General features: G+C 46.7%; 2 long non-coding RNA genes across 2 annotated transcripts; one reads left to right on the top strand and one right to left on the bottom strand.

The window, feature by feature from the left end:
* Positions 1-43,395: 43,395 nt before the first annotated feature.
* LOC137324133 (uncharacterized) lies at positions 43,396-47,835 on the top strand. Its single transcript, XR_010963508.1, has 2 exons — positions 43,396-43,606; positions 47,075-47,835. It is a non-coding gene; the product is annotated as an uncharacterized lncRNA (long non-coding RNA).
* A 5,133-nt stretch (positions 47,836-52,968) lies between these two features.
* Positions 52,969-71,121, bottom strand: LOC137324132 (uncharacterized). Its single transcript, XR_010963507.1, has 3 exons — positions 71,026-71,121; positions 70,089-70,184; positions 52,969-53,529 (listed from the first exon to the last, which is right to left on the bottom strand). It is a non-coding gene; the product is annotated as an uncharacterized lncRNA (long non-coding RNA).
* Positions 71,122-72,089: the final 968 nt, after the last annotated feature.

Below are 72,089 nucleotides of genomic sequence, written 5' to 3'. Positions count from 1 at the left end.
CACTTCTATTAAACTGATTGGTAGGTTATTCCAGAGGCTTCTCTTGTCTGAGCTGCTTCCTCACAGTAATTTGAGATGGAGAAACACAGGTCCTTAATAGCATATGATAAAAAAGACACAGCCTACTCTACATTGAACTGTCCCACGCTACATTACACTACATTGCACCATGCTACATTATGGTACATTGCACTACATTACACTACAGTAGATTGCACTACCCTACAATTACAATATATTGCACTACCTTGCATTACAGTAGATTGCACTACGCTAGATTACAATATATTGCACCAAGCTACATTACAATATATTATACCATGCTACATTACAATATATTGCACTACCGTACATTACAATATATTGCACTATGCTACATTACAGTATATTACACCGCACCACATTAGAATAGATTGCATCACACTATATTGCAATATATTGCACCATGTTACATTACAATATATTGCACCACGCTACATTGCAACATATTGCACCACGCTACATTACAATATATTGCACCATGCTACATTGCAACATATTGCACCACGCTACATTACAATATATTGCACCACCCTACATTACAATATATTGCACCATGCTACATTACAACATATTGCACCATGCTACATTACAACATATTGTACCACGCTACATTACAACATATTGCACCATGCTACATTACAACATATTGCACCATGCTACATTACAACATATTGTACCACGCTACATTACAACATATTGCACCATGCTACATTACAACATATTGCACCACCCTACATTACAATATATTGCACCATGCTACATTACAACATATTGCACCATGCTACATTACAACATATTGTACTACGCTACATTACAACATATTGCACCATGCTACATTACAACATATTGCACCATGCTACATTACAACATATTGTACCACGCTACATTACAACATATTGCACCATGCTACATTACAATATATTGCACCATGCTACATTACAATATATGGCACCACCCTACATTACAATATATTGCACCATGCTACATTACAATATATTGCACTATAGGTATGAGGCACGAGTTGCCAGAGGTAGATTGGGAAATTAAATTAAAGGATTTGACAGTTGAAAAGCAATGGCAAACATTTAAAGAAATATTTCAATATTCTCAATAAGTATACATTCCATTGAGAAATAAAAACTTCACGGGAAAAGTGATCCAACCGTAGCTAACTAAGGAAGTTAAGGTGTGTACTTGATTGAAAGAAGAGGCCTATAATGTTGCCAAGAAGAGCAATAAGCCTGGGGATTGGGAGAGTTTTAGAAACCAAGAAAGGACGACCAAAAAGTTGATAAAAAGGGAGAAAATAGAATATGAAAGTAAACTAGCAAGAAATATAAAAATGGATTGTAAGAGCTTCTACAAGTATGTAAAAAGGAAGAGAGTAACCAAAGTAAATGTTGGTCCCTTAGAGGCCGAGTCGGGAGAAATTATAATGGGGAATCAGGAAATGGCAGATGCATTAAACAAATATTTTGTATCTGTCTTCACAGTAGAAGACACAAAAAGCATATCAAAAATAGTGGGGAACCAAGGGGTAAATGAGAGTGAGGAACTTAAAACAATTAATATCACTAGAGAAAAAGTACTGGACAAACTAATCAGACTAAAAGCCAACAAATCCCCTGGACCTGATGGTCTACATCTTGGGTTCTAAAAGAGGTGGCTGCAGAGATAGCGGATGCATTGGTTATGATCTTCCAAAATTCTCTAGATTCTGGAACGAACCCAGTGGACTGGAAGGTAGCAAATGTAACTCTGCTAAACAAGAAGGGAGGGAGAGAGAAAACAGGGAACTACAGGCCAGTTAGCCTGACATCGGTTGTCGGGAAAATGCTGGAATCCATTATTAAGGAAGTGGTAACAGGGCACTTAGAAAATCATAATATGATTAGGCAGAGTCAACATGATTTTATGAAAGGGAAATCATGTTTGACAAATTTATTAGAGTTTTTTGAGGATGTAACTAACAGGGTAGATAAAGTGGAACCAGTGGATAAGGTATTCGATAAGGTACCACATAAAAGGTTGTTACACAAGGTAAGGGCTCATAGGGTTGTCATAGAGTCATAGTCATAGAGTTATACAGCACGGATAGAGGCCCTTCGGCCCATCGTGTCCGCGCCGGCCATCAAGCCCAGTCTAATCTAATCCCATATTCCAGCATTTGGTCCGTAGCCTTGTATGCTATGGCATTTCAAGTGCTCATCCAAATGCTTCTTGAATGTTGTGAGGGTTCCTGCCTCCACAACCCTCTCAGGCAGTGAGTTCCAGGCTCCAACCACCCTCTGGGTGAAAAAGTTCTTTGGTTGGGGGTAATATATTAGCATGGTTACAGAATTGGTTAAAGGACAGAAAACAGAGAGTAGGGATAAACAGGTCATTCTCAGGTTGGCAGACTGTAACTAATGGGGTGTCGCAAGGATCGGTGCTTGGGCCTCAGATATTTACAATTTATTTTAATGACTTAGATGAAGGGACCATGCTACATTACAATATATTGCACTACGCTACATTACAATATATTGCACCATGCTTCATTACAATACATTGAGCCACGCTACATTACAGTACATTGCACCACACTACATTACAATACATTGAACCATGCTGCATTACAGTACATTGCACTACACAACATTTTAATAGATTGCACTACACTACATTACAGTACATTGCACCATGCTATATTACAATACATTGCACTGCACTGTATTATAGTACATTGCACTATACTACATTGCAGGTGGAAGGGGTACCCTAGATCCACGTGCATTAAAATTACTTACCTGTGTCAGTCTACAAGCCCAAGGAGTGGTCAGGTAGGTAAGTAGGAATAGGATGGTTTCAATGCATATCATGTGTGCAATAGATTTTGGTTTGTATTGAACCCAAACATTTGGACCAGACTAGCATAGTGTTAATGTGCTGCCAAGCGAGTAGTAATGGGATGGGCTAGCAAACCAGAGTACGATTCTGCTGTTCCATATATTTTTCTACAACAGTCTTTATTCTGATCTTCACACTGACCCCATGCCAATATGGGCATAAATGTGGCACAGAAGTTGTACAATAAGAAGGGGTTTGATTGAAGGTGATCTCATGATCTGCTTAGTATTGTACATTCAATTTTCAATGCTGAGATTGCTGGTATCAGGAGCTTAGGAGCCCACAATATCCCATGCTGCGCTATCCAAGCACGCCGTACACAGGTGGCACATTTCTGGGCTAAATTTCTTTTTCTCCTTGCATGAGCCAATATAACAGATGGACTCAGCAGATGGACCATTGGCCATTATGGTTCTACGTCTGTCTCATGGGTCCCGATATTTACTTGGAGCTGGGAAGAGAGCGGGAGGAGGTGGAGGACGTTCGGCCGGGAAACCCTGAAGTAAGGGTTTGCTACAGGCCCTGACGAAGTTAACGACAGGACGTCTTTTACATTTTTTCAACAGGTCTCCCGCTCGGCAGCCGGCCGGATTGACAGGTGGGCGGTCTGTCGGGCTGGAAAGCAGCCGGGGAGCGGATGTCAGGCAAGTCTGATGTCGGCAGGGGCTGGGTTGGACATCGTGGGAGGGTGGGGTGGTACAGACATCGTTGTGGGGGGGGGATATGGACATCGTTGTTGGGGGGGGGGGTCGGCCAATCATGGAGGGTGATACGGACACTGTGGGGAGGGTTGGGGAGAATCGGATATCGTTGTGGAGGGTTTACGGACATCTCGGGGGGGGGGGGGGGGTTGGCTGATTGCAGGGGTCCCATCGCGCAGGGTAAACAGGGAAGCTTGGTGGGCCAGGGGGATGCCCTTCTGCTCCTCCTGAACCACAAGCAGTCCAATAAAGGCACTCACCTCATGGATCCGGCCCTTCTCGCCTCCTTTTACCTGCCGGGACTCCCCCAGCCTCCATGGGTTAAAAATAAAAATTGAGTTAAAATGAGGCACGCAGCATCCCTTAAAAGATTTCGGTGACTGGCCCGCCTTTGTTAAATCCGGAAGTGGGCGGGTTGGGGTCGCGTTTGAGAAATTTTAACATTTCCCACCCGCCCCCAACCCACCCGTCCTTGGGAGTTAAAATTGCCCCCATGATGTCAGGAGGGATATAGTGTTGCTGACATCATCATCGGTCAAGTCAGTACATAGTCTGAGAACACTGAGCATCTCTTTCAATTCCATCCCCCGTGGATCCACCAGGGCCAAAGATAAATACTGCTGCCCTTAAAATGCATGGGAATTACTCCTGTTTGATTGTTGTTTAGAGTAACAATCTCTTATGTTGCTTGCTTTTCTTTATTACCCAGCAATTGCTATTTGCAGCCGCAAAATTCCTGGTTGTACAGTGTTGACAACTGCAGTGTAACTGCACCGTTTCAATTTGTGCTCAAGATTTTATTGTACAGCAAACCAATAACTATAGAATTGTTTTGCTCCAAACTACCAACAACATGGCGATGGAGCTTCATTCACAGTCGGCTCCGGTGCTCAGCAGTAAGTGAGAAAATGCAGAGCCGCCCTCAAATGGCCACTATCAGGATGGATTGGCACGTTATGTGTGCTTTCCAGTGCCTTTTCTCTTCATCTACCAGCACCATTACCTTATGAAGTGAGCAAGTGTCCAAATGTTTGGGTTCAAAACAAACAAGAATCTATTGCACACATGATATACATTGAAACCATCCTATTCCGACTTACCTACCTGACTACCCCTTGGGCTTGTAGACTCGCACTGGTAATTTTAGCATACATGTATCTAGGGTACTCCTTCCATACATAGTGTAGTGCAATGTGTTGTAATGTAGTGCAGTGTAACGTAGTGTAATGCAATGTAGTGCAATGTACTGTAATGTAGTGCAGTGCAATGTACTGTGATGTAGTGCAGTGTAATGTAGCGTAGTGTAATGTAGTACAGTGTAATGTAGTACAGTGTAATGTACTGTAATGTTGCACGGTGCAATGTATTGTAATGTAGTGCAGTGTAATGTATTGTAATGCAGTGCAGTACAGTGTACTATAATGTAGTGTAGTGCAATGTAGTGTAATGTAATGCAGTGCAATGTACTGTAAAGTAGTGTAGTGCAATGTAGTGTAATACAGTGCAGTGCAATGTACTGTAAGGTAATGTAATGCAGTCTAGTGTAATGTAGTGTGGTGCAATGTACTGTAATGTAGTGTAGTGCAATGGAGTATAATGTAGTGTAGTGCAATGGAGTGTAATGTACTGTAGTGCAATGTAGTATAATATAGCATGGTGCAATGTATTGTAATGTAGCATGGGGCAGTTCAGTGTAGAGTAGGCTGTGTCTCTTTTATCATCTGCTATCGGACTGTGTTTCTCCATCTCAAATTACTGCACTCCTTCAGTTTATTGGTCAATGTACAATTCAAATACAGTTGGTTCAGTGTGAAATGGTTTCAGGTTGAGGAGACAGAATAAGACTGGACACGCTGAATCCCTGAAGTGATGGATGAGTAGAGTCACTTAGCAAGTGCACAAATATCATGCACTTTGAACAGCAAAGACAACACCACAAACGCATGCTCCTTGGTAATGGCAATACCAGGCAAGTCGGCTTATAGTCGGAGTTCTTAAAATTGCACCATTTAACGTTTCATGTGAATATACAAATTCCTTTGCAAATCCCTCCGCGACCTCACTGTGCCCGATCTTTGCAAACTGCCTTATGTCCAAGCGCATATCCTTTGAACCTCTGACTCTGGCCTCCTGTATATCCTCCCTCACCCCTCCCCTCCCTCCGCTCCAACACTTGTAGCAGAGCCTGCAGCTGTCCTGACCTTACTTTCTGGAACTCCCTGACTAATTTCCTCTGCCGTGCTACCTATCTGCCTGCCTCTAAAAGTATCCTCAAAACCTATCCTTGATCTCTAAATCTTAAAATGCGCTGCCTGCCAATTGAGATTCATATGATGTGGCAAATATTAACAGATGCTCACTGACTTGCAAATTTCTGAATAGAATAATGACAATTTTTGACCAAACCCGTGCACAAATCAGTCATCCAGGTACATCATTCCAACAAGTAACTCCAGCTACAGTGCAGGCAGCAGTCACTATGCGGTCGTTAATTATGTGTTGTCAGAACTGCAGCATTGGAGAATTGTTTAATATTTTGAAGGCGGTAGAGGTTTTCCAGCGGACAGAAAATGGTGGCCAGCGCACTCGCGATTTTCCGATGAGCCAACCATGCGCCAGGCTCCATCGGTGCCCGGCGATAATTTACCTCATACGTCGCGCGCGAGGGACGGCCTGACGCCCATCGCACTGTAACGGCACAACTTAGCTACATTCCATACAAAGATAACCGCCAAGTTCCAGATGTTTGGGTATCCACAGGCAACTGGGGCTACGGATGGGACACATAAACATTACCAACCCCACTATCCCCAGTTTGGTCCTTGCCAATTATTGTAGCAATTATCGCTGGGATTGTGCAGGAAGCAGTCACTCATCAGTATCAGCCCAGTAAAGTGCTCAATAGTTGTGCACTCACTGGGTTAGATCTTGACTTTATGCGGTAGTGTAAAACGAGTGATAGAGAGTCGGCTGCCTGTTTTACATCTCTCTCCTTTGACTTCAATGGAAATAAAAATGGGGAGAGATGTAAAACGGGCTGTCGATTCGCTATCGTCTGTTTCGCGCTATTGCTCAAAGTCGAAATTACCCCCACTAAGTTTGATCTTAGCAGTGAATGAACATTATTCCTGAGCACCACCAAAGATGTTAGACATGGCCCATCTCTTAAGACATCCAGCATGCCCATTATCATTGCGTCTTCTCAATCCATAGCCAACAATTGTCATTTGAGGTCGAATCGAAAACATGTGAATCACACATTTGTCCAGTGATTGGAGTGATTGAAATATCTTCAGTCACCTCAATGTTGTCTGATGAAGAGAAATGGCACTCTGTCAGCTTGGTTCAGTTGGTAGCACCTCGTTTCCGGGTTAGGAGATTTGAGGGGGTTCAAGCTTTACCCCAGGAGCTGAAGAATAAAGCAGGCAGACACTCCAGCACGGAATTTCGGAGTGCTGCATTGTCAGACATGTTATTCTTTGCCTGAAACACTAAGCTGAGGCCCCATCTGCCTCTTCTGGTGGTTTGGGGAGATGTTAAAGATCCCGAGGCACTATTCAAAGACGAACAGGGGGTTTTTCCAGTGTCCTGGGCAACATTCTCCCTTCAACCAACGCCACCAAACTCAGATGAACTGGTTATTCATCTCACTGCGGATTGCAACGCGCATAACGGCTGCTGTGTTTTCCTGCAGAACAACAGTCTCTGTACTTTAAAAGTCATTAATTGCAGGGGGGAGATGAAGAGCGAGTTGTTCTGATCTGGAATGCACTGCTTGAAAGGGCAGTGGGAGAAGATTCAATAGTGACTTTGAAAAGAGAATTGGATAAATACTTGAAAAGGAAAAATTTGCAGGGCTATGTGGAAAGAGCAGTGGAGGTGGGGTTGCTTTGGGACTAATTGGATAGCTTTTTCAAAGATCCAGCACAGGCACCACGGGTCGAATGGCCTCCTTCTGTGCTGCGTGATTCTATGATTCGATGAGGAGACGTCTTTGAGAGATGTGATCAAGTGCTATACAAACGCAAATGGTTTCTGGCCTTATTTTGGCGGGTGTACCGGCCGTGCCATTTGCCGTTTGTTGAACACCACACCGAGGTGCTGAACATCAGGGGAACCTTATTCTGACAATGACTAACTGCCATGACTGATACTCCCTTGCAGCGACTATGGCTGGTGCCGGCAGGAAAAGCTTAATTTTCAGAAAGCTTTTGACAAAGTCCCACATGAAACACTCCCCTAATTAAACTAAAAGCCCAGGAACCCCTGGGAGAACGGGGGACTGGATCAGAAGTTGGTAATAAAATAGGAAGCAGAAAGACTCAGGAGAGATACAATGTCAGACTGGGAGGAGACTTGGACTAGGATCCCACAAGGGTCACAGCTTGGTCCTGTCTTGTTTTTTCATCTACGTTAATGACACCGGACATCAAACCTAACTGTAAGTTTGCCAAATTCACAGATGACAGTAAAATAGGAAGAGCGCAGGATGCAAAAGATTTAGCCAAAGATTTACAGAATGATTTAGAACGGCGACACAATTGGCCTGACGTTTGGCAGATAAAATCCAGGGCCAATAAATGTAAAGTGCTGCATTTCGATGGGAAAGTGTACGTCTACAATGGGAGGGACTGAAGTGACAGACAGACACTTGGAACTGCACCCGGGAGTGATGGTTTACTCCGTCACTTTCAATGTCTGGGCAATGTAGTGAAGTAAGTAAAATGAATGCTGGGGCTGCAGGGCCCGAACTGAAGACTACAATAGCCCTGGACAATTGGCGGCAGTGTGACAGGGAGCTGCACTTTTGCCGATTTCTCGAAGACACGAGGGGGCCGATTTTCAACTTCGGCAGTGGTGGAAAACTGGCAGCAGCGAATTGGCTCATAGAATCATAGAAAATAGGAGCAAGAGTAGGCCATTCGGCCCTTCGGGCCTGCTCCGCCATTCAAAATGATCATGGCTGATCGTCTAACTCAGTACCCTGTTTCCTGCTTTTTCCCCATGGATTGACGCCAGTGGAGTGGACAATTGGACGGGGCCATATAACGGGCAGCCAATCCACTGCCACTAGTTTCCCCCAAGCGGAAAATGACCCCCAAGAATCTTAGATTGGACACGCCTGTGCTGTTATCCTGAGAGACAATAGCATTCTTTCTTTGAATGGGCTTTTCTTCTCCTTGACTTTCCTTATTTTATTACATACACGGCTTCACTCTTGGTGATATTAGCGGAAACATCCATTTGATATTCCTCTTGCTAAGGTGTCAGCCGTGGCTCAGCTGGTAGCAATCTCACCTCTGAAGTTTGTGGGTTTAAACCCCACTCCAGAGACTTGAGCACAAAATCTAGGATGACACCCCAGTGCAGTACTGAAGGAGTGCTGCACTGTCGGAGGTGCCGTCTTTCGCATGAGACGTTAAACCGAGGCCCCGCCTGTCCTCTCAGGTGAACGCAAAAGATCCCATGGCACTATTTCGAAGAAGAGCTGGAGAATTCTCCCCAGTGTCCTGGCCAATATTTATCCCTCAACCAACATCGCTAAAAACAGATTATCTGGTCATTTATCACATTGCTGTTTGTGGGACCTTGCTGTGCGCAAATTGGCTGCCGTGTTTCCTACATTACAACGGTGACTCCACTTTGTCTGTAAAGTGCTTTGGGACGTCCTGAGGTCGTGAAAGGAGCAAGTCTTTCTTTTTTATTTTAACACCTCCACTAAATGCGCAGAGAAAGGGATGTCGTCGAAATGAGGTAAATGTTCTTCCATTGCTATCAGGCATTGAGCCACTGGGACTGCTCAGTCCTGACTCTCCACTTCGATCCTTTGTGTTGTCCCACTGAGTTTTATTGGATTGCCAGATGGGACTGGTAAAGTGTTTAAAATTCTGTGAGGTGAGCTGACATGAACTACAAGCTGCAGTACATGATTGATTTTTTTTTTCACTCTGGATTAACAAGTAACTCTGAAACCAGCCTGAGGCCCTGGGTGTCTTGCTCTTGGAAAGTCCATGCTACTTGATATGCTTCATGCTAAAGCTGAGCACTGATTTAATGCACGACAGTTATAGATATGAAAGCCCTGCAATAGTGTGAGGCAGCAACAAGTCACCACTGTACTCCTTAAAAGTTTGTTGCGTTCACTGAACAAAGTTTTCCAAACCTCTTTTGTTTGTCAGAGACGCAACACGGCTTCCATAAAAATATGTCATTGCTTCGTGTTCAGAGTCTTCCCCTCACCCTATCCCCCCCCCCACCGCACGATCCTCAGGCCTACCAACCCCCTAGAAACCAAGATCAAATAGGCTGCCTCAAACCCTTGACCCATACTGCTCTAAAGGCAAGCACCATCATGCCAAAAAACCTGGCTGTACCGATACATTGTCCTCACAAACACCTTGCACCCAAAATGTAAAGATTACGCAGGCAGAAAGGAAATGGGTGACCGCCAGGCAGAGTAAAAGGACTAGGCAGGTAGAGCAGGGGTGGCAAATGTAACCCCACTATTTAAAAAAGGAGGGAGTGAAAAAACAGGGAATTACAGACCAGTTAGCCGAACATCAGTAGTGGGGAAAATGCTAGAGTCTATTATAAAAGATGTGATAACAGAACACTTGGAGGGCATTAACGGGATTGGACAAAGTCAGCATGGGTTTATGAAAGGGAAATCATGCTTAACAAATCTACTGGAGTTTTTTGAGGATGTAACTAGTAGAATGGATAGGGGAGAACCAGTGGATGTGGTGTATTTGGATTTTCAGAAGGCTTTTGATAAGCTCCCACACAAGAGGTTAGTGTGCAAAATTAAAGCACATGGGATTGGGGGGAATATACTGGCATAGATTGAAAATTGGTTGACAGACGGGAAACAGAGAGTAGAATAAACGGGTCTTTTTCCAGGTGGCAGGCAGTGACTAGTGGGGTGCCGCAGGGATCAGTGCTTGGGCCCCAGCTATTAATATATATCAATGATTTGGATGTGGGAACTAAATGTAACATTTCCAAGTTTGCAGACGACACAAAGCTGGAGTGGAATGTGAGCTGTGAGGAGGATGCAAAGAGGCTCCAATGTGATTTAGACAAGTTGAGTGAGTGGGCAAGAACATGGCAGATGCAGTATAACATGGATAAATGTGAGGTTATCCACTTTGGTTGTAAAAACAGAAAGACAGATTATTATCTGAATGGTGATAGATTGGGAAAAGGGGAGGTGCAATGAGACCTGGGTGTCCTTGTACACCAGTTGTTGAAAGTGAGCATTCAGGTGCAGCAAGCAGTTAGGAAGGCGAATGGTATGTTGGCGTTCATTGCAAGAGGATTTGAGTACAGGAGCAGTGATGTCTTACTGCAGTTATACAGGGCCTTGGTGAGACCACATCTGGAGTATTGTGTGCAGTTTTGGTCTCCTTATCTGAGAAAGGATGTCCTTGCCATGGAGGGAGTGCAACAAAGGTTTACCAGACTGATTCCTGGGATGGCAGGACTATCGTATGAGGAGAGATTAGGTCGACTAGGCCTATATTCACTAGAGTTTAGAAGAATGAGAGGTGATCTCATCGAAACATATAAAATTCTAACAGGACTAGACAGACTAGATGCAGGGAGGATGTTCCCGATGGCTGGGGACTCCAGAACCAGGGGTCACAGTCTCAGGATACGGGGTATGCCATTTAGAAACGAGATGAGGAGAAATTTCTTCACTCAGAGGGTGGTGAACCTGTGGAATTCTCTACCACAGAAGGCAGTGGAGGCCAAGTCATTAGATGTATTCAAGAAGGAGATAGATATATTTCTTAATGATAAAGGGATCAAGGGATATGGGGAAAAAGCTGGAACAGGGTACTGAGTTAGACGATCAGCCATGGTCATTTTGAATGGCGGAGCAGGCCCGAAGGGCCGAATGGCCTACTCTTGCTCCTATTTTCTATGTTTCTATGTTTCTATGTACAATGGCTTCAGAATATATATAATGTACAATTTTGAGAATGCCATTAAAGTTGTATCAAAAAATGTCCGCAATATTGCATCGAAAAGCAACTCATGAATGCTGGAACTCTGAAATACAAAATGGCTCAGAGATAGTACTTTCGCGTCTGAGTCTGAAAGTGATGGGTTCAAGCCCTGCTCCAGAGTACAGAAACCAGGCCGATACTTCAGTGCAGTACTGAGGGAGTGCTGCATTGCCCGAGGTGTCATCTTCCAGTTGACACGCTAAACCGAGGCCCTGTCTGCCCTCTCAGGTGGACAATAAAAAGATCCTATGGCATTATTTGAAGAACATCAAGGGAGTTCTCCTGGTGTCTTGGCTAACATTTATTTCTCAACCAACATCACTAAAAAACAGATTATCTGGTCATTTATCTCATTGCTTTTTGTGGGACCTTGTTATGTTCCAATCTGCTGCTGTGTTTCCCTACACTACAACAGTGACTACACTTCAAAAGTACTTCATTGACTGTGTGAAGTGCTTTGGGACGTCCTGAGATCCAACAAGGTACTATTTAAATGTTCTTCTTTCTTTTACTTCACAGCAGGCCAGTCGGCATCTGAAAGAGAAAAGTTTAATTCCTGGCCTGTGTTGATCTCAGCTTGTGTGCCAATAGTGGTGCTGCCTTTTGCCCCAGTGCTGCTTGGTTAAGTGAGGGTAAAGCCAGCCAGAGTTCCCACTCCGGTGACCCTTCTGGTTTGCATATCTGCAGGGTAGGCGAGGTCGTAGCTCCATTGTGATACTCTGCATGGTTGAACAACCTGCTGCCATTCACTGTCTATCCTCATGCATGAAGAATGGCCACTTGGACAATGTACTGGTGGGCATCCAGCATAATGGAACAACACCCCACCCCCCCCCCTGCCATATGAGTCAGAATAGGCAGGGGAGAAAACTGGAGGGATGTAAAGTCAATTGGCAACTTCAAGTGCAAGTAAGTGTAGATCTGACCTTGTTTGCCCTGAGCTTTGTCATTTCCTGCTGATCACAGGAGCAGAGAGCTCTCCCAGTGTCCTTGCCGCCACACTTCCTTTAACCAGTGCCACCAAAAGCAAATTAACTAATCATTCCTTCATTTGTTGTACGTGGGAGCTTGTGCACAAAATGGCTTCCACATGTGTCTGCACAAGAACAGTCACTGCACTTCAAAAAGAATCCATTGGTCGTAAAACGCTTTGGGACGTCCCGAGGATGGGACAAATGCGAGTTCTTTCCTTCTTTCAAAGTAGTTGACTGTATGTGAAGTACATTTCAGAGAAATGCGATAAGGCATGTTGAATTAAAGTTGGAACTCCAAACTCCAGAAACTTTTAACTGATACATTTCTCTAATATCTTGGTTCCGGCAACTAATTATTTCTAATCATTTCATCTGGACAGGAAAAACAAGTTTGAAAGGGGATTTTCCACTTATTGAGAATTGGCATGGCCTGTTGTGGAGAGACCCTCAGTAAATTTTGTCGCAGGTCATGATGTGAAGGATACGTGTTGCTTGCTGCTGGCTGAACTCGCACAGAAATCCATGAGTTTTGCGATCTATCAGATTAATTTCCTTTTCTGATTAAAAGGGGTCTGTTTTTTATTAAATTGAGAAATCAAGCTGAAGGACTGAGGCATATAGTGGAGACACAAACCTGAAAGATTAGGGTTGCCAACTCTGGTTGGACATATTCCTGGAGGTTTCATCACAGGCCCAGTCAAACAACCTTTAGCCCATCTCTAATATTTTTATAACTAATAAATGAAAACGATCAATGAAAATGAAAAGAAAAATGCCCGTATGATTTTTTTCCTCCAGGGCTGCTCGCAGCAGTGGCCGGGAGATTAATCTTCAATTCCTGGAGGCTCCAGGACAATCCTGGAGGGTTGGCAACCCTACCCTGAAAAGAGGAGATAAGGTTGGGGTCTTTAGGTGACATTGAGGTTGATTGTGAATGCCTGAAGGAAAAACTGAGGGAGTTTGGGAATTGCACAGTTTCCAGATGCTGGAGAAAGACGAGTCGCAGTGGAAGTTTCGAGTGAAGATTTCCTCTGCATTAAAAATGTAGAGAAATTGTGAACACACTCTTTGAGCCTTCCCACTCAAAAGGCGGTGGGGGCGGTAGGGGAGGGGGGTGATAATTGGTAAGGACAAAAAAACTGCTGCTTGCTGACCACTGAATTTGAGAAGCCCATTTGTTATGTTTTAAGGCAGGCTGGAGATACATCGTTGAAATCATTAGCTGCTAAGCGAGCTCAACGGGATTATATTGAGCAGCGAAAGTCGATTCCCGCTTTCGAAAAACTGAGTCCTTGCCAGGGAGGATGTGTTTTCTGATCACATTTACTCTCTCCCTCCTTAAGGCTGTTCCACTGAACAACGCCCACCTGAACGAGACAGCGTTTGAGGAAGTTGAAAAAAAATCCTTCCAATTCTCTCCCCCTCCCCTTCAGAGAGCTCGGCCTGAACCTGGCCATGGTGGTGTGGTGTTATGTTACTGGACTAGTAACCCAGAGGCCTGGATTAGTTAATTCAGATAGAATGTGAGTCCAAATCTCCCTTTGAGAATTTGAATTCATTTTAAATCTAGAAATAAAAAGCTGGTATCAGTGACCATAAAGCTGTTGTAAAATCCCAACTGGTTCACTAATTTTCTATATGGAAACCTGCTGTCGTCACCTGGTCTGGCCTAGATGTGACTCCAGTCCCACACCAATGTGGTTGACTCTTAGCTGCCCTCTGAAGTGGCCTAGCGAGTCACTCAGTTGTATCAAACCGCTACAAACACAGACCCACCCACGGAGGAGTGAGGGACCTCTCAGCGGAGTCTGACCCTGCCTTCATTCAACAACCGCATACATCACTCTCCGGCTGTGGAGGTGGGGGGGTCACTGGATGGCGACAGCAATGGAATTCCCGGCTGCTCGGTCCCCTGAAAGCTCTAAAGTGCTGAGTTCAATTGTGCTACCTCCCTCCTGCTGCCCTGCTCCAGATCGATGGTGAACTTTGCTGTGATCAGAGATTGATTACATTACAACAGTGACTACACGTCATTCGAAGTAAGAGCCAGGTTCTCACTGTGTCCTGGGCCAATATTTATCCCTCAATCAACATCACTAAAAAAAAAACAGATTATCTGGTCATTATCACATTGCTGTTTGTGGGATCTTGCTGTGCGCATATTGGGACACCACATTTCCTGCATTACAACAGTGACTACACTTCAAAAAAGTACTTCGTGGCTGTAAAGCACTTTGGGACGTCCCAAGGTCATGAAAGGCGCTATATAAATGCAAGTTCTTTCTTTTGGACCAGAGACCTTCCCCGCTCTGTGTGGCTCAGCAAGTACTGGGCAATGCATTTAGCAACTGACACACGCCAGGGGGCTTAAAGCAAAAGAGCTGAGCGCCCCACAAGACCTGACAATGTTTTAGGATGACAGCTTTACTTCCCTGCTCCCCCAGTCCCTCTGTCTTTCTATTTTTCTCTCTTTGTTTTAGCTACCGAACCAAGATATGTGACCATCGTGTTAACCCCCATTCCCTTCATACAGGCTCGTGAGACGATCTGCAGGCTGCATTTTGAATCTCCCACCTTTATAATCTAGCAAAATGCCTGGCTCTTGGTACAGTGCAGCCTTTGAGGGTTAACTTGCCAGAATGCCTGAATCCAATCTGAGTGAGGAGAGCCCTGCGTATTCTGGAGAGCTTCCAGCGAGCACAAACGGAGGAAAGAGTAACAACAACATCAAATCAACTGGCCGTTACAAGTTATTTATTTATGCTGCAATTATTGCAGATAACAACAGGGCAGCCACATTAAAGAAAGCTGAACTGTTTATCACACTGACTGAAAGATCAGCGTATGGGAAATGTGGGCTGCCTCTTAGTAAGCGCTTTCTTGCAGCCTGAAAAAGCAGCAATTACGGGGAAGTTAATCTCCTGGTAACACTTCCTGTTTTGAAGGATGCAGTTGTGGGTGACCAATGACTGTTCAACTCGAGGTGAAGTGTCTCTCGCAGTCATCTGTCCGAACAAAAAAAGAACAGCCGAGCTCTCCCTCTCCGCCATTAACACTGGGCAGGAAATTCAGACAGGAAAACTGTGGCAAAATCCAACTGTAGCATTGAACCCCCTGGCTGCAAGATCTTGATCCCAGAGACACCAGCATCGAACGATGGCGATTGACTTGACTGACCCATCCCTGCGTATCATACTGCATTTATTTAAGGCTTGCTCAGATTATGGGGACAGTGGCCTCACCTAATCTGTCTTGGCCAATGGGGACACCGGTCCCATTGATGCACAGCTGCAGTGTATCCTGTGTCAGCCGTGGTTCAGAGGGCAGCACTCTCACCTCTGAGTAAGAAAGGTTTGTGGATTCAAGTCCCCACTCCAGAGACTTGAGCGCATAATCCAGGTTGACGTTCCCAGTGCAGCACTGTTGGAGGTGACGTCTTTCGGATGTAGATATTAAACCAAGGCCCCCATCTGCCCTCTCAGGTAGACGAGAAAGATCCCACAGTGCTGTTTCGAAGAAGAGCAGTGGAGTTCTCCCCATTGTCCAGGCGTTTATCCCTCAACAAACACCTAAGGACAAGTTATCTGGTTATTATCACGTTGCTGTTTGTGGGAGCTTGCTGTGCGCAAATTGGCTGCTGTGTTTTCCTGCATTACAACACTGCAAAAAGTACTTTGGCTGTAAAGCCCTTTGGGAAGTCCTGAGGTTGTGAAAGGTGCTGTAGAAATGCACGTCTTTCTTTATAGCTGCTTCTAACCTTGGGCCTAGTTGGGTGCCATGGCTACCGGATCCCGGCACACGATCCTTCCCCACTAGCCGGTAACCCCGGAGTAATATTGCTGCATTGGGTAAAGTTGGTTTAAAAGAATATGCAGCTGGCTTTAGCAAACCCCCAGCAATTACATGCTGGCTACACACTGCGGGCTGCACCTTCAGCATCCCACTGAACCCCAGTGGGCAAGCAGCTGAAGGAGAAAAGGTCTTGAAAGCACTCCTCACTATGAGTTACTTTGAAATGCAGAGACTGAGATATGGGCAGATGGGACAGCCATTCTGCACACAGCAAGATCCCACAAGCAAGCAATGAGATGAATGACCAGATGAATAATCTTTTTTTTGGACAGTGTTGTTTAAGGGCGCGGGGGAAGGGGGGAATGTTGGCCAGGGTACCAGGAGAATTCCTTGCTCTTCTTCAAATAAAGCATGAAGCCAATGTATTTGAGTAGGCCCTGCTCTGCTCCTGGCAGTGCCACTGTATCGTGTGATTCACCTGCGCCCTGGACAACATTCTCCTCCCCCCGACACCTGCATTCTCCAAGCAACACCGTCAAAAAGAAAGTGATTCAAATCTTCCCTCAGTGCAGGGCGGAAGACTTTTTTTCCCAGATTTCCTCCTGACCCTTACAACCATTGTTGTTGAACTCATTCAATGCCCTCGCTACGTATCGAAAGGACTCTCCCCTCCCCCCACCTCTCCCCCCCCCCTCACACCTCCCCTCCCGAAACATTTCTCATTCCAGGGCTCCTCTCTAAACTTCTGAAGCTGTCAGGTTCAGGGGCACTTGCACTGCAGTGGCTTAAGGACAGTGGGAAAGGGCGGGAGCCTTAACACTGCCCTGCCCACCTGATTAGTCAGGCACACAAAACAATTTCCTTCAAATCTGTGCCCATTTCCTCTTTGAAGACGCTGTGAATCAACGTTTCCTCACGGCCTACACGTCCCACCCACCCCACATCCTGAGACCACCCTTCCAGCCTTAAACAGACGCTTAACCCTTTAGCGGCTGACTGCACTTTTCTCCGCAGGGTCAGAGAAAACAGAAACCACCTCCTCCCCGCATCCACCCAGCGCATTTGAAATACTTCAGTGAATCCAATTGATCAGACCTCCTAAGATTTATAAACTCGAATGAGAGACAGGGGGGGAAGCCAAGGCTTCCCCCCCTGTCTCTCATTCGAGTTTATAAATCTTAGGAGGTTTGATCAATTGGATTCACTGAACTATTAAGTAAGCAGGACACACCGACACTGCCCATGTGCACAGGGAGTACTGGCACAATCCTCAATCAGTTATATTAAGACGTCAAATGGGTACAGTCCGATCCTGTTTGAAAATCATAATGCCACCCCTCCTCTCCCTCTTCTCCCTCCCTTCTGTACGGGCGGCTGACGAGGGAGGTGACTTGGGGGAGGCGAGGGGTGGAGAAAGCAAATCACCGGGATTATTCCCTTTGGGATTTTTTTTTTCTCTTTTATCTCCTTCTCCTTTTCCAGCTCTCATAGTAATCAGGATCAAAGAAAAACAAAGTCATCTTCCTTTCTCTGGGAGGGCGAGTTTGGCGATCCAGGCTTTTTTACAATTTTCACACTCCTGAGGTGCATTGCGTTCAGCTTTTTTTGGCCCAGCTCGCAGAAAGACGTAGTTGCTTCCCTCGACAGCTACAAAAACAGACACACCTCACCGGAGGACAGCCAAGCAAGAGTTGCGAGTTTCACGCTCAGGGGATGATTTCCGAACCTTAGAAGCAAGTTCTCGGGGTAAAAGAGTTATTAAAACAAGGGAGAAGGTGGCTTATCTCGAAGGAAGCAGTGAATGCTGTGTTCGTTTTTTTCTGCACGCTTCAATCGACACTGGCTGTTTTTTTTTTTGCACAGGCCCATGGTGTAATTGTGCAGCCTCCGCCAAGCCCTGCAAAGTAGTGTGAGGCGAGCAGTTTAAGCAGAGCATTCAATTCAAAAACTGAGGCAATTTTCTTTCGCTGGCATGGGCTGTAATTATAAAACTTTCCAGACTTCACACACGCACGCACTCTCACATGTGCACACAAATGTGCGCGCACACACATGTGCACACCCATGAACACAAATACGCTCACACCCATGCACACAAATGAGCACACCCATGCACACAAATGAGCACACGCACGTGTGCACACCCATGAACACAAATACGCTCACACCCATGAACACAAATACGCTCACACCCATGAACACAAATACGCTCACACTCATGAACACAAATACGCTCACACCCATGCACACAAATGAGCACACGCACGTGTGCACACCCATGAACACAAATACGCTCACACCCATGAACACAAATACGCTCACACCCATGAACACAAACACGCTCACACCCATGCACACAAATGAGCACTCGCACATGTGCACACCCATGAACACAAATACGCTCACACCCATGAACACAAACACGCTCACACCCATGCACACAAATGAGCACTCGCACATGTGCACACCCATGAACACAAATACGCTCACACCCATGCACACAAATGAGCACTCGCACATGTGCACACCCATGAACACAAACACGCTCACACCCATGCACACAAATGAGCACTCGCACATGTGCACACCCATGAACACAAATACGCTCACACCCATGAACACAAACACGCTCACACCCATGCACACAAATGAGCACTCGCACATGTGCACACCCATGAACACAAATACGCTCACACCCATGCACACAAATGAGCACTCGCACATGTGCACACCCATGAACACAAACACGCTCACACCCATGCACACAAATGAGCACTCGCACATGTGCACACCCATGAACACAAATACGCTCACACCCATGAACACAAACACGCTAACACCCATGCACACAAATGAGCACTCGCACATGTGCACACCCATGAACACAAATACGCTCACACCCATGCACACAAATGAGCACTCGCACGTGTGCACACCCATGAACACAAATGCACACACACCCATGCGCACAAATACACGCACACACACATGCACGCACATGCACACACAAATTAACCCTTAGCATGCTGTGAGCAAGTTTTCTCATCCAGGGTACAATTGTGCTGATGGTGAGATGACCCTTCCACCTTCGACAAATTTTGCGCGTCAAAAGTGAACCTCACTGCATCTGTGACGTCACCGTGTCAATTGCCAGACTCTGGGCTTTAGAGCGACTGAAAACCCAGCCTTAGGACTATGTTCTTAGCTGGTGACAGACAAATATGTTGGAGATTTTGGACAAAGAGAGAATGGGGAAGATGAGAGAACAGGAGAAAAGGGAATGGAGGTAAAGCCCACATCAAGCATTTACTTTTGTTATTGAAAAAAAATAATGACTTGGCTTTCCGATAGTCTACCCTCTTTCCTCCCCCTCCTGCCTCGAGCCGCTGACTCTGGTTGGGGTACAGTTCCTCAAAAGCCAGTGATCTCTGGTAACTCACCCATGTAGCCATTCTTCACATGTAGACCTAGAGAGTGAACATCACCTGGATATTCGACCACAAAGGCATCACAGCTCACCCTGTTTTCATCCGACGACCACATGCAGGCACCTTCCAGCTTTAGACAACAAGCAGGAGAAGGAACCCTGGCTGAGGACAATAGCAGCACCTCAACTGCTGACTGAGTTCAGATCGGCTAACCCGGAACAGTTGAAGATTAATATTAATTTTGTAACATAGAGTTGATAAAACTGCTCCTAACACTGGAGTCCTTTAATGTTAGAACTGATTTCAACGCCATGGGGCTTGAGCTGTAAGATTAAAAAAAAAGATCCATTGAACCCAAGGGCATTTCCATTTCCCTGTGGCCCCTGGCAGTCATGGGGTTAATCTTCTATTGGCGATTTTATACGACGGCCCAACTAAATTGAAATGACATATTTTATGGGACCCTGGAGAAAAGACGTCAAGAAACTTCCACTTTGCAAAAGCTGTTCCCAACTGTAAACATCTCTCACTGAGGGGACTGAACACACTGCCAGAAATTCAGTGCCTCATATCCCTGCTGTCACAGTTATGAATTATGATAAAATCTGATTCTATTGAGAACTAGAGGGATTCCTTGTTGCTCCCTGGGTATAGTTTCTCTATCACAACTTTTCTTGTTTCATTCCATTTTACCAGTGCTCTTCTGAGCTTCCCTGGCCCGCTCCTCCTAAGCTGTAAATATCCCGACATGCTCTTCCTCCTCCCTGCTTCCTCGTTGATTTGAATTCAAAAGCTCAAGGTGTCAGCCGTGGCTCAGTGGTAGAACTCTTGCCTCTGAGGTTAGAAGGTTGTGGGTTTAAGTCCCACTCCAGAGACTTGAGTACAAAATTTAGGCTGACACTCCAGTGCAGTACTGAGGGAGTGCTACACAGTTGGAAGGTGCTGCCTTTCAGATGAGATGTCAAACTAAAGCCCTATCTGCCCTCTCAGGTGGGTGTAAAAGGTTCCATGGTACTATTTTGATGAAGACCAGGGGAGATCTCCCTGGTGTCCTGGCCAATACTTATCCCTCAACCAACATCACTAAAACAGATTATCCGGTCATTATCATGTTGCTGTTTGTGGGACCTTGCTGTGCGCAAATTGGCTGCTGAGTTTTCTACATTGCCACACTTCAAAAGCACTTCATTGGCTGTAAAATGCTTTGGGACGTCCTGAGGTTGTGAAAGTCTTTCTTATGTACACTTTCTTAACTAACTCTCAGGACTCCTTACCTCCATCCCTCCCTCCCTCAGTCTTCCCTTCCCTTTACAATCTTCAGACTATTAAAACCCAAGCTTGGTGTCATTTAATCACAACTTCCTGACTTACATGTCTTCCTTTTTTTTTTACTCTTTTCAACTTCGACGGTGTCCTGTGCTATGGGCCTTAACCTTTCACCTAGATTTCTCAATTAAAAGAAGTGTGCTGTACGCCAGTCACTGATAATCAGTCACAAAAGAAATCCACCCAGCTGTCTGACCAAGTCGCATAGTCAGAATTAAACTTGAGAGAATTCCACTTTGGGAATAGTCACAAAAAAAACTCCAGCAAATTCTACCACATCAATAAGGGAATCCCTATTATTGACATATTTGGCACTAGCAATGGGTGATGTACATTGTGGCATCAAAAGCTTCCTAGTAGGGCCTCATGATAAGCTGGCGGGAAGCCAGCTTTTTTTTCTTGTTGTTGTAACTTGACTGCTGGAAGTTTCAATATTTCCGAGTAATACTCACTGGGCGATGAGCAGGGAGCCCCATTCACCCGTGCCAACATTCAGCTGGGCACGCTCGCTGCCAGTTGATCAATAGTGCGCCATTGTCTTCACCATTGTGTAGGTGCTCAGCAGTTCCGCTTGGCCTGCTGCCTTGGCTGTAAGTTTGAGGCTATGGTCGGCCAGAGGCTGCAGAGGGGAGGATCCAATAAAGAGTTTGAAGAAATAAAGGAACAGTTTTTTTTTTCGTAAATACAAAAAAAAAAGCAGAGCTCCTTGGTCTAAATGGGAGGTAATTTCCTGAGTTTGTCATTAGGGCATCGAGGATAAAAAGGGGTTCTATTGGTTTAATCAGTCGCTGTGAATAGTAGTGATAATTCTCATCTCGGGATGGTCTGCCAGGAGCCAGTTTCCTGATGAGGCCGACAGCGTGCCCCCCATCGAGAACAATCATTTGCCAAGGCCCAGACAGCAAGATCACTCCTCAGCCAAGAATGATCACTTACTCTCTCAGAAAGCTCTCTTCATTTACAAAGGAAGCCACTGGAAGCAATCACTGCTTTCCTTCTTCAGGAGCCCTTACCCTGAAATAACCATCCCCTCTCCTGAGGAGAAAATCAGAAATGTTTGAGAGCCCAGGGCCATCTTCATAAAGACGGGGACTTACCAGGGTTTAGCGAGAATAGGGATGGAAACCTCGCAAAAAGTGCTTCTTCCTCAATACCTTGTAACTTTTGTTTGAGTCTCTATCTGGACTTTTTGCTCAGAAAGACTGGGGTTTCAGTGAGGGAGGGGATGAGTTTCATGCCTACATTATAGTAAGTCTAAATTCATGGTTCCAAGTGTGATGATGACAGTCAGCCTTCATTATTAACTCATTTTATCATAAAATTGGTTGGTTATAAATAGCCTCATTATTACATAATCTGACATTTTGGGTGGGTCTGCTGTTTCCTACCTTGATTACCATTGTTTGTTATATAACTCGTTTTTACTTAAATATTATTTTAGATTTGTGTTTTAAGGTAATTGGCAGAAGAACCAGAGGCAAGATGAGGAGAATTTTTTTTACGCAGCGAGTTGTTGTGATCTGGAATTCGCTGCCTGAAAGGCTGAAGGAAAGAGATTCAATAATAACTTTCAAAAGGGAATTGGATAAATACTTGGAAGTGAAAAATTTGCAGTGCTGTAGGGAAAAGGGCAGGAGAGTGGAACTAATTGGATATCTCTTTCAAAGAGCCAGCACAGGCACAATGGGCTGAATGGCCTCCTTCTGTGCTGTATAATTCTGTGATTCCATGATTCTAATTGCAAGCTTTACCGCAAAATATCCCCAAGAATCTTGTGAATTGTATACCATTGAAATTCCTGCATACAGCAACTCCCAGCTCCAGTATTCCTTCCAACGGGTAATCATCAAATGTTGCTTGGCTCTTTGGCATATTAGGGTACATCCGCAGACAGGTGTAACAGCTGGAAATGGGCCGTTATGGCAGCATTTCCCTGGGGCTCTCACCGGTCTTCTGCCGGAGTTACAGCAGCAGACCGGTGAAACTCCCACGTAATTTCAGCCCTGGGATTGCTGCACACTTTGCATCGCTGCCAAGCCAAGAGCATTTTGTGGCAACAACTCAGGATGTGGAGTATAATTGGCCAAGAGCAGAACAGCTGATGGTCAGTCAATAGTTAAATAGTCAGCTTGGTCTCTGTATTATAAAAAAAGGATATAGAAGCACTGGAGAAGGTGTAAAAGATGTTTACAAGGATAAGAACATAAGAACATAAGAAATAGGAGCAGGAGTAGGCCAATCGGCCCCTCGAGCCTGCTCTGCCATTCAATAAGATCATGGCTGATCTGATCCTAACCTCAAATCTAAATTCATGTCCAATTTCCTGCCCGCTCCCCGTAACCCCTAATTCCCTTTACTTTTTGATTTTCTTGCACTAGGACCCCCAGATCCCTTTGTACTGCAGTACTTTCCAGTTTCTTGCCATTAAGATAATAACTTGCTCTCTGATTTTTCCTGCCAAAGTGCATAACCTCACATTTTCCAATATTGTATTGCATCTGCCAAATCTCTGCCCACTCACCCAGCCTGTCTATATCCCCTTGTAGGTTTTTTATGTCCTCCTCACTCTCTACTTTCCCTCCCATCTTTGTATCATCTGCAAACTTTGATATGTTACACTTGGTCCCCTCCTCCAAATCGTTAATATAGATTGTAAAGAGTTGGGGACCCAGCACCGATCCCTGCAGAACACCACTGGCTACTGGTTGCCAGTCCGAGAATGAACCATTTATCCCAACTCTCTGCTTCCTGTTAGATAACCAATCCTCCACCCATGCCAGAATATTACCCCCAATCCAGTGATTCTTTATCTTGAGCAATAATCTTTTATGTGGCACCTTGTCGAATGCCTTCTGGAAGTCTAAATACACTACGTCCACTGGTTCCCCTTTATCCACCCTGTACGTTATGTCCTCAAAGAACTCAAGCAAATTTGTCAGACATGACTTCCCCTTCGTAAAGCCATGCTGACTTTGTCCTATTAAATTATGTTTATCCAAATGTTCCGCTACTGTCTCCTTAATAATAGACTCCAAAATTTTACCCACCACAGATGTTAGGATGGTACTAGGACTCAGAGGTTATAACTATCAGGAAAGACTGAACAGGCTGGGGGTCTTTTCTCTAGTAAAGAGAAGGCTAAGAGGTGACCTGATAGAGGTCTTTAAAATTATGAATGGGTTTGATAGGGTGGATGTAGAGATGATGTTTCCACTTGTGGGGGAGTCCAAAACTAGAGGTCATAAATATAAGATAGTCACTAATAAATCCAATCGGGAATTCAGGAGAAACCTCTTTGCCCTTGACCAGGTCACCCCTTAATCTTCTGTTTATTACTATTTTGCACTCGTATTAAAATGATATTAACAATGCTTAAGTTATTGGATTTGTCACAAGCTCCATTTTTAAAAACTAATTAATTGGCATCAAGCTATCTTCGACATGGATTCATTTTAAAAGTCAAGACACATGAACATCATTGAGGCCCCAGATTCCTCAGTTGGCAAATACTCTGCCTGGTGTGGAACTGAACCATACAGGCCTGGTAGGCCTCAGGCTATGTTTCAGCCCTGTGTTGAGTTAGCACCAGTTAAGCGCATTACAATTGGTCTCAGCTCCCTCAGTTAGGGAAAGGGAAAAAAAACACAGCCTGGCTTCTCCCTCTTGCTCACTATCCAGTGACTGCTGCTATAAACTGCACATGTGTAGATGCAGGGCAAAGGACGGGAACAAACATCATCTTGCCATCTACTGTCCAGGACCATGATTGAAGAATGGCCACTTGGGTGAGGTATTTGCGGGGGTGGGGGGCAGTCGATCTCCATGCTACTGGACCCCAACAGTAGTTGATGCCGTGTCAAGAGAGAGGGGAGGGAAAATTGAAGGAGGAGGGAATAAATTAATAGAGCATCATACGTGCTATAACACTGTAGATGTGTGGTCGGTGAGGAGCGGAGAGAGACAAAGGATCATCCTGCACATCAATCTCTATTTCTGACTTTTTGTAAAAAATCTAAATGGTAGCTGCCCACTCACATCAATTGTGATTGACTGGAATCTATCTTTAATTAAGAACATTAAAATAACGCTTTGAAAAGTTCTGTACAAAATATAGAAGTTTTTTTTATAATCATTTGACAGATTCAGTGCAGTCAAACAGTAAATATCTATTTACAATGTGTGTGCTCCAGGTACCTCCTCATGCTCGGCCACAGAGGAGGGTGTCCCATTCATCCTATTGTATTATACATCAAACAGCTCCATGGAGCTCTGGCATGGAACATCTCCATACTGCAGGGAACATCTCGATACTGCATGGAACACCTCGATACTGAATGGAACATCTCCATACTGCATGGAACATCTCCATACTGCATGGAACATCTCGATACTGCAGGGAATATCTTGATACTGCATGGAACATCTCGATACTGCATGGAACATCTCGATACTGCATGGAACATCTCCATACTGCAGGGAATATCTCAATACTGCATGGATCATCTCGATACTGCATGGATCATCTCGATACTGCAGGGAATATCTCGATACTGCAGGGAATATCTCCATACTGCAGGGAATATCTCGATACTGCGTGGAACATCTCGATACTGCATGGAACATCTCAGTATAGCATGGAACATCTCAGTATTGCATAGAACCTCTTGGTACTGCATGGAACATCTCAATATCACATGGAACATCTTGGTACTGCTTGCAACAACTCGGTACTGCATGCAACATCTCGGTATTGCTTGCAACAACTCGGTACTGCATGCAACATCTCGGTACTATACAGGACAGGGTTGCTGCTTGCATCAGCACTCTTTGGCTGACTGGGCCCAGTCTTACTGCTACCCAACAATGTCATTCTGCAGCTGCTACAACACAAGCTACACAGCGACTATCTATATTTTAGTGTAGAGAGACCTAGGGGCATTACCTGTCTCTGGCTGTCTTTGTGTGAGGGCAGTGCTGGATTAAAGAGTGCGCTATAGATGCTGCAAGATGGGGCTCCAGCGTAAAATTAAATAAAAATTAATTAACCATTTTATTTTGGACGCCGTCTTTTGTAATCTGTGGGCAGCCTGTGTATGTACTGGATGTATCTAATTTGTATAACAGATAATTGCATTAGAATTAGAATTTACTTAGTCATGCTCCATTGCCTATCCATTAATGGATTAATGCAGTAATTACTAACGGCTGATTTAATTAAAGAGCAACAAGGGTTTAATGGGAATATTTTTTTCCTTGAGTCGGCCTCAATTTTAAAGAATAGTGGGGGTAATATTCTGAGTCAGCGCAGGCAGTGCGCTGGTGATTTTCCGATATGCGTTGGAAGCAGGCAAGATTCCCCCACTGCCAACTCGTACTGGAAAAGTTGTCTCCGGTATACTTATTAAAGCGTTCTTCGTTACACAGCGCCCCCCCCACAACCCCCGTCCCCCTGCGTCTCACCACCTCCAAACCACTCGCAGGCTCCATCTGGCCCTCAGTGAGTGGCTGAGACTCTAACTCTTGGATGGTGCAGTTGATATAAAAGAAAGAAAGATTTGGATTTATATAGCACCTTTCACAACCTCAGGATGTCCCAAAGCACTTTCTGAGGCGTATTCACAGTTGTAAAGTACAAAATGCGGCGGTGAATTTGCGAATAGAAAGGTCCCACAAACAGCAATATGATAATCTGTTTTAGTGATGTTAGCTTTTTTTTCATTCGTTCATGGGATGTGGATTTTGACCCAGTGATGATGAAGGAACGGCGATATATTTCCAAGTCGGGATGGTGTGTGACTTGGAGGGGAACGTGCAGGTGGTGTTGTTCCCATGTGCCTGCTGCCCTTGTCCTTCTAGGTGGTAGAGGTCGCGGGTTTGGGAGGTGCTGTCGAAGAAGCCTTGGCGAGTTGCTGCAGTGCATCCTGTGGATGGTACACACTGCAGCTACTGTGCGCCGGTGGTGAAGGGAGTGAATGTTTAGGGTGGTGGATGGGGTACCAATCAAGCGGGTTGCTTTGTCCTGGATGGTGTCGAGCTTCTTGAGTATTGTTGGAGCTACACTCATCCAGGAAAGTGGAGAGTATTCCATCACACTCCTGACTTGTGCCCTGTAGATGGTAGAAAGGCTTTGGGGAGTCAGGAGGTGAATCACTCGCCACAGAATACCCAGCCTCTGACCTGCTCTTGTAGCCACAGTTTTTATGTGGCTGGTTCAGTTAAGTTTCTGGTCAATGGTGGCCCCCAGGATGTTGATGGTGGGGGATTCGGCAATGGTAATGCCGTTGAAAGTCATGGGGAGGTGGTTAGAATCTCTCTTGTTGGAGATGGTCATTTCCTGGCACTTGCCTGGCACGAACGTTACTTGCCACTTATGAGCCCAAGCCTGGATGTTGTCCAGGTCTTGCTGCATGCGGGCACGGACTCCTTCATTATTTGAGGGGTTGCGAATGGAACTGAACATTGAGGAATATATAATGGCCAGGACACCAGGCAGACCACAACAACAGCAACAACTTGCATTTATATAGTGTCTTTAACGTAGTAAAACATCCCAAGGTGCTTCACAGGAGCGATTTTCAAACAAAATTTGGTACCAAGCCACATAAGGATATATTAGGACAGGTGACCAAAAGCTTGATCAAAGAGATTGGTTTTAAGGAGCTTCTAAAAGGAGGAGAGAGGTGGAGAGGTTTAGGGAGGGAATTCCAGAGCTTAGGGTCCAGGCAGCTGAAGGCACTGGTGGAGTGATTAAAATCAGGGATGTGCAAGAGGCATGAATTGGAGGAGCGCAGAGGTCTCAGAGGGTTGTAGGGCTGGAGGAGGTTACAGAGATAGGGAGGGGGCGAGGCCATGGAGGGATTTGAAACAAGGATGAGAATTTTTAAATCGAGGCGTTCCTGGACCAGGAGCCAATGTAGGTCAGCGAGCACAGGGGTGATGGGTGAATGGGACTTGGTGCAAGTTAGGATACAGGCAGCAGAGTTTTTGGATGAGCTCAAGTTTACAGAGGATGGGAGGCCAGTGGGATAGTCAAATCTAGAGGTAACAAAGGATGAGGGGTTCAGCAGCAGATGAGCTGAGGCAGGGGCAGAGACGGACAATGTTACGGAGGTGGAAGTAGACGGTCTTGGTGATCACAACACCCCTACTCTTTTTCAAAATAGTGCCATGAGATCTTTTACATCCACCTGAGATGGCAGACAGGGCCTCAGTTTAACATCTCATTTGAAAGACAACACCTCCAGCAGTGCAGCACTCCCTCAGTACAGCACTGGGAGCTCCTGCCTCAATTTTGTGCTCAAGTTTCTGGAGTGGGGCTTAAACCCACAACCTTTTGACTCAGAGGCAGGAGTGCTACCCACTGAACTACAACTGACAGCACTTCCTCTCTTGCCGGTCAGTCTGCTGATAGCTTCTCCCTACAGCGGTGGCTCTGTGGAGGTCCCCTCTTGGGGGCCGGGGTTGGGGGTGGGGGGGAAGGGTAACCATCCCCTATTCCCCCGCTCCCCAGTGCCTGGATTTTTTTCCCCTCAGATCCTTGGATGTTGTGTTCCCAGAATGGCCACTCCCTCATCCTGATACTCTGCCTCATCGGAAACAACTCCGGATTCATTTCCGGAAATGGCGGTGGTGTCTTTGGAATCACTGCTGGGCAAAATATCAACCAGAAGTTGTTTCCTACTGCGAAGACTAGTTTGTCAGACTTTACCGAGGCAGGAGTACAAAGAATATCAGACATATTTCCAATGAGCTCCGTTTGTTATCAGCACCAAGTTATTGAGTATGGCATGTGTCTGAAGCACGCATACAGCGAATGATGAAATATTACAGTGTAAATCACAATGCTGCTTTAGCCAGAGACAGTTTGCCCGAAAGTATCCGCTCCTGCACTTGGCAGCTCATAATTCTCCACCCATTCACTTCACTAGGGAGCATGGAGGCCGGATGAGAGGGTTGTCCTATGAGGAGAGTAGAATGGGCCCATACTCTCTGGGATTCAGAAGAATGAGAGGTAACCTCATTGAAACCTATAAAATTCTTAGCGGGCTCGACAGGATAGATGCTGAGAGGCTGTTTCCCCTGGCCGGAGAGTCTAGAACTAGGGGTCACAGATTCAAGATAAGGGGTCGGCCATTTAGGACCGAGATGAGGAAAAATTTCTTCACTCAGAGGGTTGTGAATCTTTGGAATTCTCTACCCCAGAGGGCTGTGGGTGCTCAGTCGTTGAGTATATTCAAGATCGAGATGGATAGACTTTTGGACATTAAGGGAATCAAGAAATATGGGGATAGGGCGGGAAAGTGGAGTTGAGGTAGAAGATCAGCCATGATCTTATTGAATGGTGGAGCAGGCTCAAGGGGCCATATAGCCTACTCCTGCTCCTATTTCTTATGTTCTTATGTTGAAAACCCCAGCCATTTACTTCACTTGCGATTGTCATTAGGTCAGGTGTGCCGTGTTATATTCACAGCAGTTTACTCTTGCCTCTAATTTAACCCTCCTAAAGCTACTGCTCCTGCCTGGGTCCCCAACACTCTGGAGCAAGTTACCGCCTGCTGTTACGTTATATATATAAATTACAGTCCACTCACTGGAACTTTAAACACACAGCCCTGCCTCGCTTAAGTGTCTGACGGCAGACAAATTCCCTTCTAATAATGCACGAAGGTGCCTTTGGGTGATCTCAGCTGACCTTTAGTAGGCGATGTATTACCTTAACTCATTGTATTTTAAAACAATAGGAAAAGAGTTTGCACATGGCACAGACTTCATTGTAAAGGGTTTTCTGTTATAAGTGATTTTATTACAAGTGCTTTGTGCTACATATTATAAATATACTGCCTCATAGAACCTAACTCCCCCTCCATCCAATACCTCCTCCTCCCACCTCCCCCTCCATCCCCATCCCTCCTCCATCCCCCACCCTTTCCATTCCCCCTCCATCCCCCCTCCCCCTCCATCACCCCACCTCCCCCTCCCATCTCCCCCTCCATCCCCATCCCTCCTCCATCCCCCACCCCCTCCATTCCCCCTCCATCCCCCCTCCCCCTCCATCACCCCACCTCCCCCTCCCAACTCCCCCTCCCATCAACCCACCTCACCTTCCGTCCGCCCAACCTCCCCTTCCGTCCCTCCCCCTCCATCCCCCCCACCTCCTCCTCCGTCCCCCCACCCCCTCCCACCCCCCCTCCGTCCTCCCATCACCCCACCTCCCCCTCCCACCTCTTCTTCCGTCCCCCCAACCTCCCCTTCCATCCCTCCTCCTCCATCCTCCCACCCCCTCCCACCCCCCCTCCATTCCCCCCAACCTCCCCCTCTATCCCCCCCACCTCCCCCACTTCCATTCCCCCAACCCTCTCCCTCCGTCCCCCTCACCTCCCCCTCCCCCTCCGTCCCCCTCACCTCCCCCTTCCCCTCTGTCCCCCCACCCTCCCCCTACTCGAGATCTTAACCAGATCCACTCTCCTCTCAGCAGCTCTAAGGGTGGCACTGCTCGTTCCTGAGCTGCTCTTTCCTCTCTGCTCTTGGTTGTCTGCCACCTTTATTCTTGCCACTCCTTTTGAGGTTGTCGAAGCGTTTCTTGCATTCCCCAGTAACCGTGGTGATGCGAGGAGCTTTATTGACTCCTTTGTACCTTGGCCACGAAACACCCACTTGCTGTTGGAATGTTGGAACTCTACACGGACTGCCCACAATGTTCTGTCAGTTTATGGAACTGCATTATGTTTTTTCTCTGTCTGTTTTCTCCGCTTCCCTCCGCCTTAAAAGGCATTGATTTCTTGCTGGCGGAGTGGGTGGTGGGTGGGAGATATGATTCCACAGGCATCGCTTGCCCCCTCCAGCACCTCACTCAAGAAACAAAAGAAAGAAAGAACTTGCATTTATATAGCGCCTTTCACGACCTCAGGACATTCCAAAGAGCCTCACAACCAATGAAGTATTTTTGAAGTGTAGTCACTGTTGTAATGTAGGGAACGTGGCAGCCAATTTGCGCACAGCAAGCTCCCACAAACAGCAATGTGATAATGATCAGATGATCTGTTTTAGTGATATTGGTTTGATGGATAAATACTGCCCAGTAAAGGGAATTAGGGGTTACGGGGAGCGGGCAGGAAATTGGACATGAATTTAGATTTGAGGTTAGGATCAGATCAGCCATGATCTTATTGAATGGCGGAGCAGGCTCGAGGGGCCGATTGGCCTACTCCTGCTCCTATTTCTTATGTTCTTATGCCCAGGACATTGGGGAGAACTCCCCTGTTCTTTTTCAAAATAGTGCCGTGAGATCTTTCACGTCCACCCAAGAGGGCAGAGGGGGCCTTGGGTTAACGTTTCATGTGAAAGACGGCACCTCCTACAGTGCAGCACTCCCCCTGTACTGCACTGGCAATGTCAGCCTAGATTTTTGTGTTGAAGTCTCTGGAGTGGGACAACGAACCCACAACCTCCTGCCTCAGAAAGCGAGAGTGCTTCCCATTGAGCCACGGCTGACACTCAAGTGGCCATTAACCATATGTGAGCCGCAACAGTGAAGCCTGGAGTTTCCGGACTATTCTGTGGTGCTAAGGTGGTGCGCGGTTGAGAAATCGGGCCGTCTCCTTTCCTGCCATCTTTACCGGCAGCTGGCGCAAGCACTCGGGAATTTTTTGGGTGAGCTTGTGCGAATTAGGTGGTAACGTCGCAGTAACGTCACAGTAACGTCGCAGTAACGTTGCACTCACCGTCTTCCGTCCTTTCCGCTTCGTTTCCGCGCTTTCGGGAATTGCGCGTACAGTCTCTTGTTGTTCTCAGCGAGGTTTGGAAGTTGCTTTAATCAGGTGGCATGAATGGGAGCAGAGTAGAGTTGCCAACCCTCCAGGATTGTCCTGTAGACTCCAGGAATTGATGATTAATTGCCCGATGCCATTTTTGCGGTGGGAAACATAGAAACATAGAAAATAGGAGCAGGAGTAGGCCACTCGGCCCTTCGGGCCTGCTCCACCATTCAATATGATCATGACTGATCCTCGATCTCAATACCATATTCCCGCTCTCTCCCCATACCCCTTGATGCCTTTTGTGTCTAGAAATCTATCTAGCTCGTTCTTAAATATATTCAGTGACTTGGCCTCCACAGCCTTCTGTGGTAGAGAATTCCACAGGTTCACCACCCTCTGAGTGAAGAAATATCTCCTCATCTGAGTCCTAAATGTCCTACCCCGTATCCTGTGACTGTGACACATCGTTCTGGACCCCCCCAGCCAGGGGCAACATCCTCCCTGCATCCAGTCTGTCTAGCCCTGTAAGAAATTTTATGTGTTTCAATGAGATCCCCTCTCATCCTTCTAAACTCGAGTGAATACAGGCCGAGTCGACACAACCTCTCCTCATTGGACAGTCCTGCCATTCCAGGAATCAGTCTGGTGAACCTTTGCTGCACTCCCTCTATGGCAAGTATATCCTTTCTTAGGTAAGGAGACCAAAACTGCACACAATACTCCAGGTGTGGTCTCACCAAGGCCCTGTATAATTGCAGTAAGACATCCTTGCTCCTGTACTCAAATCCTCTTGCAATGAAGGCCAACATACCATTTTTTTGGAAGGAAGGAAGATGTAGACAGGATTTGTTTATTCATCAAGAAAAGGTCTGTATCTGAGCGACAACAACCTCTCTTGTGGCCAGTAGCTGGCTGTCCTCTGTATCTTCTACAAACTTCTGTCCCTTTCACTGGTGATCTTGTGCCTCAGGGGGCAGAACTTCTGCCGAATGCTCCCAAATTCCTGTTACAACTTTGGCGGAAGATCGGCAGAAACCTTGGCGAAACGGCGTAATCTTCTGAAATCCTGCCCATCGTGAGAGAAAATCCATTGCTATTTTAGCAGTAAAATAACTAGCTGTCCATAAACTTGAGCTCATCCAAAACTCTGCTGCCCATATACTAACTTGCACCAAGTCCCGTTCACCCATCACCCACTGTGCTCGCTGACCTACTTTGGCTCCCAGTCCGGCAACACCCCAAATTTAAAATTCTCATTTTTTTTTTCAAATCCCTCCATGGCCTTGCCCCTCCTGCAGCCCTACAGCCCTCCAAGATCTCTGCATTCCCCCAACTCTGGCCTCTTGTGCATCCCTGACTTTCTTCGCTCCACCATTGGCGGCCGTGCCTTTAGCCGTCTAGGGCCTAAGCTCTGCAATTCCCTCCCCAAACCCCTCCACCTCTCCACCTCTCTCTTCTCCTTTAGGACACTCCTTAAAACCTACCTCCTTGACTGACCTAATGTCTCCTTCTTTGGCTTGGTGTCAATTTCTCTGATGACGATCCTGGGAAGCGCCTTGGGACGTTTTACAATGTTAAAGGCGCTATATAAATGCAAGTTGTTGTTGAAAGTGTAAAACAAAATCCTGTAAATAAACCCCACAGGAAAATTTCTCACAATATAGAACAAGGCCATAAAAAATGCAAACAATGCATTGGGGCTCACATCTAGAGGCTCACGTGAAGCATAAACACCGGCATGGACCTGTTGGGCCGAATGGCCTCTTTTTGTGTAGTACATTCTTTGTAATTCTTTGAATAGAGTTGAAAAGCAGAGAAGTTATGTTAAACTTATATAGAATCTTGGTTAGACCACACTTAGAGTACTGTGCACAGTTCTGGACTCCATGTTATAAAAAGGATAAAAAGGCATTGGAGAAGGTGTAAAAAAGATTTACGAGGATGATACCAGAACTGAGAGGTTATAATTATCAGGAAGGACTGAACAGGCTGGGGCTCTTTTCTCTAGAAAAGAGAAGGCTGAGGGGTGACCTGATAGAGGTCTTTAAGATAATGAAAAGGTTTGATAGGGTAGACGTAGAGAAAATGTTTCCACTTGTGGGGGAGACCAGAACTAGGGGCTATAAATATAAGATAGTCACTAATAAATCCAATAAGGAATTCAGGAGAAACTTCTTTATTCAGAGAGTGGTGAGAATGTGGAACTCGGTACCACAAGGAGTAGTTGAGGTGATTAGCATGGATGTATTTAGGGGGAATCTAGATAAACACATGAGGGAGAAAGGAATAGAAGCTTATGCTGTTAGGGTTAGATGAAGTAGGGTGGGATGAGGCTCGTGTGGAGCACAAACCGGCATGGACCAGTTGGGCCGAATGGCCTGTTTCTATGTTATGTAAAATTTTTACGTGCCAGATGATTAAAAGAAAACCAATAGCTTGTAATAAAAACAGAAAGTGGGAGAAAGAGGCAGCAGTTTCTGTCAGCGCTAGTCCATACCTGAAGCATGAAGTTGCTTTTTCCTTTTCAGACCCTGTGAATTTCCTGCTTTTATTTCAGATTTGCAGCATTGGTGGCTTTTCTCTGTTTATCACACCAATGGCTTTAAGCCGACTGCTGTTGAGTGTAAGATCAAAGCGGGATTGCTGTTGTAGCTCAGCTGAGTTTAGCTTCACTCACACAGCAGGGGAGAAAAAAATGCATTACACAAGCGCTGTGGTATCCAAGCAGCAGAACGGAATTTCCTTATTCCAAATATTTTACCCACAAATTTCCATTGTTTGTGTATTTTATGAAATCAAAGCTGCGGCCGCGAGTGTAAAACCGCCCCCAGCACCAGCGCCCCCTCCATCTGCCACTCTCCGTGGATCCGGGCAATAACCAAAGGCAACGTCTGCATTGCACAAATGTTGAAGTCTCTTAAAAATGGGAGGTTGTTCCGAAAATCAAGGTTAGCAAAATATTGAACCCAAAATAGCATTGGCGATGACTGCTGTGCAAGTTGGGAGAATGCTTTTTATTTGTGTTACGAACATACAAAATTGGTGGGCAGGAAAAAACCAGCTGGTCCATCAAGCCTGCCCCCCACCTCATGATGACTGGAGCATCATGGCTAGACTCTCCCTCCCACTCCTCAGCTTCCCCTGCAGCCACGTAATCTCCTGGGACGCAGAGAAAAACCCAGGGCCATTAAGGGAAAGAAATCCTCTCCGCCCCCCCCACCCCCACCTCAGACGATCGAAACCAGTCCATGGGATCAAATGTGTTATCTGTAAAGGCACTTACATTCTATATGATGCGATCTCTGCCCCAGTCAGGATCTGGTCGAGCTCCCACTTGAAGGCAAACAGAGAGACATCACCCACCACACCAGCCGGCAATGTACTCCAGAGGCTCACTACTCTCTGGGGAAAGAAGAAACGCCCAGTCTATTGCTACTCTTGCTTAGTTTAAACATTCGGAACATGCCTGCTCCATTTCTCTCGGTCGGTTCGGCACTGCCCCGAGGTATGTTCCAACTCAAAGCTGGTCTATCAGGCCTCAGTGCCGGTAGGATGGGAGCATGGCTTCTTTCTGGACTACAACAACAACTTGCATTTATACAGCGCCTTTGATGTAGTGAAATGTCCCAAGGCCCTTTGCTGGAGTGTAATCAGACAACAAATTGACACCGAGCCAAAGGAGGAGACATTAGGACAGGTGTTCAAACGTTTGGTCAAAGAGGTAGGTTTTAAGGAGCGTCTTAAAGGAAGAGAGCGAGGTTTAGGAGATATTATGACAGGTGACCAAACGCTTGGTCAAAGAGATAGGTTAAGCTCATATTCCAGCTGTATTTAAACCAGACCCTCACAATCACCTCTTTAAAACAGATTTGGAATCTCTAGTAAGACGTAGATAAGTGTAAACTATTCGTCAGTTGTTTCTTCACAAGGATTACTATTTATCTATCCCTTGTCCAACTATCTTCTGCCCCCTTTCCCTCCTGAGGGTGAAAGTCCCTTGCTTGACCATGAGGGAGGAGGCTCATGTGGAGCATAAACACTGGCATGGACCTGTTGGGCCGAATGGCCAGTTTCTGTGCTGTACATTCTATGATCCAATAGCTTCCCTCCAGAATCTGACACAAGTAGCCGTTATTCATATGTGAGACTGTCGCCAAGTTATTTTAAATTTTCTTTTGCCAAATCCCTTCCTCACCTGAAGTCCATGTTATAAATTGGAGAGCCAGATGGTGAAGGATAGACTACTAGAGCCTGATCTTCAGTTGCTTCCAAGCCTTTATTCACAGAGATCCACATTACCCACAGTCCACCCTCTAGATAAGCTCTCATATAAATGGATACAACAGAGTCCCCAATTGATAAGCACCACCTGAATACAATTAATACTAATTGATATAAATCACATGGATATAATTAACAGTCCATACGCACACTTCCAGGAGGGGAGTCACAGGATAGCATTGAGTGGTTAATGTGCCCATCCTTAATCCAGTGGTACTGAGGTGGAAGGTGAGACTACCTACTCCTACCCTGGCTGAGATCAGCTAACTCACAAGGAGCGGGGAAATAAACTCCAGGTCTTGCTGGTTCGTGTGGCTCAGCTGAATCTTAGGAACACCAGGATATAGAAACATTAGGAAGAGGAGTAGGCCATTCAGCCCCTCGAGTCTGCTCCGCCATTCAATTAGATCTTGGCTGATCAGCATATACCCGTCTTTGCTCCCTATCCCTTGATACCCTTACCGAACAGAATTCTATTGATCTCAGTTTTGAAAACTCCAATCGAGCCCCAGCATCCACAACATTTTGAGGGAAGTGAGTTCCAGATTTCTACCACCCTTTTCATGAATAATTGCTTCTTGATTTCACTCCTAAATGGCCTAGCTCTAATTTTAAGACTATGTCCTCTTGTTCTTGATTCCCCCACCAGAGGAAACTCACAGCCATCGAAAGAAACAGAATAGGGATACTAAAAGGAAAGGTTTTGATAGAGCAAATAAGGAGAAACTCTTTCCACTGGCAGGCGGGTTGGTAATCAGAGGGCACAGATTTAAGGTAATTGGCAAAAGAACCAGAGGGGGGAATGAGGAGAATTTTTTTACGCAGCGAGTTGTTCTGATCTGGAATGCGCTGCCTGAAAGGGAGCAGATTCAATAGTAACTTTCAAAAGGGAATTGGATAAATACTTGAAAAGTAAAAATTTGAAGGGCTGCGGGGAAAGAGCAGGGGAGTGGGACTAATTGGATCGCTCTTTCAAAGAGCTGGCACAGGCACGATGGGCTGAATGGCCTCCTTCTGTGGTTCTATGAAATAGGGGTGTGGAAAAAATGGATGCATGAAAAGTGGGCTCCTGAACTTGGATTTTCATGAATCATTTCTAGTGCCTGGAACAAACCTGGTGGTTTAGTGACTCCTGGCTGCAGTTACCTTCTGTATTGCAGGTAGTGTCACTGCTGTCGAGGGGAATTACCTTAACTTAACATTCAGCATATGACAGCTACCAGTTCCTGCACTTGAGGATCGAAGGAGCACGGACACTGCTGCCTCCGTCAAAGCCAAATAATCGATTATTGGCCTGTAAACGCTCTGTAAAGGATAATCTCTCCTCCTCCTCAGCCTCCTTCTCCTCCCTTTGTTTTTGTCTTTGATGCTACAAAGCATCACTGAGCAAATCCAGGGCTGCACTCACACGAGACATTTCTGAAGTGACAGATGTGCTGAAGGCATTGAGTGTGCGGGTTGTGGGATTTAAACCTACTTCAGATATAACTAATACTCCATATGGACTATCAGGTTTTATAATACCAAAAATACCAGCCGGCCATATTTTTGTTGGCTGCCCTCTCCAATCCCCCTTTAATAATTGCCTTAATTGGTGTTTTAGTCAATGTGCGGTGTTCTATCATAACTGGGATTAACTCTGTGTGCAAAATGTGAACCTTTGTTTGCTACTTATTTCCCCTCTCTAAATGTCTCCATGGCCCCTCTCCTCAGGGCCTCGATTCCCTTTCTGCGATACGGTCCCTCCGATACCCCTGGACATTCATCGTGTACGAGCCCGGATAATGACTGTTGGAAGGCTATTCCACTGTGGGGGATGTCACATAGGAACAGGGGCAGGCCATTCAGCCCCTCGAGCCTGTTCCACCAAATTATAAAGTTCCTTTCATGTTCCCCAGGATATCACAGCCAATGGACTATCTTTGAAGTATAGTCACTTTTTGTTGTATTGTTTTTAGCAACCCTGGCAGTCAATGTGCACACACTAAGATTCCACAAGTGACACTTAGATTGGTTAGAATTTGCATTTGTTGCTTCCCCGTGCCAAATCTGGTTGGGGGGCGCGGAACCATTGACATAAGTGAGGGGGCACCCACGCCAATAGTGGCTCAATAGGATTGCCCACCTGGTGCAGCTGTTGGAATCTCGGAGGGTCACCCTACCATGGCTTGGGCTGCTCGGACGCGAGAATTCAGGCAGGGATATGTCAGGCCTACACGGGCAGGCCCGGCACCCAATGGCAAACGATCCCTCTGGGATTGGTTATCATTCAGTTCTTGTTTCGTGAGGCCCAGTAAGGTGCCCAGGTCTAGGTATCATCGAGCCTCACTGCAGCGTATCTGACGGGATTCACTGGGTCGGCCCAGGAAAGCTTCCCACCCTCTGAGAAATGTCCTAGAAACTGCAGTCAGGAACTTGGTGGGAGGGGGGCTGTGGGCAGAGGTAGCATCCCCTCACCCCCGCCTCTTCTTTTCAAATTCCTCCATGGCCTCGCCACACCCTATCTCTGTAACCTCCTCCAGACCTACAACACTCCGAGATCCCTGCACTCCTCCAATTCTGACCTCTTGTGTATCCCCGATTTTAATCGCTCCACCATTGGCGGCCGTGCCTTCAGCTGTGTAGGCCCTAAGCTCTGGAATCCCCTCCATAAACCTCTCTGCCTCTTTACCTCTCTCTTCTCCTTCAAGACGCTCCTTAAAATCTACCTCTTTGACCAAGCTTTTGGTCACCTGTCCTAATAACTCCTTACGTGGCTCGGTGTCAAGTTTTGCTTGATTACGTTCCTGAGAAGCGCCTTTGGGACGTTTTACTACGTTAAAGGTGCTATATAAATGCAAGTTGTTGTTGTTTTTGTCCCAGTTGGTATTTGCGGTTGGCTCTCGACCGGGGCAGAATCCCAGCAGATCCAGATTCCACAACGAATTCCAGAGCCTCCAACCAATCTTCCACCGTAAAATCTACCCCAAGAAGGAGTGAAAAATCTGGGTTGACGTGTCTATTGGGATTGTTTCTTTCAGCTGAGATATTAATCATATTTCCAGGAAATAGACCATTCAACTGGATCTGAGATTTGCTGACACAGTTGGACATCGGTTATCTGGCATAATGGAGAAGACCATGCTGATGGCTAATCGAGAACTTTGATCTAGAGCCAACAAGTCCATCAGCAGCTGAAATATGTAAAGAAGGGCTACAGTTTCAAGGAGGGACTGTCCATCAGAACAGTCTTGTGGTTTTTTAGATGCCTTCGATAATGCAATCAATAAGGATATCAACTAAAAACCAAATAAATAAATGTGCCCTCCTTTTTTAATGGGGCACAAACTAATAACAGAACTTAAGCAAAATGAAAAAGGAAACTTATCAGATTAAATGACAATGTTATTCTGGACATCCATTACACATTCCAGTCCGTGCCTCAAGCATACCAGCGGACACTGCGTGCTGCCTCTCCAGGACCACCCGGGCACGGACGAGACGCCGGAGGAGAGACAGACAGCCGGAGTGACCGCCTCACACGGACCCCATTCAACCTGGACCTGTACGTGGCCACCTTTAGATGCTGTGGGCTCCCAGCATTTTCTGTTTCTGTTTCCGATTTCCAGCACTGGCAGTTTACCTTTTTATCTCTAGGATAACAGGTTCTATGAATGGACCTCGTCCACTGTGTGACAATATGGGGGAGTAGGGTTGCCAACTCTGGCTGGATGTATTCCAGGAGGTTTCACCACATGAGCACCTCCCTCCCATTGTCCCTCCCCCTCACTCGACATGTCCACTCTCACGCCCCAATGCCTTCCCACGCCAAATGGAAAGCGGACAGACTCTCAGTCACCCGTTTCGATGACTCTTGACTGTTGGTCAAACAGCCTTTTCTTTTCCCAACTCCAACATTTTTATAACTAATAAACAAAAGTGTTGAAAGAATGATTTTTTTTCAATGCCCCTGTGATTTCTTTTCTGGGTTTCGCCCCCAGCAGTGTCCTGGAGGTTAATCTTTAATTGCTGGAGACTCCTGGATGATCCTGGAGGATTGGACACCCTAATGGAGGCCGGTGTGGGGGCGGGGGGAGGTGGGGGGGGGGAGGGGGGTGGAGGGAAGAGGAGGCCTTGCTTCTTGATGGAAGGGTCTGTACCTCAACCAGATTCAGATCAGTCCATCTGCTGCCTTGCACTACAACCTCTGCCAAGGGAGGCCGCGCTCTGAATCGCTTTGCACAAGGAAAACGTTTGCTTGTAAAGGTACAAGCACCTCTGTGTGGGGACCTGTGTAGCCTGAACCAACTGCAAAGTCTTGCCCTCACCCAGATGGCAGTGATGCCAATCAGACCTCATTTCTGGCGAGGCTCAATCCAGTCCGGTTTAACAAAATGCCACCCCTTATTTTGAATGTGTCCCGCACTCATATTTTTAAAAAAGATATAAACACTGCTCCGTGTGTTTAAACGATATTTCTGATCTGTCTCACTCTCTTTGATTATAAATCTCCCTCCCGGATGTTGGTAACTTTTTTGGATGTTTGCGGGATTACAAACACCAAAGGGAAAAGGCTTCAAACGGGATACATGTTTAACAAAATCATAAATCTGTTTATAAAGGACTTGTTTACTATCTTGGTTTACATAGCACAGAGACAAACTCTTTCCCCAAAGTCTAAAGAAATTACCTGGACTCAAATTTCCCCTGAATAAGTTAGTCCCATGGCAGAAGGGTCCTCGCGCTGAATGCTTGACAAAAGTCTCCAATCTGTGAGACCACTGACAGCTGTGCCACAATTCGGAGGCCAGAGAGAGGCTGTAAACATGAAGAGAAACACGCTGAGCAGAAAGAACAAACTCTCTGGACCTGTCTGACACAGGGGTCAGGGGGTCACCTGGGGCTGGTTGTAGCCAGCTTAGCAGATTGGGAGCCTGCACTGGCCCCGTCCAACATCATTTAGACAAACAAGCAGATGGCAGGTGTCACCGGTGACAAAGAAGCCATCTGTGCAGCGAGGACCGTCCTCTCCATTCTCTCTCAGGCCAGTTCATTAAACTATCTTCTATCAACTTCACAGGGAGGTCGTCCTGCCTCTCTCAGCCACTGGGGCCCACCGTCAGGCCCTAGAACTAATACCTCTCTGCTGCCACAAACACCCCTGAGAAGCAGAGATTGCGTCCACCCAGAGTTACGCTATAATATGAATTGATTTACCCAAAACGTCTCGTCATCATATATAGCCCTTAAATCATTAGCATTCTGGAAGTACGGTCAAAGTGCACAGCCTCAAAACAAGCCCATTTTAACCCTACGTGTTTCACCGTATGTACAAGTGTGGCGTTCTATAAATATCGTGGAGCGGAAATTAAACAGCAAGTACCCCAGCGGAGGACGGAGCACCAACAGAGGTGATGAGACATCGTCCCGGAATTTCCTGGATCTGCGACTTACGCCATCAATTCCGCCGTTTTGTGCCCCGAACTTCCCCTTGGTGAACTTACTCCAAAGTTTCCTGGAAAAGCAATCTGAATACGCCTCAGCGGGCACAACGGCCAATCAGGGACCTCACAAACGGCGCAGCCAATGGCTTAACCCCGTCTGCACCAATGAGCCGATTAAAAGAGATCAATATTGGGTCCACTCGAGTCATAGAATTCTGAATTTCGAGCCCTTTCACTGTACTGAAATCAATCACTCGCTGAAAATTATTTCGGGTTATGGACACACACCCACGGCTGCTGCACGCAGTTTTCAGAAACATTCTAAGGTACAGATTTATTTGTTTTACCATTCATTTCGAAGATGACATTAGTAATTGAAGCTACTTCAAAAGTCTCAGATTAAACAAATGTGGTGGGGGCGGGGGGGGGAGAGGGAGAATTTGGACCTCAGTTCACCCGTTTCTCGGGCGCGAAATGGAGGCAAAAAGTGGTGATTTGGAGAGACCAATTTCGTGGGGCTATGTCCCGCGCCCCCAGGATACCTGAAATACATCCGACGCCATCCCCTGTGGCCGCCTTAAAAAGGCATGAGGCCACTTGAATAAGTGGCTTTGAAACCGTTTTAAGGACCTCCCTCCGATATTGGTCAGAATCTGAGTGGAGGATGCACTGGGCAGGCTCCACTCAGTTTTTACAGTTCCTTCTGCGGCCTAACCAGTGCTCCTTAAAGGGGCTGCTGGAGGCCGCCAACAGAAAGGTAAGTTTTTTTTCTTTTCAACACCTTAATGTGAAGCCAGGAGGAGGAGGGGTAGGAGTGCACCTCTGGTCTCCACAAACTTGCTTTTCTATAGTGCCTTTAACGTAGTAAATCCCAAGGCGCTTCACAGGAGCGATTATCAAACAAAAATTTGACACCTGGCCAGATAAGGAGATATTAGGACAGGTGACCAAAAGCTTGGTCAAAGAGGTAGATTTTAAGGGACATCTTAAAGGAGGAGAGAGAGGCGGAGAGGTTTAGGGTGGGAATTGCAGAGCTTAGGCCCTCGGCAGCTGAAGGCACGGCCGCCAATGGTGGGGCGATGGAAATCGGGGCTGCGCAGAGCTCTCCGAGGGCTGGAGGCCGCTGCCAGCCCCACGTCAATCCTGCCCCTCACTCACCTTTCTCAGGGCCCCTGACGGCCTCAAATTGGTCCAGAGGAAGGCCCGACAGGTGCCCGCGGCTCGCCGTAATTTCCTGTGACTTCTTGCGCTGGGAAAATAAACCCGACACAGTAGACATTCCAACGGCACAAGTCTCCAGGTAATTCAGGGCCACTGAAACTATCTTTCCATGCGGAAAGTGATGGCCGTTTCACCCACATAAGAACAGTTGCTGCACCTCCAGGAAATCCTGAGAGACATAAAAGAAATGATGTTCCAGAAATGAAAATCTTTTTTTAAAAACAAGCCAAAGCTATAATTCCACTTCCAGAATCTAGATTCAATAGTCACTTTCAAAAGGGGAATTCGATCAATACCTGAAGGGGAGAAAATTTGCAGGGTTATGGGCAAAGGGCAGGGGGGGGAGTGGGACTAATTGGATAGCCCATTCAGAGAGCCAGCACGGGCACGATGGGCTGAATGGGCTCCTTCTGTGCTGTATCATTCTATGATTCCACGATTCTAGAAAATGCTCGTCATACAATGAAAGCTCTGCCCCTTTAATGGGCGGGATTCTGCCGTAACCCGAGCAACCTGGAGGTCTCTCCAAATCACCACTCGCCAAATGGATTAGGCTCCCCTCGAACACTTGGGCTTTCTACAGAAATAAAAGGAGGGGCGACGCAGAAAAGCATGAGGGAAGATCACATTGACATGCGTCTGGATAGCAGTCTGGTCCGTCCAGATCATGTACGATGATGAGAGGGCCTACAGCACTGAATGAGAAAAGTGAAACAGAAGGAATATCACTCAAGGCCCCCTCTGAGAAGCAGTAGGCCCGGTAAGATTTGCCCTGTCAAGGGCCTGCTAGATTTATGGAGGCGTCCACAATTCAGCATGTCTGAGAGGGACCAGAACCTCATCAATAATTCCCTGCAGGAAAGTGAAACCACGGGCCACGGCACTTACAGGCTCCAGTGGCCAAGGAAACGCTCTCTAAGACGCTCCTGGGAAAATAAGATTGGGATAGCGATATAGAACAGCAGTACCATGCCCCCGTGCACCAAGGGGTGTGGGGGGGGGAATCTTATTCTTGTTTGGGTTTCTTTCTTCTCCTCTTTCTTTTGTTTGCCATTTTTATCCCTTATAGAATCAGAATCTTACAGCACAGAAGGAGGTCGTTCGGCCCATCGTGCCTGTGCCAGCTCTTTGAACGATCTATCCAAAATTTTCCTTTTCAAGTATTTATCCAATTCCCTTTTGAAAGTTACCATTGAATCTGCTTCCACCGCCCTTTCAGGCAGTGTATTCCAGATGAGGACAACTCGCTGCGTTAAAAAAAATTCTCCTCATCTCCCACCCCTCCCCCCCCCTCCCCTGGCTCTTTTGCCAATTACCTCAAATCTGTACCTTAAATCTTAATTTCCTCCCTCTCCTCCTCTCCTGACCACGCTGACTCCTCACTGACTGCTCTCCTCCAATATCCTGGCCAAGTAGTCCTTTCTCGTTTGTGAGTCGAGTTAGAGTGTCGGCCGGCTGTTCGACTGTAGGGAGCATCACAGCCGAGCTTTGATACCCTGTCCTCGCTTGATATCCAACACGGGGTCATCGGAGAGCGATCAGGGACGGGAAACCCTGGCTGAGTTCCCTCTCCCTAGCTCAGGCCGGCAAAATGTAGAGTCCGCGATACTCACCCCCAGCTGAGATCAGTCCGTTCAGCACAGGCTGGGGATTGAACCTGGTGCTTTCTGGGCGGCTGTCAGAGGCTGTCCTTATCAAACAGCTGTTGTTTGTTCATCAAGCTGCCTCTTGTTTCTGGGCACCATTATCACCTGCTTTTAAAGACTTTCTGGATCATCTGTGGCCATACTTTATAACAACTGGGTTTATAGTTTTATCCAACTGAGCTGTGAAAATAAAGGTTTAAATTACCGGTGTCCACTTGGTTTACAATAACTAAATAGCTAATTGGATAAACGGCAGTTTAAAGTGAGGGCCCTGGATCACTTTGCTGGTGGCCTTTATGCACTATAGAGTATCTCAGAGTCTCCCCCCTCAATCCCTCCCTTTACATAAAGTCTGTCTGTATCTTGCTCTCTCTCTTCTTCAGCTTTTTCTCCCTCACTCTCTCTTTCTCTGCTTGTTCCAGTTATCAACATTGTGAGTGTCAGTATTTCAGGCTCTTTCCCTCAGTTCTTTCTCTCTCTCTCTCCCTCAGCTCTCTCTCTCTCTCTTTCTCACTCCACTCTCTCTTTCTCCTCCTCTCTCAGCTCTCTCTCTTTCTCTCTCTCTCCCTCACTCACTCAATTCTCTCTCTCTCTTCTCTCTCTCTCCCTCACTCACTCAATTCTCTCTCTCTTTCTCTCTCTCTCCCTCACTCACTCAATTCTCTCTCTCTCCCTCACTCACTCAATTCTCTCTCTCTCTCTTTCTCCCTCACTCACTCAATTCTCTCTCTCTCTTTGTCTCTCTCTCACTCACTCAATTCTCTCTCTCCCTCACTCACTCAATTCTCTCTCTCTCTTTGTCTCTCTCTCACTCACTCAATTCTCTCTCTCTCTTTCTCTCTCTCTCCCTCACTCACTCAATTCTCTCTCTCTTTTTCTCTCTCTCCCTCACTCACTCAATTCTCTCTCTTTCTCTCTCTCCCTCACTCACTCAATTCTCTCTCTCTCTCTCTCTCCCTCACTCACTCAATTCTCTCTCTCTTTCTCTCTCCCTCACTCACTCAATTCTCTCTCTCTCTCTTTCTCTCTCTCTCCCTCACTCACTTCCCTCTCTTTCTCTCTCCCTCCGCTCTCTCTCTCTCGCTGTCTCGCTTATTCACTCAATTCTCTCTCTTTGTCTCCCTCCCTCAGCTCTCTCTCTTGTTCTCTCTCGGCTTTCTCAATTCTCTCCATTTCCCTCCCTTGACTCTCTCTCTCTCTCTCCCTCCTGCAGCTCTCTCTATCTCATTATACCAGTTATATTACCATGTGTCAGTATCTCTGTCTCTCCCTCCTCCCAAAGTAACCCCCCGGGTTTCCATAGGCTCTGCACGTGGGTGTACTTTGCAATTGTGTATGTTTACATCCATTCTTTAGTGTTCCACTCTGTCTGGTTTTGGATTAGAGAAAAGGGCCTTCTCCTAATGCGAATTTATCTGAATGCCCATTAAGGGTTAATGGAATGATGACTGGTCCCTTCACTCTCTGCTAACATGAGAAAGATTCTAAATGAAGTTTAACAAGTTAATTGGGCCACTTGGTAACTTTCTAAACTTGACATTTGTGCCAGAACGCAGTTATACTGCAGCAGGTGTGATCCTGAAGAGGATGCAGGTGGTCTCACACCTGCTGCCTGAATGTGCCTTTAAATCTAAATTATACTGTAGTGATGTAAAATAGAAAGCCCGTCTCAGACTCTGGGATATAACTGGGCTGCCAGTAGCTCTTTTCACGTTGGGTTAAGTATTGTGGCAGAGACGCCAGCTTTGGGCATGTGCCTCATGCAGGCAGCATTTGTTTATATTTGTTGATGAGGTGTGGGCGACGCTGGCAAGGCCGGCATTTATTGACCATCTCTAGTTGCCCTGAGAAAGAGGTGATGGTCATTCTCTCATTGCTGTTTGTGGGAGCTTGCTGTGCGCACATTGGCTGCCACCGTTTCCTTCATTACAACAGTGGCGACGCCTCACAAGTACTTCATTGACAGTAAAGCAGTTTGGGACGTCCTGAGGCCGTGAAAGGCGCTATATAAATGCAAGTTCCTTCTTTTCTTTCTTTTCTCCTTGAACCGCGACAGCCCATATGTTGCTGCCATGATGTTGCTCCCACACTACAACCCCAATGGCGCCAGCCTCAGCTCAGTGGGTAGCACTCTCACCTCTGGGTCAGAAAGTCATGGGTTCAAGCCCCCACTCCAGAGACTTTTAGCACATAATCTAGGATGACACTCCCAGTGCAGTGCTGAGGGAGCGCTGCACTGTCGGAGGGGCTGCCTTTTGGATGAGTCGTCAAACCGAGGCCCCGTCTGCCCTCTCGGTTGGACATAAAAGATCCTGTGGCACTATTTCAAAGAAGAGCTGGGGAGTTCTCCCCAGTGTCCTGGCCAATATTTATCCCTCAACCAACATCTTTAAAAAAACAGATGATCTGATCATTATGCTGTTTGTGGGATCTTGCTGTGCCCAAATCGGCTGCCGCGTTTCCTACATTACAACAGTGACTGCACTTCAAAAGTACTTAATTGGCTGTAAGGCACCTTTGGGACGTCCTGAGGATGTGAAAGGCGCTACATAAATGCAAGTTCCTTCTTTTTTTTCTTTTAGTGCGAAGTTTCAAGCCTCACAAATGAAAACTAAAAGGAAACAGCAACCTGAAGACACCTCAGGATCTCCACACCAGGAATACATCACTGGAAGGAAGAAACTCTTATAAAATCGAATCGGGGAACTGGAAACAATGGGCCTGGAATACTAATTCATGTGACCTTTGTGTATTGACTAAAGTTACAGTCTCCGCCCCCCCACTCCCCCCACTCCCCCCCCCTCCACGTTTGCCCCCCCCTCACCACCCGACAGTAATTTTCTTATTGTCCTGAAGTGTGGCTATTTCAACAGCGCACAGCTGCTTTTCTCCTTATCTGGCTTGATATCGGGAGGGTAGGCAAACAGAGGCAGCCAGCAGCATCGGCAGGACAAAGGCAGAAACAAAACCGAGAGGAGCTGCTTTTCTGTAGGCAGACAGCCCGCCACACCGTAACCAAGCAGCGGGGGAAGCAGGTCAGGGGAGCTGCTGACAAGTCTCTCCCCCCACCCCACCCCCCACCGCTGGCCCTCACCACCGTTCGCACAATGCACGAGTGAACAAAAAATAAATAAAAGAGGCAGTCCCACGGGTTAATTTCCCCCACCCGATCCCCAAACCCCCTTTCTATTTTTTTCCACATCCCTTCCGAGAATCGATACTTTGCTCCGTTAACTGCGATAATTTAAAATGGAAGTGATAACTTCTGTTTAAGACTATAGCTCTGTGTGTGTGTGTGTTTGACGCAACGTTTAGTGGTAATAAATGCCAGATGAACAGTAAATGGGATACTGGTAACTCTAATAACAGATAATTACATTGGACGGGGCAAGACTTTCTATTAATAGGCCAGCAGTGGACGGTAATTAGTTGTTTTTCCTGCATTACAGCTTTGATGGTTGATTAATCAAAAGAATTGTTCTCCCTGACTCTATTTCAGTCCTATTCTTGGCACCGAGCCACCATTTTCTTTTTAAAAAGTATGCAAATTATATAATTGGTACTCTAACCAAAGCCCCAAGCTCTCTCGACGTGATTTACACCATTTACATGTTCACGCTGTTTTTTTTTTCCGGAATGGTAATTGGAGGGATGTTGAACACCGAGTTAAATTTGTGATTCATTAAAACAAAGTGTATCACCTCCACCGATGGTATGGTTAGACCCCCGTAGGCACTAGGGAAATGTTAGGAGTGACATTCATGATCAACAACATCGAGCCGGATCATAACCACCTGGTTTAGTTGCACTCTCGTCCCTAAGTCAGGAGGTCGTGGGTTCCAGTCCCACTCCGGACGCCCCAGCACAAAGTCTAGGCTGACACTGAGGGAGTGCTGCACTGTTGGAGGTGCCGTCCTTGGGGTGAGCTGTTAAGCTGAGGCCCTGAATGAGCGAGCTTTTGCTGACTGTGTACAATTCCCATTGCACGGAGGTTTTCTTCCCATCGCTAATTTAGTGACGGTCATGTTTCATGACACCGGACTCACAGCCTCAACTCAGAGATAGAGAAGACTGAGGGATACCTGCTTAAAAACTAATAATGTTTCTTTTCAATGTGCTATATCGTGACCTGAATCATAAAGTGCACCGATGTGATGCCTGACTCTTCCAGCCCCCTCCCCTCTCCCCGATCAGTGAGCTGCTCGCCGAGCGCTGGCAGCTTGCCGAAAGTATTGTAGTGAGGCCCCATTAACCGTGAAAATGGTTCGGGCCTCTCGATGGTGTCAGTGGGGTGTTCCGTGCAATCGCCCTGCCCATCGCCCACGCCCAAAACGAAAATCGCCCCCCCCCACCGATGTAAATGTAAATTTTGTTTTTGGATAGATTTTGTACACCCAGAGACTATGGGGTAGAAGTTGGCAGGTGCTGTGCCCGTTATTCGGGCGTAAAAGGGGCGCAATCCATACCAATTTAGCAGTGGGACGGCTTGCGCCCAATCTGCACAGGCGTTGGTTCCACTGCTAATTTCGTGGGGACCCAGGCAGATGCCTAAAACAGGCCTTAAATATGTTAATGAGGGTCCTAACGCCCGTTGAAGGACCCCCCCCCCTCTACAAAACGTGTTCCCGATGAGCAGTGCCGGTGACGGGCCTGTCCCGCCCGGGATTATTCAGAAGCCCTCAACTCCAGGTAAGGGTTTAAAAAAGTTATTGTTTAAAAAACAAAACCTTTCTGTGGTGCCAAGAGGAGTAGGAGTGCACGGTTTCGGGACGGTCTCAGGCCTCGCCGTTCAGCACCGCACAGCACCGAGCCTAGGCCTCCGGAAATGGGCCGAGACGAATTTCTACCCCAGCTATTGAGAGAGAATAAAATAGCAGTGGCGAAGGATTCTTTTCACTTTCTGAAGAGAAAGAAAGGCTCATAAATCTTACTCCTGACACATCCCACCAAAAGGTTTAAAAAAACAATCGTCAAGCACCAAGGAGGTTTAAGACCCGTGGTTGACTGTTCTGAAGTCTTTTTCGATGCAGGAGGCCGGTATCTCGTAACTGGTGCCTCCAGATCTCGGCCAAGGATTTGCTGCCCGTGAGCCTTGAAGGAAATGCTCCCGAAACTGGTACACCCAAACTGAGCGAGGTTGATTAAGGACAGGCAATCAGTTGACAATGTTAGGAGGCTAATGGATGTCATGTCCTGTGCCACATTGTTACATCAAAAGAGCCTTGTGCTTTCTTTGCGTGCCAACATGGCCTTTGATTAAGTCAATTGGCAATTCCTGTTTGCCATCGGAAGCGGGTTGGATTCAGGGCCAGTGTTCCTTAAATAAGGTTCCATATTTTATTCCGTACCGCGTGTGGGACTGACAGCAAACATGACCTCTGCACCGTCCCTAGACTCTCAATGCAGCAGAGCGCAGGCTGGCATGGTGATGTTCAAGTGATCACATGTTCTGTTTCCCGGGCAACTATCAGTTCCATGTGCACTCCCCCCTCCCCTCCCCTCCCCCCACTCCCACCCCCACCTTCAAACTTTTCCATTTATAACGTTGGTGAGGAGGAAGAACAGGGAGGAGACGAATGATTGTTCTCATTCGATTGTGTGTTTTATTTTCGTTTTCTTCGCTGCCTCCCTCGGGCCTCATTCCCTGCAGGCTGGAGTGTCAGGTGACCAGCCTCGTACTGCCTCTGTTCTGATGGCGCGTCTCAACTCAAGAATTCGCCACATGGGGCATTGAAGACATGAACCTGCATGTTGTTGCCAAGTGGTGTGTAACCCCAACACTTTGGACCATGCCCAGCACCCATCGGGGGAGAAATTCGACAGGGGTGGGAGCGCAAAACGGGGGGTATCCCATCGATGGTCCGTTATAAGCCCCGCATGATATTCCATTCCATTGACTGCAATAGAACTTAATATCGGGCAGAGCGTATAACGGGCGGGGCGTATAATGGACAGGGGAGTATAATGGACGGGGAGTATAATGGGATGGGGCGAATAATGGACAGGGGCGTATAATGGACAGGGGCGTATAATGGACAGGGGCGTATAATGGACGGGGAGTATAATGGGATGGGGCGAATAACGGGCGGGGGATTATAATGGACAGGGGAGTATAATGGACGGGGAGTATAATGGACGGGCAGTATAATGGATGGGGGAGTATAATGGGCGGGGGAGTATAATGGGCGGGGCGTATAATGGACGGGGAGTATAATGGACGGGGAGTATAATGGACGGGGGAGTATAATGGACGGGGCGTATAATGGACGGGGAGTATAATGGGCAGGGAGTATAATGGGCGGGGAGTATAATGGGCGGGGCGTATAATGGACGGGGAGTATAATGGACGGGGAGTATAATGGGCGGGGAAGTATAATGGGCGGGGGAGTATAATGGGCGGGGAGTATAATGGGCGGGGCGTATAATGGACGGGGAGTATAATGGACGGGGAGTATAATGGGCGGGGAGTATAATGGACGGGCAGTATAATGGATGGGGGAGTATAATGGGCGGGGGAGTATAATGGGCGGGGCGTATAATGGACGGGGAGTATAATGGACAGGGAGTATAATGGACGGGGGAGTATAATGGACGGGGCGTATAATGGACGGGGAGTATAATGGGCAGGGAGTATAATGGGCGGGGAGTATAATGGGCGGGGCGTATAATGGACGGGGAGTATAATGGACGGGGAGTATAATGGGCGGGGAAGTATAATGGGCGGGGGAGTATAATGGGCGGGGAGTATAATGGGCGGGGCGTATAATGGACGGGGAGTATAATGGACGGGGAGTATAATGGGCGGGGAGTATAATGGACGGGCAGTATAATGGATGGGGGAGTATAATGGGCGGGGGAGTATAATGGGCGGGGCGTATAATGGACGGGGAGTATAATGGACGGGGAGTATAATGGACGGGGGAGTATAATGGACGGGGCGTATAATGGACGGGGAGTATAATGGGCGGGGGAGTATAATGGGCGGGGAAGTATAATGGGCGGGGGAGTATAATGGGCGGGGAGTATAATGGGCGGGGAGTATAATGGCCGGGGGAGTATAATGGGCGGGGAGTATAATGGACGGGGAGTATAATGGGCGGGGAGTATAATGGACGGGGAGTATAATGGACGGGGAGTATAATGGACGGGGAGTATAATGGGCGGGGAGTATAATGGACGGGGAGTATAATGGGCGGGGCGTATAATGGACGGGGAGTATAATGGACGGGGAGTATAATGGGCGGGGAGTATAATGGGCGGGGAGTATAATGGACGGGGAGTATAATGGGCGGGGCGTATAATGGACGGGGAGTATAATGGACGGGGAGTATAATGGACGGGGCGTATAATGGACGGGGGAGTATAATGGACGGGGAGTATAATGGGCGGGGAGTATAATGGGCGGGGGAGTATAATGGGCAGGGGAGTATAATGGATGGGGAGTATAATGGGCGGGGAGTATAATGGGCGGGGAGTATAATGGGCGGGGGAGTATAATGGGCGGGGAGTATAATGGGCGGGGAGTATAATGGGCGGGGAGTATAATGGACGGGGAGTATAATGGCCGGGGGAGTATAATGGACGGGGAGTATAATGGCCGGGGGAGTATAATGGGCAGGAGTATAATGGGCGGGGAGTATAATGGCCGGGGGAGTATAATGGGCGGGAGTATAATGGGCGGGGAGTATAATGGCCGGGGGAGTATAATGGGCGGGGAGTATAACGGACGGGGAGTATAACGGACGGGGAGTATAATGGGCGGGGCGTATAATGGGCGGGGGAGTATAATGGACGGGGAGTATAATGGCCGGGGGAGTATAATGGGCGGGGAGTATAACGGACGGGGAGTATAACGGACGGGGAGTATAATGGGCGGGGCGTATAATGGGCGGGGGAGTATAATGGACGGGGAGTATAATGGCCGGGGGAGTATAATGGGCGGGAGTATAATGGGCGGGGAGTATAATGGGCGGGAGTATAATGGGCGGGGAGTATAACGGACGGGGAGTATAACGGACGGGGAGTATAACGGACGGGGAGTATAACGGGCGGGGAGTATAATGGCCGGAGGAGTATAATGGCCGGGGGAGTATAATGGGCGGGGAGTATAATGGGCGGGGAGTATAATGGGCGAGGGAGTATAATGGGCGGGGAGTATAACGGACGGGGAGTATAACGGACGGGGAGTATAATGGACGGGGGAGTATAATGAACGGGGCGTATAATGGGCGGGGAGTATAATGGCCGGGGGAGTATAATGGGCGGGAGTATAATGGGCGGGGAGTATAACGGACGGGGAGTATAACGGACGGGGAGTATAATGGGCGGGGAGTATAATGGCCGGAGGAGTATAATGGGCGGGGGAGTATAATGGGCGGGGAGTATAATGGATGGGGAGTATAATGGGCGGGGAGTATAATGGCCGGGGGAGTATAATGGGCGGGGGAGTATAATGGCCGGGGAGTATAACGGACGGGGAGTTTAACAGGCAGGGAGTTTAACAGGCGGGGCGTATAACGGACTGTGCGATGCTGCCTGTTTTGCATTAGGACCCAAGACCAATTTGTTCCCCATCGTGTTGGGTTTTATTTTATTTAAGGATAAAAGTGAATTTAATTCAAGTGGACTCCACACAGTTTGTCTGGACAATCAGATAAACTGGGCAAACTGCACCTGCCCAAACCAAAGATGTTAACACATATCATACATCAGTTTGTCCGGAAGGATTATCGGATTTGTCTGTACCTCATGCATGGCCAGGTTCTACTCCCAGACAGTCTGCCCTCCAGGCCTCCCAGACAGTCTGCCCTCCAGGCCTCTCAGACGGTCTGCCCTCCAGGCCTCCCAGACAGTCTGCCCTCCAGGCCTCCCAGACGGTCTGCCCTCCAGGCCTCTCAGACGGTCTGCTCTCCAGGCCTCCTGGACAGTCTGCTTTCCGGGCCTCCCAGACGTTCTGCTCTCCAGGCCTCCCGGACAGTCTGTTCTCCAAGCCTCCCTGTCTCTCTGCTCTCCAGGCCTCCCAGATTCCCTTGAGCGCCTTGAGAAAGAGAAGAGGATAAAAGCACAAAAATATTTTCCTTACAGTAACGAGCCTCTGCACTCCAGTTATCTCATTACGAGATGCACATTGTTGTACCTTTAATATATAATTAAGATATTTGTGTAAAACTTGCATTTGGCACATTTTTTTAAAAAGTTACACTAAGTGTCCCTCGGCCTTACTGAGAAAACCGTTCTGAGTTTGAGCCTGCAGCAGATTCTTGGCAAATAGTTGTTGATTGTTTGATGGTTACGCGCAGCACAGACTGTGTCAACGGTCGTGCCTGTTTTCAAAGGGGAGTTTAAAAAACATGTCTAGACAATTATTGCAAAAACAAACAAGTTTCTATTTCTTTTTGTTTTACCATTGGAGAATTTGAAGCCCAACAACGTAACACTTAAAAGCAAATGAAACCAAACCCTTCTATTGTTTCCTTGTGAACTCAGCGTTGGTTTCCCCGTGTTTACACCTTCTGCACTCTGCAGCGGGTGTTTGATGCACCCTTAGAGTTTCTTTGCTCGTGGAACGTAAATGCCACAACTCGCCAAGGCTTCTTCGACAGCACCTCCCAAACCCGTGACCTCTACCACCTAGAAGGACAAGAGCAGCAGGTACATGGGAACAACACCACCTGCACGTTCCCCTCCAAGTCACACACCATTCCGACTTGGAAATATATCGCCGTTCCTTCATCGTCGCTGGGTCAAAATCCTGGAACTCCCTTCCTAACAGCACTGTGGGAGAACCTTCACCACACGGACTACAGCGGTTCAAGAAGGCGGCTCACTGCCACCTTCTCAAGGGCAATTAGGGATGGGCAATAAATGCCGGCCTCGCCAGCGACGCCCACATCCCGTGAACACATTTTTAAAAAATCACCTGGAAAAGTCTGGACTGGGTTTAAGAAAGGTGCAGACCTGACAACGTCCAGTTCAGTAATGTATGAATAACCTGTTTAATAACCCTGGAAATTAAGTTTTGAGGTCTGATTTTATGAATCTGGGCTCCCTGGAGGGAGCATTACTCACCTGAAGAACACGTAAGGGGAAAGGCACAGAATATTTTTCGATGTACATTCCCAGTAGGTCCCAGTCTGCTTGCAACTGCAAGTTACAGGCCAGTCAGTTTAATACAGGCCAGTCAGTGTAATGCAGGCTAGTCAGTGTAATACAGGCCAGTCAGTTTAACCTCGGTGGTGGGGAAGCTTTTAGGAATGTTAATCCGGGACAAAATTAACAGTCACTTGGACAAGTGTGGATTAATAAAGGAAAGCCAGCACGGATTTGTCAAAGGCAAATCATGTTTAACTAACTTAATTGAGTTTTTTGATGAGGTAACAGAGTGGGTTGATGAGGGCAATGCGGTGGATGTGGTGTCTATGGACTTCCAAAAGGCGTTTGATAAAGTGCCACACAATAGGCTTGTCAGCAAAGTTGAAGCCCATGGAATAAAAGGGGCAGTGGCAGCATGAATACAGAATTGGCTAAGTGACAGGAAATAGAATAGTGGTGAATGGTTGTTTTTCGGACTAGAGGAAGGTATACTGTCGTGTTCCCCAGGGGTCGATACTAGGACCACTGCTTTTCTTGATATATATTAATGACTTGGTCATGCGTGTACAGGGCACAATTTCAAAATTTGCAGATGATACAAAAGTGTAGTGAACAGTGGGGACGATAGTGATAGACTTCAAGAGGACATAGACAGGCTGGTGGAATGGGCAGGCATGTGGCAGATGAAATTTAACACAGAGGAGTGCGAAGTGATACATTTTGGCAGGATGAATGAGGAGAGGCAATATAAACTAAAAGGTACAATTCTAAAGGGGATGCAGGAACAGAGAGACTTGGGGGTATATGTGCACAGGTTGTTGAAGATGGCAGGGCAGGTTAAAAAAGCACATGGGATCCTGGGCTTTATAAATAGAGGCAAAGAGTACAAAAGGAAGGAGGTTATGCTGAACCTTTATAAAACACTGGTTCGGCCACAACTGGAGTATTGTGTCCAATTCTGGGCACCGTACTTTAGGAAAGATGTGAAGGCCTTAGAGAGGTTACAGAAAAGATTTACTAGAAAGGTTCCAGGGATGAGGGACCTCAGTTATGTAGATAGACTGGAGATGCTGGGTTTGTTCTCCTTAGAGCAGAGACGGTTGAGAGGAGATTTGATAGAGGTGTTCAAAATCATGAGGGATCTCGACAGAGTAGAGAGAAACTGTTCCCATTGGTGGAAGGATCAAGAACCAGAGGACACAGATTCAAGGTGATTGGCAAAAGAATCAGAGGTGACATGAGGAAAAACTTTTTTACGCAGCGAGTGGTTAGGATCTGGAATGCACTGCCCGCAAGGGTGGTGGAGACAGATTCAATCATGACTTTCAAAAGGGAACTGGATAAGTACTTGGAGGGAAAAAAATTGCAGGGCTACGGGGAAAGAGTGGGGGAGTGGGACTAGCTGAACTGCTCTTGCAGAGAACTTGGCTCGATGGGCCGAAGGGCCTCCTTCTGTGCTGTAACCATTCCATGATTCTATGATTCTAAGTGCGCTGACATAAAATGGGCCCTTTAATTTTCAGCTTATGGCAAATTATTTACACCCAGATAGTCCTTTCTATTTGTTCTTGGGATGTGGAGGACTGCAAATAAATTGCCTGTCGTGTTTGCCTACATAATAGTAACAACACTTAAAAATATCCCACTGGCTGTGATGCACTTTAGGCCATCAAATTTTTTCTTAAAAAATCTCAGAAAGACATTATTTTTGGCTGATTTTCCCCCCTCCCCCCAGTTATATTGAGTTTCTATTTTTATTGGGAGTATTCCTTTAGTAAATGATTTTGGGGGGTTTAGTTTACTCTGTGTGCTATTTTTAGTGTAATGGACAACACATTTGTCTCAAAATCCTATCTGCGCCATTAATCGTTCACCATGAATTTAAATGACCGCCGACAGAAAGTTAACGCAAACATGATAGCCGCTGTGCTAAAAACAGACATCGAGTAATTTAAACTCCACTTTTAGGGTTTAACCTGTGTAAGTGTCATTTGACTGAGTGCCGCAGTATATCGATGTTGTAACCTGGCACATTAGCCCCTAATTTCCTCAGGGCCAGAGGCAAAATGGTGGGGGAGGGTAAAGTGGGTGCAAGCGGCCTGGCGAGGGGCTAAAAATTGGGGGGACCCTGGAAATTCTCAGCCTCTGCCTAGTAGAGGGCCTGGGGGAGGTGGGAGTTATGTGCACTCCGTAAAAATTGGAGCGCAAAAGTACCCAGGAGTAACTTACACCCATATCCACTTTTTCACTAAAATTAATGAGGTGCACAGTGCTAAAACATAACACACCTCACTCGTCCCTGTCTATCTTCTGAACACGGTAACGAGTTGCCTGCTGTGGTGTATGAGGAATATTTGTGGGGAATTCTGATAGCTATGCTGGTAAAAAGACCGATTGGTGGTTTGTGATGGTGAAATACCATTCTAGTTAATTATAACCCTGTACTTTCAAGCAACAAATTAAGGTCCTCACTATTAAGCAACTGGCACAATTGTTTTTACATGTGGTGGTCATGTGATTGTAAATCATGATTAAAAACTGGATTCCTCCTGCATATATTTGTAAAGTTTAGTGCAGTCAATCTGTGGTGTGTGGCTGAGTGATGTAGCACAGATCCTGGAAGTTGTGAAAGTGCAAATTACTCAGTGCAGTATTGTACAATAAAGTGACTGTATAGTTCAGCTCTGGTTTATTCCTTCGTGCACCTCCTGATTTGAATGATCAATGTAATTACACTATTTGTCCTCGGCCAACACTTATTTCCCAACCAACACTGCCAAAACCAGATTAACTTGGCATTTACCTCATTGGCTGTTTATGGGACCTTTCTGTGTGCAAATTCGCTGCCGTGTTTGCCTATGCAACAACTATGCTTCGACAATATAACTCACTGGCTGTAAAGCATTTTAGGATATCCCAAGGACGTGAAAGGTGCGATATAAATGAAAATTCTTTATTTGCATACCCCAAAGTGGCCGACCAGTTTATACCCTTGTCACCTTGTAATATGCACATCCTGTACTTGATATAATATCATAAGTCAAAGGCCAGGAATTGTCTCAGAGCTGTTGCTGCTCCACTGCTGTAACTTCACCAGAACTGTACTTCCGGCAAAGTTATAGAAAGAAAAGTACGAACTTGCATTTATAGAGTGCCTTTCATGACCACAGGATGACCCAAAGCACTTTACAACCAACAAAGTTCTTTGTTTTTGAAGTGTAGTCACTGTTGTAGGGAAACGGGGCAGCCAATTTGCGCACAGCAAGGTCCCACAAACAGCAATGTGATAATGACCAGATAATCTGTTTTTGGTCATGTTGGTTGAGGAATAAATATCGGCCAGGACACTGGGGAGAACTCCCTTACACTTTGGTGATAGTGCAGGAACACTGCAGAGGAAATTCCCTAACTATCTCTTTTCAGATGTTGACTGACCTGCTGTGCATTTTGCGTCAAAAGTTTTAACCCTTTGTGATACGAGTGACAAAAACATTTCTCTCCCTCTGCTTTTTTAACGAAAAAATTAACTGTTTTAAAATAAACTGTCAGCTGGGGGAGTGTTAAATAATGTCCTTAAATTGGGGAGCTGTTCATAATCAGCCACATCGCAACCAACTCAGAGATGCTCACAATACGCCAGGAGCAAACAAGGCAGCCAAACCACTAGCACAACACCACTTAATAAAATTAATTCACTTTTAGTATATGCTGCAGTCTGTCTTTTAGAAAAGCAAGGGTCAGATGTCCAAAAGCCAAGCAAGTAAAGTGGCCAACTCCAAGGACCTACAAACAACAACAACAACAACAACAACTTGTATTTATATAGTGCCTCTAATGTAGTAAAACGTCCCAAGGCTCTTCTCAGGAGCGATTAGCAAACAAAATTTGATACCGAGCCAGATAAGGAGATATTAGGACAAGTTACCAAAAGTTTGATCAAAGAGGTAGGTTTTAAGGAGCGCCTTAAAGGAGGAGAGAGAGGGAGAGAGGCGGAGAGGTTTAGAGAGGGAATTCCAGAGCTTAGGGCCTTGGCAGCTGATGGCACGGCTGCCAATGGTGGGGTGAAGGAAATCAGGGATGCGCAAGAGGCCAGAATTGGAGGAGTGCAGAGATCTCAGAGGGTTGTAAGGCTGGAGGAGGTTACCGGGATAGGGAGGGGCGAGGCCATGGAGGGATTTGAAAACAAGGATGAGTATTTTAAAATGGAGGCATTGTCAGACCAGGAACCAATGTGGGTCAACGAGCAGAGGGGTGATAGGTGAACAGGACTTGGTGCGAGTGAGGATACGGGGAACAGAAAGCCGCCATTGCTCAAAAGTTGAGGGAATTAGCGGTGACCTTTGCTGCCAGTAGTAGTGAATTACAGATAGTTGAATGTCCCTGAAGGTCTTCCTATACCAGGTGCAAAGCTCGCTCCTAGTGAACCTGAGGCTCTGTATGCTCCCTCACCATGCCCATGTAGTTGTCTCTCTTGCTGTGGGTCTGCAGCCTAGGGTAGTACCCTCAACTGCTCTACTGTGCTATGCCCACTAAGGATGCTGCACCTATGCTGTCAGGCAGAAATCTCCTGTGTACTATGCACTTCTGTCACTGCTATGCCATTACTTCTGAAATCTTCTCCTTCATTAAACTCACTAGGGTTGGTTTTTATGCCTGGAGAGGTCGACCACTGGTGTAATTTAGGCAACTGGTGCCTGGGAAATTGGGTAGCTGGTACTTCTGCCCGATTGCTGCTGAAAATGCACCTGACCAGGCTTTCCAATGGAGCTGAACACTCTCTGTTCATCACCCCTCTTATTTCGAGCGAGGGCCTAATTAAACATGCAACCTAACAAGGTCCTTCTTTGTTTGTTTGCTGATTGGGCAGAAGAATATAGTTGGACTTCTGCCCATGAAGACCAGACCAAAGGACTTCACAGACAATGAAGTACTTTTGAAGTGTAATCTGTTTTTTAGTGATGCTGATTGAAGGATAAATCTTGGCCAGGACATCTGGGAGAACACCCCTACTCTTCTTTGAATGGGATCTTTTATACCAACTTAAGAGGGCAGATGGGGCCTTGGTTTAACATCTCATCCAAAAGACAGCACCTCTGACAATGCAGCACTCCCCCAATGCTGCACTGAAGTATCAGCCTGGATTATGTGCTCAAGTCCTGAGTGGGACTTGAGCCTGCAATTTTGTGACTCAGAGACGAGAGTGCTACCCACTGAGACACGGCTGGCACCAAGTAACTGAATCAATCTGTGCATTTTTGACAGCTGGAGTCTAATCTTTCCAGAGGCTCGTGGACCTGCCGTGCATTTGCTGCATTTTCTGTTTTTATTCGAGATCTCCAAATGCTCACGTTTTTCTTTTATCTGCTCCAGTTGTCATATCTGAGGGCCTGAGTAAATCCAGTACAAGAGGATGTAGATCCAATGGCTTTACTTGAGAGTGGCTGGACTGCTTGCTGTCAGAATACTAAAAAAAAACCCCCACACACACAGGGATATTAATAGACAAAGTACAAGCAAGCTGCTAAAAACCGCATGTCTCTTGGTGGATGCTAGTGGGCGACTGCTCTTTGATGAGAGGCAATCACCAGTCAAAGCAATTCACATATAGATAAGCACTCCCACTTCCTTATCTTCCTTGTCCTGCCTGTCTTAATATTGGCCGAATCCATCACGACTTGTCTCAAACACAAGCCAGACTTTTTCACCAGACCTGGCAGGAGCACTGACACAGAAGTCTAATGTCAGCTGATAATGGTGACCATTCACAGTAGACCATTCTGAGTTGGTACAGTCCATTCAAATGGCTGATGTCGGACTAACTCATGTTTCGAAATGTAAGGGGGTGAGATCGCACTATTAGTGCACGAACTTTTAATGTATGAAACTCCTTTGCCATTTTAATGGAGGAATTAGCCTGTTTAGTTTAAATGGGTTAATGATGCCAATAAAACTGCAGACAGAGGAATTTCAAGTAGATTTAATAGAAATGTTTAAAATTATCAATGGGTAACTCGTGAAGGATTATCCCCATTGGTCAGCGAATCAGCAACAAGGGGGAGTAGGTTTAAAATTAATACTGGAAGCATAAAGGAACAGTTACAAGAGTTTTATTTCTGCGAGACGATATTAGAATATGGATTACATTTCCCCATTTGGCTGTCGAAATCGATTCAATCGCAGTATTTAAGAGAGAATTAGGTGAACATGTGATGAGAGGACATATTGAAAAGGAGGGAAATGGAATTAGAGCAGATAGCAGTAACACGGAGCTGTAACTAGCATTAAATGCTGATATGCAGCTGTTGCAGTTTCACCCCAGTAATAAAGTCAGGGATGAGAAATGGCTATTCATTCCATTGAAGTCTGTCCCTCTTGCACATTTAAGGAACTGGAATCTTTCTTTTTAATGAAAAACAGGGTTTTTTTCTGCCTTTAATGACCTGCTAACAAAATCAAAGGTTTCAGAGCTGATCCTGGGGTTTCACTAACAGATTATTAACTATTGCTAAGTGAGACATTTTACCCCATAAAGCTTCCATTATGGCATCTAATTGTACTTTCGGATGAGACGTTAAACCAAGGCCCCGTCTGCCCTCTCAGGTGGATGTGAAAGATCCCATGGCACCATTTCGAAGAACAGTAGGGAAACTTTCCCCCATGTCCTGGCCAATATTTATCCCTCAACCAACATCACTAAATAACAAATTATCTGCTCATGATCCCATTGCTGTTTGTGGGACCTTGCTGTGCGCAAATTGGCTGCCGTGTTTCCTACATTACAACAGTGACGACACTTCCAAAAGTACTTCATTGGCTGTAAAGCGCTTTGGTACGTTCCGAGGCCATGAAAGGCGTTGTATAAATACGAGTTCTTTCTTTATTTCTTTCATTTAGAAGAACCGATCAAATTGCCCAACAGACCAATAGAATTCTTCAGATTGCAAGTTTTAATGCAACTAGTGCAGCACGATAGTTCTGCTGCAGGAGGCCAGAAGCAATGTCAGTGCCAGTAGTTACCTGATTTTATATTTTGTACCTGTGGTGAGTTTACCTTCCCGTAAGCTACACTGAGCCGTCGATATCTATAATAAGGCAACAGCAATGGCCATACTGTGTCTCCCATCATTACTTGCTCCTTATAAATATAAAGGACATGAACACTGCTCCTTTGAGGGTGTCCAGGTTCTCAAGGGCTGGGCTTGAAGGCAGCCTTAAATATGGGCCTACTTCTCTGTTCAACCAATGGGCCCAGGCCAGTAGGGACTAGGAACACACTGGGAAAGATCAAAATGTGGAGAGGTGGCAATCGTAGTTTATGGGTATTCACTTAAGCTCCCTTCTCAAGGGACCCTGACAGGAATATGAAATTGTCTTTGGACAAAAGGGACAGATCAGTGATCGGATTAACTCAGCGTCTGATCTTACCCCTGTGGTTGATGATGCTGCCACTGGCAGAGGCAAGAAGGTGGGAAGCTGATTGTGGCTTTGCCACAATAACCTGGACCCATCACCCTGGACCCATTACCCTTGACCCATTACCCTGGACCCATTGCCCTGGACCCATTGCCCTGGACCCATTGCCCTGGACCCATTACCCTGGACCCATCACCTTCGACCCATTACCCTGGCCCATTACCCTGGCCCATTACCCTGGCCCATTACCCTGGCCCATTACCCTGGCCCATTACCCTGGCCCATTACCCTGGATCCATTACTCTCAACCCATTACTCTCAACCCATTACTCTCAACCCATTACTATCAACCCATTACTATCAACCCATTACCCTGGCCCATTACCCTGGCCCATTACCCTGGATCCATTACTCTCAACCCATTACTCTCAACCCATTACCCTGGCCCCATCACCCTTGACCCATTACCCTGGCCCCATCACCCTCAACCCATTACCCTGGCCCATTACCCTGGCCCATTACCCTGGCCCCATCACCGTCAACCCATTACCCTGGCCCATTACCCTGGCCCCATCACCCTCAACCCATTACCCTGGCCCATTACCCTGGCCCATTACCCTGGCCCCATTACCCTGGCCCCATTACCCTGGCCCCATCACCCTCAACCCATTACCCTGGCCCCATTACCCTGGCCCCATTACCCTGGCCCCATCACCCTCAACCCATTACCCTGGCCCCATTACCCTGGCCCCATTACCCTGGCCCCATCACCCTCAACCCATCACCCTCAACCCATTACCCTGGCCCCATTACCCTGGCCCCATTACCCTGGCCCCATCACCCTCAACCCATTACCCTGGCCCATTACCCTGGCCCCATTACCCCGGCCCCATTACCCCGGCCCCATTGCCCCGGCCCCATTGCCCCGGACCCATTGCCCCGGCCCTATTGCCCCGGCCCCATTGCCCCGGCCCCATTGCCCCGGACCCAGTGCCCCGGACCCATTGCCCCGGCCCCATTGCCCCGGCCCCATTGCCCCGGACCCAGTGCCCCGGACCCATTGCCCCGGACCCAGTGCCCCGGACCCATTGCCCCGGACCCAGTGCCCCGGACCCAGTGCCCCGGACCCAGTGCCCCGGACCCAGTGCCCCGGCCCCATTGCCCCGGCCCCATTGCCCCGGCCCCATTGCCCCGGCCCCATTGCCCCGGCCCCATTGCCCCGGCCCCAGTGCCCCGGACCCAGTACCCCGGCCCCAGTGCCCCGGCCCCATTGCCCCGGCCCCAGTGCCCCGGACCCATTGCCCCGGACCCATTGCCCCGGACCCATTGCCCCGGACCCATTGCCCCGGACACAGTGCCCCGGACCCAGTGCCCCGGACCCATTGCCCCGGCCCCAGTGCCCCGGACCCATTATGTGAGACTTCCTGAGCAGAGCTGAGCAATAGCTGTGCTGGGTGATGGGAGTGGGCAAGACAGTTGAATGCAAACAACTCAAAAGTGGATATTTTTTTTGAAATACATAAAAGCATTTCAGTGCAACATGATTCGAAAACATCTGAGGTTAAAAATGGATCAGTCAATCCAGGGATGACAGAAAGTGACATGTAAAGTGCATGATTCATGAGAAAGGATGGATTAAAAGTGAAGGGACTCGAACTGTGTCAACCATGCCTCCTGATCTCTGTTACGTTGCGACAGAATTTCCAGGGACAAGGACAGGTATGTTCCTAGCTGGAGATGTTTCTCCCGTCGAGCTCCACATCTGTCGATTGCCACAGAAACCAACAAAAAGACCATCATACACAAACAGAGGAGGCTTCTGTGGGAGGTAAAGTAACCCAGGCAAAAGTGTCCACTCTAGTGCATTGAATAAAGGCCTAGAAATTGGTCCATTTTTCAAGCACTGCTCGGACTACTAAGGCCCCAATTTGGTGGGCTGGAAGCGCGAGGACCTTTCCGGCCAGATATGCGTCTCTCGCCATTTTGGGTAAGGACAAACAAGAGGCGTCCTTTACCCACGCCCGAAGCTGGCGTTAGGCCCTTTGCAAATGCAAATAACCAGAAGTGCTAGCTGACAAAACCCGTGTTTGGACCGCGGTAAACTATTGAAGGGTGAGAGGCGATGGCGAGTCACGTCAAGATTTCTGTAATAAGCTGTTTTTGTTGCCCTGTTTTAATTATTCTGCAATAACCTGGGCTCCGTCCAGAAGTTCATCCAAGGAGAGGTGAGCTACTGATAGGCGAGTTGTAGAGGTGGGAATCCATGAAACTTGATCTTGTAAATATCAGGTTGGGACAAGTGCCTCAATCTCTTGAGCTGTCTGACAAAAACAAGGAGTATCTAAGTCAAAACACATTTCACTTGGACTCACGATCCTGTTTAAAGAGCTGTGGACGTTCTACAATTACACTATTCATCATCGGAGCAATCAGGAACGTCCAGGTTCGTCGTGTAAAAGTGTGATTTTTGGCACAATTGTGCAGTGTGAACTGTGCCAGGTAAACACTATGAGGTAGAGTTTCTGCTGGATTGCGCTGGTTTTATCAGTGCAATCCGAAAAGATCGAGGAATTTCATTCTACGCTGGGCCAAAATTACGTCCAGCGTAATTCGAGCTTCCGCGATCTTTTGTGCTGGTTCAAAAATTATCGCGCTGAACCGGCCCCACCCACAAAATTGGCCATGCCCCCCCCCACCCCCGGAATGAAGTAACGAGGATGGCAAGTTTCTGCCGATTGCGCCCGCCTGCGGCCATTCGAGGAGGGTCTTCAAATTAAGCTAGTTTTCTGAAGCGCACAGGCACAAGTAGGCACATTTTAAAGGTTTTTAAATATTAAAAAATATTTAATTTATTAAGAAACTGACTAATATACAACAATGAAAGTAGTAAACGGTTCAGTGTAGTTTTTTTTGTCATTTTCAGTGGTTTAAAATCAGGTTGCTCACATTTGAAGGATTCACACTCCGATTAAAAATGCATATTGTTTGTGATAAACCCATTTTCAGCTGTATTAATAAAACTGCACCACTCTTAAATACATCAATGAATATTTTTTATTGCAAAAAAAATAATAAACGATTACACTCTGTTAAGTTTCCAGATTGCGCTGATTCGTGGAGGGTTTTAAGTTTGTGATTATGTTAATACACTTTAGCGGAAACTTGGAATGATACCCGGCCTGTGCCGATGGCGCCCAAAACAGAAAATCTACCCCTACAATTTAGGACACGTATTGATGTCAGCGCTTACTGGATCTAAGCACCCAAGTGACGGCAACATGATGCGCCTGATTCACCCACTGCTGGAGAATTTTCCTGTAGTGACCCGAGCATGCAATCAGCTCAACACACAGGAAGAAACTCCGCAGGTTTCTAGTTTACAACCGGAGTAGTTCAACATTTCAGATCTTACCTAACTATTAAACATTTGGGACAGTACAGAGGCACCCTGTGGTGGGTACCCTCCGTTTTAGTTCCTCTTCCTCTTAGGGTTGGCCAGAGGAAAACTACAAGCTCAGTTTTGAAATATTTCTTGTCCAACCCGGCATGATTACAGGACTGTCACAAAAATGGTTTGACATCCGAGGCAACAGTAAACACGCCACTCCATTAACTGGACGTTATCTCCATTAACTGGACGTTATCTCCATTAACTGGACGTTATCTCCATTAACTGGACGTTATCTCCATTAACTGGACGTTATCTCCATTAACTGGACGTTATCTCCATTAACTGGACGTTATCTCCATTAACTGGACGTTATCTCCATTAACTGGACGTTATCTCCATCAACCGCAGCACAGAATCTGGACTGACTGATAGGATATCAATGTTTGCACCAATAATGTGATCTTGTCTAACGTCACCTCGAATCAAAGTTAGAAAAGGCGGAGCTGACTGTATTTGGGGGTAAAGCTTGCGAGTAAAAGGGACTTATTTGTACTGACCACTGGGTGTGGTCCCGGCCCACTTTGGGAACACTTTGAAGCAGTGTTGGAATTGCTTGGGTTACTGATCAAGTGACATGAACTGTACTGGTCTGAGTTTACTGGTCACTACAGGAACATTCTCCAGCAGTGGGCGATTCAGTACTTTCTCGTGATAAAAAGGTTAGGATTCATGGTGCAAGACACTGCCAAGGTTTAGAAATGTCAGAGATTAAACAAGTTATATCACAAAGTGACACCAAGTTTGAATTTTAAAGAGCCTGTAGATTGTAGAAGGAAAGGGAGGCAGAGAGGGGGAATGAGTTTTCGAGGTCTGTGGAAAGAATGAGTTAAAATAGATGATTCTTGATTTGAAAACCAAAAGAATGCAGGAATTAAGATACGCATGTCAGACGATGCATTTGGAACTTGGAAAGAACAAGAGAGGAAAGTTTAGAGCAACAATGATAGCGTCAATATAATAGAGAGGCTCTGGAAAGGTCAAAACAGAGAGAGAGAGAGACAGACAGAGATTGAAAGTTGAAGTCAGAAACATCATCTGTGAGACAACAAGCTCTCTGTTAATTTTCGGTTCACGAATGCTAGCAGGGCCCCTGAGATATGGGACTGGTGTTCAAGTCTTGGACAGAGGTATAAGGAGTTAAGAGTTTGCCAATTAGACGGTGTCCTCGGCAAGATATTGCAAACATTACTACACTACGGGGTAGATTTTATGAATGAGCACTCCCCAGCGCAGAGCTTCATGTGACAAGAATAGAAATCGGCAGTTCAGGCGCAGACGGCAGCATGCCTCGCTTGATGTTCCATCAATTGCAAAGCACTGTGCTGAGATCGTTAATTTGTTAAATACACCCCTGTATGCCCCTGCACCCCTGGAGATGCAGAGAGATGCCTTTCATGCACTTGGCTCAGGATCAGTAGGGGCAGTAATAGTGGGGGATTTCAACTACCCGAATATTAACTGGGACACAAACAGTGTGAAGGGTACAGAGGGCGCAAAATTCTTAAATTGCATTCAGGAGAACTTTTTTAGCCAGTACATAGCAAGCCCAACAAGAGAGGGCGCAGTTCTGGATTTAGTTTTAGGAAATGAGGCTGGACAGGTGGAAGGAGTATCAGTGGGAGAGCATTTGGTGGTAATGATCATAATTCGGTTAGTTTTAGCATAGTTATGGGAAAGGACAAAGATAGAACAGGAGTTAAAGTTCTCAATTGGGGAAAGGCCAATTTTACTAAGCAGAGAAGAAATTTAACAATCAGTGTCAGAGCAGTGGGAGGCATTCAAGGGGAAAATTCAAGGGGTTCAGAGTAAACATGATCCCACAAAGAAAAAGGGTGGAGCTGCCAAATCTAGAGCCCCCTGGATGTCAAGGAGCATACAGGATAAGATAAGGCAGAAAAGGAAAGCTTATGTCAGACACCGAGAACTCAATACTACAGAAAGCCTAGAGGAGTATAAAAAGTGCAGGGGTGCAATTAAAAAGGAAATTAGGAAAGCAAAGAGAGGGCATGAAAAAATATTGGCAAGTAAAATCAAGGAAAACCCAAAGATGTTTTATAAATACATTAAGAGCAAGAGGATAACTAAGGAAAGAGTAGGGCCTATTAGAGACCAAAAAGGTAAACTACGTGTGGAGGCAGAAGATGTTGGTTTGGTTCTTCATGAATACTTTGTGTCTGTCTTCACAAAAGAGGGGGACAATGCAGAGATTGTAGTTAAGGAGGAGGAGTGTGAAATATTGGATGGGATAAACATAGTGAGAGAGGAAGTATTAAGGGGATTATCATCTTTGAAAGTAGATAAATCACCAGGGCAGGATGAAATGTATCCCAGGCTGTTAAAAGAAGCAAGGGAGGAAATAGCAGAGGCTTCTCACCATCATTTTCCAATCCTCACTGGATACAGACGTGGTGCCGGAGGATTGGAGGACTGCTAACGTTGTACCATTGTTTAAAAAGGGAGCAAGGGACAGACCGAGTAATTACAGGCCAGTCAGTCTAACCTCAGTGGTGGGAAAATTATTGGAATCGGTTCTGAGGGACAGGATAAATCATCATTTAGAAAGGCACGGAGTAATCAAGGACAATTAGCATGGATTTGTTAAGGGAAGGTCGTGTCTGACTAACTTGATTGAATTTTTTGAGGCAGTAACAAGGAGGGTCGATGAGGGTTGTGCATTTGATGTGGTCTACATGGATTTTAGCAAGGCCTTTGACGAGGCCCCACATGGCAGACTGGTCAAAAAAGTACAAGCCCATGGGATCCAAGGGAGTTGGATCCAAAATTGGCTCAGTGGCAGGAAGCAAAGGGTAATGGTCGATTGGTGTTTTTGTGACTGGAAGGCTGTTTCCAATGGGGTTTTTCAGGGTGCATAAGACCATAAGACCATAAGAGATAGGAGCAGGAGTAGGCCATTCGGCCTCTCAAGCCTGCTCCGCCATTTAATGAGATCATGGCTGATCTGATTTTTACCTCAACTCCACTTTCCCGCCATTTCCCCATATCCTTTGACTCCCTTGCTGATCAAAAATTTGTCTAACTCAGCCTTGAATGTATCCAATGACTCAGCCTCCACAGCTTTTTGGGGTAAAGAATTCCAAAGATTCACGCCCCTCTGAGAGAAGAAATTCCTCCTAATTTCCGTCTTAAACGGGCGACCCTTATTCTGAGACTATGGCCCCTAGTTTTAGATTCCCCCATGAGGGGTAACATCCCCTCAGCATCTACCCTATCGAGTCCCCTCAGAATCTTGTATGTTTCAATAAGATCTCCTCTCATTCTTCTAAACTCCAATGAGTATAGACCCAAGAGGCTTAGTACGAGGTCCCTTGCTTTTTGTGATATACATTAATGATTTGGACTTAAATGTAGGGGGCATGATTAAGAAGTTTGCAGATGATACAAAAATTGGCTGTGTGATTGATAGTGAGGAGGAAAGCCGTAGACTGCAGGAAGATATCAATGGACTGGTCAGGTGGGCAAAAAAGTGGCAAATGGAATTCAATCCGGAGAAGTGTGAGGTAATGCATTTGGGGAGGGCAAACAAGACAAGGGAGTACACAATAAATGGGAGGATACTGAAAGGTGTAGAGGAAGTGAGGGACCTTGGAGTGCACGTCCACAGATCCCTGAAGGTAGCTGGTAGATAAGGTGGTTAAGAAGGCATATGGAATACTTTCCTTTATTAGTCAAGGCATAGAATATAAGAGCAGGGAGGTTATGTTAGAACTGTATAAAACACTGGTTAGGCCACAGCTTGAGTACTGTGTACAGTTCTGGTCACATTACAGGAAGGATGTAATTGCACTCGAGAGGGTACAGAGGAGATTTACGAGGGTGTTGCCAGGACTGGAGAATTTTAGCTATGAGGAAAGATTGGATAGGCTGGGGTTGTTCTCTTTGGAACAGAGGAGGCTGAGGGGTGATTTAATTGAGGTGTACAAAATTGTGAGGAGCCTAATTTAGATCAAGTGGATTGAAGGACCTATTTCCCTTAGCAGAGAGGTTAATAACCAGGGGGCATAGATTTAAAGTCCCCCCCCAATCACCAACCCCCCCTCCAGCCCCCCCGATCACCGACCCCTCTCCAACCCCCCCGTGATCACCGGCCCCCTGCCAGACTCCCCGATCGCCGACCCCCCAATCACCGACCCCCCCACAACCCCCCGATCACCAACCCCCCTCCAGCCCCCCCGATCACCGGCCCCCTGCCAGACTCCCCGATCGCGGACCCCCCCCACAACCCCCCAATCACCAACCCCCCCTCCAGCCCCCCCAATCACTGACCCCCCCCACAACCCCCCAATCACTGACCTCCTGCCAGACTCCCTGATCACCGACCCCCCTCCAACTCCCCCGATCACCGACCTCTCCCCAGCCCCCACTGATACCGATCTCCCCCACAGACCCCCCCACGATCACTGACCTCTCCCCCACCATCCCCCCAGACCCCCGATCACAGGCCTCCCCCCACCTTCCCCACCCAGTACCGGGTCCCTGTCTACGGCCTCCTGCTACTGGAGTTCCGTCCTGCCCACCGGCCAGGCTGTCCAATTGGCCGGCTGCCAGCCAATATTTAACAACATCATGTTAATGAGGTCCTGCCATTAAGATCGGCAGGATCTCCGCATCCCCGGCCTTACCGTTTCCTTCGGCCGATCTCGGCCTCACGCACCCCCTCCCCGCCTCCCTATTGATATCGGGGCCAAAGATCCTGTGGTACTGGTTCTCCTAGTTTCCTAGAAAAAAAAAGATTCAATGGTCATTCATCTCATTCCTATTTGTGGGATCTTGCTGTTTGCAACTTGCCTTGGTGTGTTTGCCAACATAACAATAGTCACTGCACTTAAAAGTAATTCACTGAATGTGAAGCACCTGGGGATGTTTGTGAGACATATGATAAGTTGCTGTATATCACAAATCCATAGCAAAAGAGTTTCTAAGATTTCAAGTCCCTCGCACACTCTCGTTTCTCCCCTGTCTGGGACGTTTTACTACGTCAAAGGCACTATATAATGCAAGTTGTTTTTCTTGTTGTTGCTTTCCTGAAGATGCTCGGGCCCAAATTTCCTCACTAGTTACGCCGGCAAGGTGCCACAACAATTTCCCTCCCCTCCCTCACCTGAGGCGGGCACCTTAGTGGCACTGGGAATGGCCCTCGTGCCCAACCCTCAATATGTTAATAACCCTGAGCCCAGGACGTGAAGCCACAGGCACAGGTAACGGAATAGGTGGACGACCCACCCTGCTGTAAGATCCGCCCCCTTAGAGTCAGCTGATCCCTCTCAACTGGTCACTCTTCATACAAGGGCAGATATTCAACCAGGGAGGGCATCGACGCTGAGCTCAATTGAGTTCTCAACTGATATCCAATAGGCTAGTAGTCAGATGCAGCAACTCTGGTTGATTTTCCCTTTCTCTAATCCAGGAGTTCTGCGGCCAAAGAACATACTTCAGCTGGAATTAGCTAACCCAACACGGACCAGGAATTAAGCCGGGGTCCTTCTGCTCTGTCCATAGGGCCTACACCGCACAGCGTATTGATTCCCTAGGTCACTGGGAGAACTGCAGAACACTTACCTGGTGCTGTAAGTTGGTCCATTGAACTTCATAAACTAAACCAGGCTGACATTCTGGTTTCTCCCGTTCAGTGAATCCAGCCCACGGAAGAAATGGTTTTTTCATTAGATTCAATTCTTTTTTTGTCCCCCAAACTCATGCCAATCCTAACCAGGGTGATTACGACTAAAAGGAATCATCATACGATACACGAGCATACATTTAGAATTGGCACTGCTCTTCACATCATAAATATCCTGCTAGCGTGACGAGGCACATGCATTGGCTGGAGATTAATCATTCATCTTAAAACTGCCCTGCCCCATAATTTCCAACCTGATAATTATGTGAATGTTTAACACAATAATCTCAGTCTTTCATTTTATGTTCCAATTTGTTCATTTCTTTAAAACAAATTCCTACATAAACATTTCCGAATCTGCCCCTCTACTTGTGTCAATAATTAGTCCTGCGCTCTTCTCTCATGGTGTTTCAAATGGGCATAAACTAAAGGGAAAAAGAACCAAGACAAACTCAGGTCCTTTCTCGTTCCTGTGCAAATCGAATAGCTCGAATGCAAAAAATAAACTTCCTACAAACAGCCTGCCTGCGACGTTGAGTAACTTGCCAGTGAAGTGATGAAGGCTCGTGTTGATTGCGCAGCACATTGTGTTGCCTGAAGACTTCAGATCAGCTAGGATCAATTTTGGAGCAGTGAAGGAGAGAAAGAGGTCAGTCTGTGAGCAGAAGCTGGGTGCGAGATAAACAAGCAAGTGATGTGAGTGATGTGGAAGGGGGAGCAGACAGAGGGGCGCGAGTACAATTTTAGAGGAGCCATTCACTTTGATACAATGAGGAACTGCAAGATACCCAAGTACATGAGTTTTGAGTGGGATTTACAATTTTTCCATCCTCCAGGATGGCACTTTCAACTTTGCCCGCCAAAACAAAACTCTCAGCAACACAGAGACCAACTTGTTAATTGTTTATGTGCCAATATTTGCATTTCACAAACTGTCAGTAACTGGTAGCACGATACAGATATTGTGAATCCCTTATTTGAAGATTCGTCTTTTTGTAATATC

This window comes from Heptranchias perlo, chromosome 8 (assembly GCF_035084215.1).
Source record: "Heptranchias perlo isolate sHepPer1 chromosome 8, sHepPer1.hap1, whole genome shotgun sequence".
NCBI lineage: Eukaryota > Metazoa > Chordata > Chondrichthyes > Hexanchiformes > Hexanchidae > Heptranchias > Heptranchias perlo.
The sequence above is the reverse complement of the archived record's forward strand: the minus strand, read 5'-3'. Positions and strand labels throughout refer to the sequence as shown.